The sequence below is a fragment of the Delphinapterus leucas genome, chromosome 20 (assembly GCF_059928025.1).
Source record: "Delphinapterus leucas isolate spDelLeu-1000000601 "Yukka" chromosome 20, BTC_Dleu_Yukka2, whole genome shotgun sequence".
Lineage (NCBI taxonomy): Eukaryota > Metazoa > Chordata > Mammalia > Artiodactyla > Monodontidae > Delphinapterus > Delphinapterus leucas.
In genome coordinates this window covers 20,983,770-21,050,000 of record NC_143148.1, presented here as the reverse complement: position 1 = coordinate 21,050,000, position 66,231 = coordinate 20,983,770, and the positions used below count along the sequence as shown (strand labels likewise).

Here is a 66,231-nt window from a genome sequence, read left to right as displayed (position 1 = left end):
TGAGATTTAAAATTATAAATTACATAATTATGCATTTTACTAATATTTGTTTTTATTTTACAATCAATGTCACTCTTTTAGTGTACAATTCTACATGTTTTGGCAAATGTACATAGTGTATAATCAGAACATAAAAGCGCTTCCCTCATCCCAAAATTTCCCCTCATACTGCTCCTTTGTAGTCACCCCACCCCTAACCAGAAGCAATACTGATCTCTTCTTCATCCTTACAGTTTTACCTTTCCAGAATGTCATATAAATGGAAGCATACAGTATGTAGCCTTTTAGTCTGGGATTTTTTTTTTAGCATGGTGCATTTGAGAGATTTATCCTTGTTGCTGGGTCTACAATAGTTTATTCTCTATTATGACTAAGTTCTTTTTCATTTAATTGTATGGATATACATACTTTGTTCATCCATCCACCACATAAAGGACATTTAGACCATTTCCAGTTTTTGGTTTCTATGAATAAATCTGTTACAAGCTGTTAACATATTTTGTGTGAACAAGTCTTTATTTCTCTTGGGACTTCCCTGGTGGTCCAGTGGTAAAGAATCTGCCTTCCAATGTGGGGGACGCAGGTTTGATCCCTGGTCGGGGAACTAAGATCCCACATGCCGAGGGGCAACTAAGCCCACGTGCCACAAACTACAGAGCCCACACGCTCTGGAGCCCGAGCACCACAACCAGAGAGAAAACCCGCATGCCACAACTAGAGAGAAGCCCGCATGCCACAAAGAAAGATCCCACATGCCACAACGAAGATCCCATGTGCCTCAACTAAGACCCGAAGCAGCCAAGAATAAAATAAATTTAAAAAAAAAAGGGGCATCCCTGGTGGCGCAGTGGTTGGGAGTCCGCCTGCAGATCCGGGGGACACGGGTTCGTGCCCCAGTCTGGGAAGATCCCACATGCCGTGGAGTGGCTGGGCCCATGAGCCATGGCCGCTGAGCCTGTGCGTCTGGAGCCTGTGCTCCACAACGGGAGAGGCCACGACAGTGAGAGGCCCGCGTACTGCAAAAACAAAAAACAAAAAACCTTGAATGCCTTCCATTAAAAAAAAAAGTCTTTATTTCTCTTGAGTAAATATCTATGAATTAAGTTGCTGGGTCACAGGTGAGAGTATGTTCAACTTCTTAAGACACTGTCAAACTATTTCTCAAGTTTTTGTATTATTTTGCATTCCTAGTAGCAGTGTGTGAAAGTTCCAGTTGATCTACATTCTCACTAGCATCCAGAATTATTATGTATTATTATTTTTTTGTTCTGGTTTGGTTTTTAGAGCCATTCAGATAGTTATGTAGTGGTATCCCATTGTGGTTTTAATTTGCATTTCCCTAATGTCTAATGATGTTGAGTATTTTTCATGTGTGTATTTGCAATCAATATATATTCTTTGGTAAAGCACCTACTAGAATATTTTGACCATTTTTTAATTGGTCTATTTATTTCCTTTTTGTTGTTTTGAGAGTTCTTTATATATTTTTGATCTATATCCCTTTGTCAGGTATGTGATTTTGCAAGTATTTACCCCTTGTCAGTGGCTTTTCTTTTTATTTTAAAATTGTCTTTCACAGAGCAAAAGATTAATTTTGATGAAGTCCAATTCATCATTTTTTTCTTTATGGAGCATGATTTTGGTATCTATCTAAGAACTCTTTGCTTAGCCCAAACTCACAAAGATTTTCTCTGTTTTCTCCTAAAAGTTTTATAGTTTGACATTTTACATTTAGGTCAACAATCCATTATGAGTTAATATTTGTATAAAATGTAGGTCAAGGTTCATTTTTTGCATATAGATGTCTAGTTATTCCAGCATCATTTGTTGAAAACATTGTCCTTTCTCCTCCTCCTCTTTCAGGAGTCTAAGCAGGGAGGTTTCATGGGGCATTTATGAAGATGCTGCTGTAGTTTTTCTTAAGAAACAAGAATAGAATGCATCTTAGATGATTTTTCTGTCTAAAGAAAACTTCCTGATAGCCAAAGCAATCTTGAGAAAGAAAAACAAAGCTGAAGGCATCATACTTCCTGATTTCAAACTATATTACAAAGCTATAGTAATCAGAACACTAGGGGAATTCCCTGGCTGACCATTGGTTGGGACTCCAAGTTTTCACTGCCAAGGGCCCAGGTTCAATCCCTGGTCCAGGAACTAAGATCCTGCAAGCAGCGTGACCAAATAATAAACAAACAAAAAAATCCACTATGACATGCATTTGCATAAAAACAGACACATAAATCAATGGATCAGAATTGAGAGTACAGAAATAAACCCATGAATATATAGTCAATTAATTTATGACAAAGGAGTCAAGAATATACAATGGGGAAAGGACAGTCTCTCCAATAAATGATGTTGGGGCTTCCCTGGTGGTGCAGTGGTTGAGAGTCTGCCTGCCGATGCAGGAGACACGGGTTCATGCCCTGGTCCGGGAAGATCCCACATGCTGCGGAGCAGCTGGGCCCCTGAGCCATGGCCGCTGAGCCTGCACGTCTGGAGCCTGTGCTCCACGACAGGAGAGGCCACAACAGTGAGAGGCCTGCGTACCGCAAAATAAATAAATAAAATAAATAAATAAATAAATGATGTTGGGAAAAGTGGACGGCCACATACAAAAGAATCAAACTAGACTACTTTCTCATACCATACACAAAAATTAACTCAAAATGGATTGAATGTAAGACCTGAAACCATAAAACTCCTAGAAGAAAACATAGGTAGTAAGCTCCTTGACATAGATCTTGGTGATGACTTTTTTTATTTGACATCAAAGGCAAAGGCAACAAAAGCAACAATAAACAAGTGGGACTACATCAAACTAAAAAGCTTCTGCACAGCAAAGGAAACCATCAACAAAATGAAAAGGCCGAACAGGAAAAAATATATGCAAATCATATATCTGCCAAGGAGTTAATATCCAAAAATATAAAGGACTCATGAAACTCAATAGCAAACAAACACAATTTGATTAAAAATGGGCAGAGGATCTGAATAGACGTTTTTCCAGAGAACACATACAGATGGCCAATGGATAGAAAAGATGTTCAACACCACTAATCATCAGGGAAATGCAAATCAAAGCCACAAGAATTTATCACCTCACATTCATTAAAATGGCTATTATCAAAAACACAAGAAATAAGAAGTGTTGGTAATGATGTGGAGAAAGGAAATCCTTTTGCACTGTTGGTAAGAATGTAAATCAGAGCAAACAGTATGGAAAACAGTATGGAGGTTCCTCAAATAACTAAAAATAGAATTACCGTGTGGTCAAGCAATTCTACTTCTAGGTATTTATCCAAAGGAAATGGAAACACTAACTCAAAAACATATACGCACCCCATGTTCATTGCAATATTATTTATAATAGACAAGATGTGGAAGCAACCTAAGTGTCTATCAATGGATGAGTGAGTAAAGATGTGGTATGTACATATACAATTGAATATTATTCACCCACAAAAAAAGGAAAAAATCTTGCTATTTGTGATGATATGGATGGACCTAGAGGGCATTAAACTAAGTGAAATAAGTCAGAGAAAGACAAATACTGTTATAATCTCACTTACATGTGGAATCAAAACAAACAAACATATTCATAGATACAGAGTACAGCAAATTGGTGGTTGTCAGAGGCATGAATGAAGGGGGTCAAAAGGTACAAACTCATTTATATGAGTTTGTAATGCACAGCATGGTGACCATAGTTAACAATACTGTATTGTATATTTGAAGGTTGCTAGAGAGTGGATCGTAAAAGTTCTCATCACAAGAAAAACAATTTTGTAATAATGTGTGGTAATGGATGTTAACTAGGCTTATTTTGGTGATCATATCACAATTCGATGCAAGTATTGTATCATTGTGTTGTGCACCCGACACTAATGTTATACATCAATTATATCTCAATTAAAATTAAATTAAATATTTTTTAATTAAAAAAAAGAGGGACTTCCCCGGCGGCCCAGTGGTTAAGACTTCACCTTCCAATGCAGGGGGTGAGGGTTCAATCCCTGGTCGGGAAGCTAGGATCCCACATGCCTCAGGGCCAAAAAACCAAAACATAAAACAGAAGCAATATTGTAACAAATTCAAATAAAGCCTTTAAAAATGGTCCACATCAAAAAAATATATATCTAAAAATAAATTTAAATAAATAAATAGAAAAAGAAAACTTCCCTAAGATGTAAAGAGAGAATGAATTAAAGCTCTACCATCACCTCAGCTGGAGCGGAAGAGAGAGATGAGGGTTTGGGAGACAGGAAATAGAGGGAAGGAAGAGGCAGGATGTCTAGACAGTTTAAAGGTGTCTGGACATTGGGTCTTGAGTAGTGGGAAAAGAGACCACTGGTAATCTGTGTCTTAGTTGGGGTCTTCCAAGAAGAAGATACCAAGACAGGAACAGACATGCAGGAGATGTACTAGAAGGAAGACCTGTGAAGGAAGAAGAAGAGGTAGCCAGAAAAGGTGGGGAGAGCCTGCAGACTACCATGCCAGTCTACCACCTGGTTAGAAGGCAGAATTGCATAGAGTCTCAAACTTCAGTGCAGTTCCAAGGAAACGTACCCCGCCAACAGGGAATCCTTGATCCAGGGCGGCCTGTCATGGACTGAGCATGTGCCCTATAAAATTCATGCATTGAAACCTAATTCTTTATGGGCCCCCTTTAGGAGGCACATAGGTCATGAATGAGATTACACGAAGAGGCAGGAGAGCTAGCTAGCTCTCTCCTTTCTCCATATGAAGATACAAGGAAAAGACAGCATCAGCAACTCAGAAGAGGGTTCTCACCAGAACCCAATCCTGCTGGCACCCTGATCTCAGACTTTCAGCCTCTAGAACTGTCAGGACTAAATTTTTATTGTTTAAGCTCAGTCTATGATAATTGGTTATAGCAGCCCAAACTGACTAAGACATTGCCCAAGATCCCACATCTCACAGGAACGGACCAATATTTCAGCCCTGCATGCTCAGACAGTGGCTGGGAGCAGTCTCTAGAGGAAGTAGGGCCTTGGCGTGAAAGGAGTGAAACCAGAAAAGCAGCTTCTGGGGCTATCAGTTAACCAGGCAGCTGGAGGCTGAGCAGTGCTTTAATACTCTTCATCCAATCCAGACACCGTCTACCTGGAGATAGCCTCAGGCCCCACAGGTTAAAGGCTCAGTCCCACAGGACTGCCAACCACCCACCCGCCCCAGTTCAGACGCCAGTCCAGGTTGTCACCTGTGCTTCCAACTGGCTGGCTGTAGATGAGAGCTTCCCAACACCTCTTCCTTGGGTTCAGTTAATTTACTAGAGCAGCTCACAGAACTCAGAGAAATGTTTTACTTACTAGATTACTGGCTTATTATAAAAGATATATCTCAGGAGCAGACAGATGGAAGAGATGCACAGGGCAAGGTATAGGGAAAGGGCAGGGACCTTCCATGCCCTCTCCAGGGGCACCACTCTCCCCAAATCTCTACGTGTTCAACAACCTGGAAGCGCTCCCATTGCAGTCCTTTTGAGTTTTTATGGAGGCTTCATTACACAGGCATGCTTGATTAAATCATTGGCTGCTGGAGACATTTAATCTCCAGTCCCTCTCCTCTCCTGATATGGGATGGGGCGGGGGCGGGTGGCAGGGCACTGAAAGTTCCAACCCTCTATTCCCAGCGATTGGTTCTCTTGGCAACCTGCCCACACACTTAGGTGCGTCCCAAAGGTCACCTCATTAACATAACAAGAGACACCTTTATAGCTCCCAACACTTAGGAAATGCCAAGTGTTTTAGGAGCCCTGTGCCAGAAACAGGGGACCGACCAAATATATATTTATTATAAATCACAATAGCACGTGCATTTTCTTTTTTTTACATCTTTATTGGAGTATAATTGCTTTACAATGGTGTGTTAGTTTCTGCTTTATAACAAAGTGAATCAGTTATACATATACATATGTTCCCATATCTCTTCCCTCTTGCGTCTCCCTCCCTCCCACCCTCCCTATCCCACCCCTCTAGGTGGTCACGCAGCCTCCACTGTAAGGGGACTGGGCACAGTGTAGGGAAGAAAATCCCAGTAAGATTGCTCTCCTCTGTCCCTAGCTGCCCGCCCCGCCCAGACTCCAGTGCTACTCCGCCGGGAGAGGCACCAGTAGAGGGCACGTCTTGCAGGAACTGCCCTCAGCCTTCAGAGTCCAGACGCTGGGAAGGAGAGAGCCTGTGGGGAACCAGGATGTGCATGCCCTCTAATAGCACTCAGTGCAGATTTCTTTAAAGTTACTTCTATTTTATTTTATTGAGGTATAGCATACATACAATACAGAGCATAAATCTTAAGATTTATGTTCACACTTAAGTGAACTGTTTATATACATATACACATTTGGAATCATCATTAAGATCAAGATAAATAAAATTCTATAAAACAGCCCTACAGGGTTCCTTCCTACCCTTTCCCAATCAATACCAGCCCTTTCCTAGATCGCCACTACCCTGATTTCTACCACTGTAGATTAGTTTTCCTCACTCAATGTTGGGTCTGGAAGATCCATTCCTATGAGATACATCTTCATCTGTGTAGCAGTATTCTTCTTATTGCTGAGGAGTACCCAATTATATGGATACAACATTGTCTATTACCCATTTACTGTTGGTGGACATTTGGGTTGTATTCATTATGGAGCTACTATGAATAACGTTCTTATAACATTCCTGAACATTTATTTTGGTGAACATGTGCCCTCAATCCTCCTGGATATGTACTTAGAGGTAGAATTTCTGGGCTGTAGGATAGCATATGTTGAGCTTTAGTAGACACTATCAAATGGTTTTCCAAAGTAGTACCAATTTATATTCCCCCCAGCAACATGAGAGTACAGTTGCTCTATATCATCACCTATTCATATTGTCAATATTTATAATTTTAGCAATTCTGGTGGGTGTCAAGTTCAGATTTTAAAATCCAAAGTGTTAGCCAAGCAAAAAGGGTCTGTGGGCCTGCAGGCAGCTAGTATGAAACCTCTGCACCTAAGGGCTTTCCACTGCCTGCACAAGTGCCCCCACCCCTTACACACACACCTGGAAGCCAGGTTCTCTGAGCACTCCAGTAGTCCCTTCTTAGTCCAGGGTTCACTGTCCATGCAGTGGTTCCCATCTCTCCACCCCGTATATACCCAATGGTAATATCCCTGAATTATTGCACACAAAGTCCACAGTGTATATTAGGTTATTACTATAATTATGATTATTATCATCATCACCACCAATATTTGGACATGCACAAATGCAAAAGGTACAAAGTTAAAAAGACCCATTAGGTATCTGGTACTACCTAACAAATTATCTCAAAATTCATTGGCTTGAAACAATAAGCATTTATTATACCACATGATTTCTGTGGGTCAGGAATTGGGGCGTGGCTTAGCTGGATGGTCTTGCCTCAAGGTCTCCCAGGAGGTTGCAGTTAAGATGAGGGCCTGGGCTGCGGCCACCTCAGGGCTTCTCTGCGGCTGGACGATCTCCTTCCAGGCTGGCTCCTTCACACACTGGCAAGCTGTCGGCAGGAGGCCTCAGTTTCTCACCACATGAGCCTCTCCACAGGGCTGCTCAACCATCCTCACGACTAAGCAGCTGTCTTCCCCCAGAGCCAGTGATCCAAGAGAGCATGGCAGAAGCCACAGTGTCTTCTATGACATACTTTGGAAAGTCACACACTGTCATTCCCACGATATCCTATTGGTTACACAGGTTCATTCTATCCAGTGTGGGAGGGAACTAGATGAGGGTGTGAATACCACAAGGGTATAAACTGAGTCTCCCTCACATGTGTTCGGGCCACTCATTTTCTCTTCAACAGGCAACCACTGTCACCAGTTTCTTGTGAATTCTGCCAGCAATGTTTTTCATACACTTACACAGGAAATCACACTTACTTTTTTTTTTTTTTTTGGCGCAGGTCTCTCACTGTTGTGGCCTCTCCTGTTGTAGAGCACGGGCTCTGGGCGCGCAGCCTCAGCGGCCATGGCTCACAGGCCCAGCCGCTCCGTGGCATGTGGGATGCTCCCAGACCGGGGCACGAACCCACGTCCCCTGCATCGGCAGGCGGACTCTCAACGACTGTGCCACCAGGGAAGCCCCACACTTACTTTTGCGCCTTACTTTTTTCACTCAATATATCTTGGAAATCCTTCCACATCAGGACATCAAGACCTGCCTTCTTCCCTTTAAGTGTGATAAAACATTTCACTGCATGCATAATTTATTTAACCAGTCCCCTACTGATGGTTGTCTGGGTTGTCCTCACTGTTTCCCTACTGAAAGCAAAGCTGCAATGGATAAATGTGAGCATATACCCTTTTGCACTAGAATAAATGTCTAGAAGTGGACTAGCTGAACAGAGGGTCTGGGCATCTTTCACTGTGCCAGATGTTGCTGCATTGCCCATCATGGAGGTTGGATAGAACAATTGACTTTCCCACCAGCGAGGGTGTGGATTTTATGAAGCATTGAGGGGTAATGGCCAAAAATGTGGGGCATCTTGGGTAGCTCAGCAAGTAATTAAAAATGGAATATCACCCATCTTTGCCTTTTGAAACTTCCCAGTCACAGTCCTCAGCCAGAGAGTTTCCCCTGGCCCTCTCCCACACCATGAGCTAGGCATTTTTCTCTCTCCAGCTTGCTTGCTCCTGGCCCCTAAAATTCTTGTTCTTGACTTACATGCAGCAGGTGAAGAGTTCTTTGCCAGCCAGGCCCCAAACGCTGACATTTTAATGCCAAAATGGTGCTCCAAGATGTGTTATCCAACAAGATGGTTCTCACCAGAGATGACCTCTGCTCTCTGCCCTCTGCCCTCTGCTCTGGGTAAGCAGTTCTCGCTCCTCAGGGGTAAGCCTGTGTTTGCAGGTCTGCCTCCTGCTTGACTGTGAGCTCCTCAAGGGCAGAAACAGTGCCTCATTCATCACGGCATCCGCTGCTCGAGGTGGCACAACGAGCGTCTAGGAACTGTTTGTTGAATGAATGAATGACGCAGATGGAACCTTGTCAAACCAGTGTTGTCAGAGCCCTCTTAGCTTTGCTCTATTTGAGAAGGTAGGTGTGTCTAAATCACTGTGAAGACTATATTGAGATGAAAGCATTTATTTCCTCCACCTGAAGCATTTCTCAAAGGGCAGCGTTTCTTTTCGTCTTTCTTGTTTTCCCCCTTTGGACTATTCAGAGCCTCATGGAGACACCCATGATGAGAAACAGGCACAATAATGTCCACAAACACGAAAAGGATCTGCAGACTTGGAATGATAAACACAGGGCAAACTTAGACAAAGAACAGCATAAATGTTGACACTGCAGAGGGAGCGATGGGAAGCCACTGCAGTTCCAGTTCCATGATTTAGCAGAGGGTAGATGTGGTCGTGGTTTCAAATCCAATACTTCAGCAATCTCAAATCCAAAAATTTTGAGAGATATTCTTTTGAAATCATAGTTTCTGAACATTCCAGGTGTCCTCCTTTAAAACAAATCTTTGTAACCATTTGAACAGAAATCTTTCCCCAATGTCCCACCTTTCCATGGCTTTGAGACCCAGCCTCAGGTGTGTAATTGATAAAGAAGGCAGCATGGAGAATCCTGGAAACTTGACTAGTTCAAAGTCTGCCTGTTATAAGCAGGATGGCCTCTGTTTCCTTTTTTTCTTTATTTGTTTTCCCTACTTTCTGTTTTGAATATCTTCAAACAGACAGAAGAGTTGCAGGAAAAGTATGATGAACAGCTGTAAGTCAGGGCTCAGCAAACTCCAGCCTGCAGCTTGTTTTGGTACAACCTGTGAACTAAGAAGGGATTTTATATTTTTAAGTGGTTGAAAAAAAATCAAAAGAAGCTGTCACAACACATGAAAATGACAGGACAGTCAGACGCGTGTCCCTCAGTGAGGTTTGCCTAGTGCTTGCGCACTATCTATGCCCTGTTCGCTCAACAGTGGCTGAGTTGAGTAGTTGCCACAGGGATCCTGGCTCCCAAAGCCCAGAATATGTACCATGTGACCCTTCTCTGACCCCTGACCTAAGGTCATCAATTGATACTATTTTGCCCACTCTGTTTTCTCTCACTCTTGCTGAGACAAGAGTGAGAGAAAGTATTGCATTAGTCTCAATACTTCACCCTTAGATGCTTTGGCATCTGTCTCACTTTCTCTAGCCCAAAGCTGGGAATCACAGGTCTAGCCTGGGGAAAGATAAGATGATGTGAAGTGTGTAGCACACACTGCTTGGCATTTAGACAGAACTTAAGAACTGATCCAGGACTTCCCTGGTGGCACGGTGGTTAAGAATTCACCTGCCAATGCAGGTGACATGGTTCAAACCCTGGTCCGGGAAGATCCCACATGGTGCAGAGCAACTAAGCCTGTGCGCCACAACTACTGAGCCTGTGCTCTAGAGCCCACGTGCCACAGCTACTGAGCCCACGTGCCACAACTACTGAAGTCCACACGCCTAGAGCCCGTGCTCCACAACAAAAGAAGCCACCGCAGTGAGAAGCCTGCGCACTGCAACAGAGTAGCCCCCGCTCGCAGCAACTAGAGAAAGCATGTGCACAGCAACGAAGACCCAATGCAGACAAAAATAAATTAAAAAAAAAAAAAAAGAACTGATCCAATAAAAATTCCTAGCATTTTCCACAGAGGTGATTGCCGGGACCCCTAACCTGAAAACCCTGAGACTGGCGCTTTCCTGAAAGCCTGGTTCCCAAAGTCTAGAAGCCAGCTTTCCCTCAGAAAGGGCTCCTTACCCGAGGAGCTGAAAAAGCCTCAGGGAGACTTCATTTTTTCCACAGCTTGTGGCTTGGCTGACTCAACCTCTGCCTTTCCCTGAGTCACGAGTTTTTCCTCTTATTTGGAGGAGCTCAGCCCTCCACCCACGGCTGGTCTCTGGTGGGAAGGGGTGGACAGCTAGAGAATCAGAGCTTGTGCTGCCTCCAGGGGGTTTCCTGGAGCTCCACCCACTTCCATAGAATATCAGCACTGGAAGGAAGGACAGATGAGGAGACTGAGGCCCCAGTGGGCCCTGGACCAGCAGTGAGAAAAGGCTAGTTGGGGGTCTCCTGACTCCAGGACCAACAGCTGTGTATCTTCTCTCTGGTTTTCCAGAATCATGAAAAGGCCTCCTTTTCCTGGACACCTGCTCTGTGCCAAGCACAGAGTCAGATGCCAGAGAGCTGTTTACAGGGCTTTACAGCTCCCTTCCTACAGCCACCTCACCTCAGGCAGGGCCTGCCTTCCTGGAGAAGGCCCCTCTTGCTAGGGAGGTAGGGGATCTGGCACTGAGGCAGTCACAAAACATGGCCTACAAGGCTAAGCTCAAAGTCCCTCTTCATCTCCCCCACCCTGGGCAACAAGCATGTGTACACTTGGGATGGCATTTCCCAGTGTCTCAGTGTCCCAACTGACCTCCTTGGTTATAACTCAGCCTCTGGGATCTTGGGGTCTTGTCTCCCCCACCCTCTGTCTGGTGTATACCATCAGAACTCATAAGCTCAAATGCTTATTCAACTGCAGGTACATAAATGCGTAAACGGGGGGTAAGAAGGAAACCACGGAGAATGGTGGGGACGGTGGTGAGTGGGAGAACACGTGCCCCATCTAAAGGGGACAGCTGTGTGTGGAGATGGGGGACCAGCTCTTTCAAATCCTCTGATTTAAGAGAAGCTGAAAATCCTGAATTTTTTTGGTAATCTCTCAAGATGAAATGTTGGCAATGCATTTTATAAACGTTTAAATACATTTGTGAGGCTGTGGCTTATGTTGGGTGAGGGTAATAACCATGAAGGTGGTGGAGGTGAGGATGCCATGGTGGGGGGATGTGGACTCTCCAAGGTCACAGCTGGTGGCCCTCTCACTTGCCTATCCACCCCTCCTCTTTCTCTTAGCCTCTCCCTGCTCTCTCCTCCCTTGCCCCAGCCACTTGCCCTGTGGCAATGCGCCCATGTCCCAGCCCCACTCCACTCGGGCTGAGATAGGCAGGTCCCCACTACCGGGCCCCACCTCACAACTTCTGCCCACACCACCCAGGAAAGCGGGTCACCCCTGTTCAGCTCATGCCTCCCAGCACCAGCCCTTCAGGCCCCAGCCCTGGGCAGAGTCAGAGGTCTGGACTCAGGCACCTGGAGCTGGGTCAGCTCTTTCTCCCGCTGTTGTCTCTTGCCTTGGTCCTGGCCCAGCAGGCACTGCCCTGGACTGAGCCAGCCCCTCTTCACAGTGCCCAGGTCTCCCCTATTTGGCAAGACAAACTCATCCCTGTGACAGACATTTACTAAACGCTGAACTCAGTTCTCAGCACTGGAGAGAGAGAGGAATGAACAAGCTGCATACTGTCCAGCCCACGGGGCTCACAGCCTACCTAGGTGGGGAAGATAATCCATGAACATGTAAACAAGCGACCTAATCAGATGACTTCAGGTTGAGAGAAGTGCTTTGCAAAATAATAAAACGGAGTGAGGTAGATGAGGGTGATGGGGTGGGTCAGGAAGCCTCTGAGGAGGGGACAGTTTGAGTTGGATCTAAATGCCAAAAATGCAGCCATGGGAAGATCTGGAGGCAAAAAGGAAGTGCAAAGGCCCAGAGGTGAGAACAACCTTGGGGTTTTGAGGAACAGGAAGAAGCTAGTATGAAATGAAGTGTTGAGAGGAGGCCAGAGGGAGGTTGAGACAGCCCTCGAGGAGTGGTGATGGTGAGGCTTGGACTTTCATTTCATTTCAGTGTTGCTGGCCGGGGAGCGGCGGCGGGGGGTGGTATGTTGGGCGCGGGGAGAAGGGGGACAAAACCTGCTGGTAATGTTGGAGCTGGGTAATGGGTACATGGAGTCCATTAAATTAGTCTCTTTCTTTCAATGTATGTTTGAAAGTTTTCACTAAAAAAAGTTTAAAACATAAAAGATAAAACAGTGATTTTTCATATTATGATTATCAACCTCTCTATTTCTGAGAGAGGACTATGCCAGCCAGCAGCAGGGAATCCCGCCAGAGGCAGCAGAAGGCACAATAACGCCAAGGCCTCCCTCCCCCTTTCCTGGCTCACAGGCCCCAGTCCGGCGAGTTCAAAGTCGGCTGCCTGGCGAGAACAGCCAGCGGGCAGAGCGCGGCGTCGGAAAGGGAAACCGGGGGGCTTGAGACGGGGTACCCAACCCAGGGAGAGAGCTACAAACGAGCCCCGCCCAGCCCTGGCTCGCAGCAGGGGCGCACCACAACGCACTCAAACTCTGGCCGCTCCGCCTGCGCACTTTTCCCGGGAACTTGTGGTTCTGGAGTTGGAGTCCAGGCTCCGCCCCCGCCGCGCGCCAGGGCTCCAATTGGCGGAGCTGCCGCGAGGGGCGTGTCGGGGAGAGTTGGAACGCGTAGGCTTGGGCGGTTGGGGTTATCCCCAGATGGCGAGAGGAGCGGCGCGGCCGAGTGCGGTCTGACACGCAGGCTGCAGGGCGGGGCGCGCGGGGCCCAGGCCGAGGAGGTAAGGATCCCCCGCCGGGCTGCGACGAGCAGAGCAGGCGGGCTTCCGGCCGGCCGGCCGCCTCCAAGCTCCCCGGGCCGCCTCGACTATGGCCCCGGGGCTGGGGCGGGGCGGGCGCACAGCCAGGACCGTCTCGGACTCTGGCCCCGAGCAGAGGCGCGGAGCAGGGCGCTTATTACTGGCTGGTCGGGCTGGAGGCGGGGCGGGGTCTGCAGGGGCTCCAGGGATAGCGGGGTGACAACAGGTAAGGGGTCTCCGGGGTGAAAACAGGTTAGGGGTCTCCGGGGTCGAGGCAGGGCCCCCGGGGTATGCGCGACGTGAGAGCGGAAAAGGTCAGGAGGCGCCCGTGGGCGTTGAGCCCTGGGGCAGAGGGATCTCAGCGCTCCCGCTGTTCGGAGATGGTTCAGGGTTTCCTGACTCACGCCGTCGTCGGTCCCAGTCTGCGGGGTGTGGAGAAGTGGGCTGAGATAGTTGCCCCAGCGAAGGGGGGAAGAGAGGGAGGGTGGAAGCGCCTTCCCCGTGACCTAGGTGCTCGCTGGCCTCTTTCATTTAGGAACCGCCTGGCCCCTGAAGCGTGTGAGTTTGTGACTTTTGGTGGGAGCTGTCAAAGGAAACAGGGCCGGGCTTAATATCCCATTTCACAGAGGAAGTAACTGAGGCAGGCCCAGAGAGAGGTGGCAGTTCCTTCCCAGCCTGCAGTCACCTGGAATCTCCTTCCCTTTCTCTCGCCTGAACACCTGAAGAGCTGTGCAGGGGGAGAGTTGTCATCAGCCCCTTTTGCAGGTGGGAAAAAGGACGCTTTGAGTCACACTGAAACTGTTTTGTTTGTTTTTTATAAATTTTATTTATTTTTGTCTGCATTGGGTCTTCATTGCTGCACGCGGGCTTTCTGTAGTTGTGGCAAGCTGGCTTCTCATTGTGGTGGCTTCTGTTGTTGCAGAGCGCGGGCTCTAGGCGCGCAGGCTTCAGTAGTTGTGGCTCACTGGCTCTAGAGTGCAGGCTTCAGTAGTTGTGGCGCATGGGCTTAGTTGCTCCGCGGCATGTGGACTCTTCCCAGACCAGAGCTCGAACCCGTATCCCTTGCATCGGCAGGCGGACTCTCCCGTTGCGGAGCACAGGCTCCGGACGCGCAGGCTCAGCGGCCATGGCTCACGGGCCCAGCCGCTCCGTGGCATGTGGGATCTTCCCGGATCGGGGCACGAACCCGTGTCCCCTGCATCGGCAGGCAGACTCTCAACCACTGCACCACCAGGGAAGCCAGCAGGCGGATTCTTAAGCATTGTGCCACCAGGGAAGTCCCTGAATTATGCATTTGACAGCATGTGGTGGTATAGATCAGGGGTCTGCAAACTTTTTTTGTGAAGCGCCAAATAGTAAATATTTTAGGCTTTGCAAGCCAGTCCCCATCGCATGCGGCTGTTTTCCAATAAATTGTATTTAGAAAAACTGGCAGTTGTTCAGACTTGATATAGATTTGCCACTCCTGGTGTAGATCATGTGTGACACCTCGACTGTCAAGCACAGAACCCTGGCCACCCAGTGACACTTAGGGCATGGCTCACTCACTGAGAGCACCTTTGGCCCGGCTCAGGTGGTGGGATCACTTGTGTGCAGGAAGGCCAGCCCAGGAGCCTGCCCTCCTTCCAAAACCTGCAAGAAAGAGCAGGTCTGTTTACTTCCCTGTTCCCAGACACTGGCCCTTCGAGAGTGTCCACCTTCTGTCAGCATCTGGGGTACCACGTGGGGGTCAGCACAGGCTGTCCTGGGGCAGGCGGCCCCAAAAGGAGTGGGCACAGGCTCAGCTCTCTCCTCCCCTGTTCTAAGGGAGGATGGTTCACTTCCCTAGTGAGAACAATAAGAACAGGATTCCCCATCTGCTGGGAGGGGTGGGGGATGGGGAGGTGGGGATGCTGCCTCATCTACCAAGAAGATCTCCAGGGGACTTCCCTGGCGGTCCAGTGGTTAAAACTGCGCGCTTCCACTGCACGGGGTGCGGGTTCGATCCCTGGTGAGGGAAAGAAGTGAGGGGCGCGGTCAAAAAAAAAGAAAAAGAAAATCTCCAGGCCATGTTATAGCAGGTGTGAAGTTCTGGTCGTGGCAGACCTGGTAGGCAGATGTGGGGGAGCCCCTCAGGAGGATGCTGTCTGCCCGGCCCCTCACCCCAGCTGGTACTCGCTGCAGGCCCACAGAGGAGGGGGCACAAGAGCCTTCCCACTACCCCAGTCAGTGTGTGGAGTCAGCTCGGAGCCCAGACCCCTTTCATTGTCACCAGGTACTCCCCACCCTTCCTGCGCCATGTTTTGCCGCCAACAGGGCCTGGAGGGGGTCTGTAAACCACTGACTAGGGACAGAGCAGTGTGGGGCATCCTGGGGCCTCCTACAAGGGACGGGGAGACAGCGTTGTAGGCCCTCCCCTGCCCAAAGCTCTCCCCTCCCTGGGCGCTGTTCCTCACTTCCTCCATGGTGCCCACCTGGGTAGCATCTAGTCAGAGGTGGACCTGGGCAAGTCTGCCTCCAGAGCTCACCCACTGTGGGGGGCATCTGCTCTTCTCTCCACATAAAGTCTGTCTGCTCAGTGCTGAATGTGTTAGGCCTCGGCGTGTGGCTGCAAGATTGGGTTTTCACCCAGTTCTGCCAGGTGGCTGCCAGGTGTATTGGAGGGAGCAAGTGGCATTCCGTCCTCAGATGTTCATCCTGGCATGTCCTGCAGCCTGGGCCCTGCTGCTGTGAGGTCAGGGGAGGCCCAGCCTGGTGACCCGCTGTGAGGCCAGTAGAGCCCAGAGCTCTGACCCAGACATTGTACTGTAATTCTTTTCTTTTTGAGGACCTTAAATGTAGAAAGAGAAAGAAAAAGCTCATGTTCCAACTTCGCAGAACTGACTGGTATTGGGATTTTATCACATTTGCTGCTGCCTTCTTTTAAATGAAAGAAATAAAATTTTCTTCTGCTTTTGGTTTGTATCTATCTTTTTTTTTTGAAAACCGTCTTAACTGTTTTTAAGCTTACAGTTCAGTAGTGTTAAGTATATTCCTATTGTTTTGAAATATCTCCAGAATTCTCTTCATCTTACAAAACCAAAACTCTGTACCCATTAAATAACAACTCTCCTCCACCACCACAGCCTCCGCCTGGACCCCGTTCTTCCTCCTCCTCCACCCCCAGCCCTGGTAACCACCTTGCTACTTTCTGTTTCTATGAATTTGACTACTATAGATACATCATATTAGTGGAATCATGCAGTATTTGTGTTTCTGGGACTTGCTTATTTCAGTTGGCATAATGTCTTCAGTGTCCATCCGTGTTGTAGCAAGTGACAGGATTTCTTTTTAAGGCTGAATAATATTCCATTGTATGTCTATACCACCTTTTGTTTATCCACTCATCCATCAATGGACGCTTGGGATGCTTCCATCTTTTGGCTGTTGTGAATAATGCTGCTATGAACATGGGTGTGCAAATACCACTTGGAGATCCTGCTTTCAATTCTCCTGGGTAAATAAGCAGAAGTGGATTGCTGAATCATATGGCAGTTCTATTTTTAATGTTTAGAGGGACCTCCATACTGTTTTCCATAGTGGCTGCACCAGTTTACATTCCCACTAACAGTGCAGGAGGGTTCCAACTTTTCCATGTCCCTACCAACACTTATTTCCTGTTTTTTTGATAGCAGCTATCCTCATGGGTGCGAGGCTCCATCCTATCCATTTTTATTCGCAGATATAGTTCTTGAACACTTTTTAAATGTTGCGTAATTTCTGCATACATGGTGTCATACAGACCATTCTGCAGGTTGCTTTTTCCACTCAGCATTTGGTGTCTGTTGTCGCTCCATGTTGACCCACGTGAATCGGGTGGAGTCACTGTAAACGCCAACAGTAGCCCATTGTGTGAGTGCACCCAGCTCACCCTTTGTTCTGCCCTTTCCCCTCTGCCAGGCATCTCCATTGTCGCTGCTGTAGGTCCCAAAGTCACTGCTCTTGGTGCCTCTCCCTCCTTTGCTACACTCTGAGCTCCTCCAGTGGAGCCCTCATTCAGCCCATCCCGGGGCCCAGCACCCAGCCCAGGGGTCCTGGGGGTGGCCTCTGGAATGTTACCAGACTGTCCACAGCAGGGATGCAGTGACTGGTCCTAGCAGGATAGCCCAGGGCTGTCACCCATAATCAGCTAGGTTTGCAACATGCAGCCGAGATCAGCAGCCTAAAAATAGTGGTTCTTACATAAGGTGGTGTGGACAGCACTTCTCAGGATGGCTTGTGGTCTGAAAGGGGCAAGGGGTGTGTGAGTCGGGGCTGAGCACCCCTGTTGTGTAACGCATCCAGCCCCTGCGCTGGCCACACTTCAGCTCCCCACAGGTAGCCTGACTTACGGAACTGCAGTGTGGTGACCCAGAAACTCTGCGTGTGTGATCAGTTTGGCCAGGGGTGTGCTGTGTGTGCCTGTACACTTGTGCACACATGGTGGTGGCGGCAGCAGCGGCTGCGGGGTCAGCTCTCATCTGCTTCCTCTTCAGAGATAGGAGGTGCTGGCTCCTTCCTCCTGTGGGGGCCCCAGGGAGCTTTGGTTCATGCACTGGCCACTCACGAAGCGCCTACTATGTGCTTGGAACTGTTCCAGACATTGGGGATACAGCAGTGAACAAGGAAAGGCTCCTGCTGTGATGGAGCTTAGAAGTGGGTGAGGGAAATAGAAAACACGCAAGCAAATGATGGATAGACAAGAAAATATCAGGTCCTGGTAAGTCCTGTGAAGAAAAAGCAAAATAGGGTAACATCCTACAGAAAAGGTTAGCAAACTTTTTCTGTAAAGAGTAAATTTTAGGTTCTGTAACCATGTGGTCTCTGTCACAGCTCTCAGCTCTGTTATTGCAGCAGGAGAGCAGCACAGACAATTGTAAATGAATGATGTGGCTGTGTTCCAATAAAACCTTATACATGAAACCAGATTTGACCCTCAGGCCATGGTTTGCTGACCCTGTCCTGGGTAGGAGGAGAAGCTGCCTGAGCTGGGGTTGTCAGAGAGATGCTTTCTGAAAGGGAGGTAGCCTTGCTGTCAATTCACTGGTGGAGTTGTGTGGTGAGAAGTGAGCAGACTGGGGCCAAGTGTGAGACAGAAAAATGATGGAGCTTGCTCATGGGTTGAATGGGGGTACAGGAAAGAGGAGATTCAAGGCGGAGTCCTAGATTTGAGGCTTCAACAACTAGGTGAATGGTGGTTTGTTTCTGGAAAAGAAGAGGAGCTGGTGGGAGGTCACGGGGGCAGCTCAGGGGAGAGCTGGGACTGCAGGCTTGCCCTGGGGTCAGCGGTGTTTGGGTGTCCTCAAAGCTGTGAGTCTGGTGGGTTAAAGGGAATGGGTATGGACAGGGCAGAGGGGGCCCAGGTGAGATCTGGGGCTACCACATGGAGCGCTTGGCAGAGGAGGATAGAGGCCTCCTGCCCCATGGGGGAAGGCTCTGAGCAGCACCGTCTCCAGGGCTGCAAGCTCCAGGCTGCCTAGTTACTAACAGAGCCTCAGTTTCCTCCTGTCAAGGGGGGACCTACCTGCTACGGTTGGTGTGAGGACTAAATGAGGTAGTCATGCTTGACATGGAAGAAGCACTCAGCAGTGGTACCTGTGATGATGATGGTGGTGACCACTGGGCTCATGGGCTGAGTGAGTGGGTTGCAGGGTCTACGATGCTTTGTCTTGGTAGATGGGGGGTGGGGGGGGGTGGGGGGGGTCACTGACAGGTTGGGGTTGCAAACACCCCATTGCCTGGCATTCCCCATCCTCGTGCATGCACCTGCACCCTTCCGCCTGGGGCAGGCCCAAAGTGCCGGGTAGTCAGTGCTCCTGGAAGCCTCTGAAGGGAGTTGGGGCTCAGTATCCTTGCCCCTTGGGTGGATGGTGTTGAGGCCTGTTCTACCCTGTTTTCCAAGGCTCCCCAGGGGCTCGAGCCCCCACTTCTCAGTCACACATCTTTACTGCTGCCTTCCTATCCCGGGCTGGCTTCCACACGCCCCTCACTGGGGTGGGGGGTTCCCCCTTCACCTCCCAGTAACTCCTTGTCTAAGGGTCGTTTTCTGGGGCAGCGAGTTTCCTTGGTTGAGTGGCCATCTGGGCCTGCAGTGGGCTAATTAGTGGGTTGTCTGACGGATGGGTTGGTGAGCTGGGGGTTAGGGGGTGGTCTTGACCACCCCCGCCCCCCCCCCATGTCTGAGCAAGCTGACGCCTCCTCTGCTGCTCCTCCCACAGCCGAGTGGCCGAAGATGGTGGACTACCTGGCGAACACGGAGATCAACAGCCAGCGCATCGCGGCTGTTGAGAGCTGCTTCGGGGCATCGGGGCAGCCACTGGCCCTGCCGGGCCGAGTGCTGCTGGGCGAGGGCGTCCTGACCAAGGAGTGCCGCAAGAAGGCCAAACCGCGCATCTTCTTCCTCTTCAACGACATTCTGGTGTACGGCAGCATCGTGCTCAACAAGCGCAAGTACCGCAGCCAGCATATCATTCCGCTGGAGGAGGTGACGCTGGAGCTCCTGCCCGAGACCCTGCAGGCCAAGAACCGCTGGATGATCAAGACGGCCAAGAAGTCCTTCGTGGTGTCAGCCGCCTCCGCCACCGAGCGCCAGGAGTGGATCAGCCATATCGAGGAGTGCGTGCGGCGGCAGCTGCTGGCCACGGGTCTCCAGCCCAGCACGGAGCACGCGGCGCCCTGGATCCCCGACAAAGCCACGGACATCTGCATGCGCTGCACGCAGACGCGCTTCTCGGCGCTCACCCGACGCCACCACTGCCGCAAATGCGGCTTTGTGGTCTGTGCCGAGTGCTCCCGCGAGCGCTTCCTCCTGCCGCGCCTCTCGCCCAAGCCCCTGCGCGTCTGCAGCCTCTGCTTCCGTGAGCTGGCCGCCCAGAAGCAGCAGGAGGAGGTGGAGGAGCTGGGCACCGGGGCCGCCGGGCAGCCGGCCTACCTGGCCGGGGCTGTCTGCGGAGCGTCCAGTGGAGACGACGATGACTCAGATGAGGACAGGGAAGGCAGTGGGGATGGTGACTGGCCCAGCCGCGTGGAGTTCTACGCCTCGGGAGTCACCTGGTCGTCCTTCCACAGCTGACCCCAGGTCTGCAGACATGCGGGAGGGCTTCCCTAGTCACTTCGGCATCCAAGCAGATGCCATTGACTGGGCCCCTGAGAGGGCAGAGTTCCCCAAGCTGCCCGGCACCCTGAAGGGCCCTTCCCCATGGGACCCTACCCCACGGGGTGGTGGGCACAGTGGAAGTGGCTCTTTTTCTCTGAACCCCCAGTGCCTCTTTTTGGATACTGGCATCCTTCTAGTTCCACTTCAGGTAATTACCTTTTCATTTAGCAAACCCAAAATACTTAGGCCTCTTGGGAACAAATGTCGTTTCTCGGCCCTTTGAGCTGTTGATCCAGATGATCCCTTGAATTAGACAAACTCAGGAAGCTTTAGGGGCCAGAGAGAAGGTTGCACTGGAGTGAGGTCCCCTCCTCTCTGAGGCCTTGAATCCTCAGACCTGGCCCCGCCCCCCTGCAGGAAAGACTGTGGGTCCTGAGAGGCCTCCAGGAAACCAGTGCCTGCCCACCTGCCTTGCTGATGCCCACCTGCCTGGCTGGCTGGGCCTTGTCAAGGCAGGCATGTGGGCTCACCCAGAGCCAGGCAAGAGACTGCCATGCTGTGGGTGCCCGCCAGGCCCAGGAACTGCAGCCTGAGCTCCCCGTGGTCCAGAGTGGCCTGCCAAGCCCTTTGGCCCAGTCTCACCTCCCTCCAGGTGTCTGATGCCTCGCAGTCCTGTCCTCATCCCTCCCTGTGCTGGAGAAAGCAGTGTTTTGTGTTAGGACTCGTAACTGCAAGTGACAGAAACCCTACCCAGACTGACTTAATAATAAAAAGAAAGTTTATTGACTCATGTGTTTGCAAAGTCCAGGAGTGTTCTTGCTTCAGACACACCTCTGTGATTGAGGACTGAAACCATGCTAGGTGGCAAATGTCAACAACTGTCCGCCACTCTGGGCATTCCTGAGAACGCTGGCAGTTCCAGTGGGGTCAGATGTTTGCGCCACACCGTGGTTGATTCCCAGGGACAGAGCCCCGTCCATCCAGGCGCTGTGACTGTAGCCCAGCACCTGCAGCCCTGTTCACTTGGTGTGAGTTATCTAAACAGCCAGACAGCAAGTAAAGGAAACAAGGAGCCGCTTGGCCAGCTCTCCATGAGCCTTCCAGGTTTAAAGCTCTCCCATGTGGCCTCCTGCTCTGCCCCCCCCGCCCCACCCCCCCCGAGGATGGTGCCATTGAGTGGGGAGGTCCCAAGTGCAGCAACCTGCCATGCTCAGCTAGTGTGCGTTGGGGCTGGAGCTTGAATGGCAGCCACCTGATGCCTGGCCCACACCTGGCCACGGAGTTGTGGTCCTTCAGGACAGTCTCCTGTACCAGTCTTCCCCCCCGTCGCCTGGCTGGCCTTGGCCAGAGCCCACTGGGCAGAGAGGGGATCACCGTCAGAAGTGGTGACTTTGGGGCCAGGAAAGCTGCCCCCAGCCCACACTGTGCAGTGCCTGAAAGCCCACCATCAGCTCCAGTCCCTGGGTGAACAGTTGTCCTCCCGGCCCAGTTCTCAAACGTTCACTTGCAGACAGAACCCTGAGAATCTCCTTTGAATGCTAACTCTGATTCAGCAGGCCAGGTGGGCTCCAAGGGATGGCAACACTCCAGCCTACTCTTGACAGGAGCCACCCATATGAGGTAGGGTGGGGGGGCAAAGTGTGAGGCACCCAGGGCCTGCCTGTGGCCTAACCCTCAGGGCAGAGGGACTGGGTGGGGAGGGTCAGAGGTGCTTCCAAGAACTGACGAGTCCTTGGCCTCCCTGAACCACACAAACTGGTTCAGGCAGTTCTGCCTGGGCAGAGGGTTCAGGGCAGGCAGGTTACAGGGTGCAGGGCAACTTACCGAGGCCAGATCGGTGTGAAAGCCCGGGCCAGCCAGTCCTATCCCTTCACCCAGGGTTGGTGCCCAGGCAGGGAGTGCCCAGCTCCAGCCACTGGCCTCTTGGTCACTGCCCCACTCCCCTAGAACCTCCCTTGCCTGGTAAACGGGGAGTAGAAGCACCAGGACAGTGTTCCTTTGGACAGAACACAGCATTTCCATACCTGATTCCAGGCACCGGCAGCCTCCATAGCTACCTGCCAAAGGGGCACACGGCACAGAACCCCAGGCAGGTGAGGCCATGCCCTCCACACTCGGGCTGGACAGGTGCCGGCTCGGCCCTCAGCCTTCGACCTTCAGGCCTGCTTCCTTCACAACCCTAGCCACCAGGGCTGGGACAGGGCGGCAGCTTCCCTGAGCCCTGAGGCGTTAGGGCCTGTAAGGACCCAAGGGCTCAAGTGGCCAACAACCTTTGGAGGGCTTTCATTCACGCAGACTCACTCATGGCTGTATGCTGCATCATGGACTGGGGACACAGCCTGAGTGAGATGCCCAAGTTCTCGGCTCTCAACGAATGAATATACAGCCTAGCACAAGAGGCACAGAAGTGGGTGGCATCGGGCCTGGCGTGGGCTGTGATGGGGGCGTGGACTCGGGCATGGCGGGGTGCGGGAGGAGGGCAGCATTCCTTGAATAGTGAGAATGAGTGAGTGAGGCCAGTTGGGGAGATGGCATTCCAGACTCCAGATGGGGGAACAGCAAGTGCAAAGGCCCCAAGGAGGGGAGGATCCCATGTGTTCTGGAGCAGCTTGGCTGGACTGAGGCCAGAGAGGTGGTGGGGGCAGGTGGGATGCACCGGGAGCCACTGGAGCCTTTAGCAGGGCGGCAGGTCTGCTGTTGGCTTTCAGGAGCTTGCCCCGGCGGCTGTGTGCAGCTGGCTGAGGCGGGAGGATGGCCGTGAAGCCTCCTGCTCCCCCTGGGATCCCCAAGGGGTGGCCTAGGCTTTACTAAGGCCACATCTGCCTGCCACGGTAGATGGCAGAAGGCAAGCCTTGGCTGCCCTCAGCTTATCCCAAAGGGCTGGCCCCTACCCTGTTCTGCAAGACGCTCTGATGACAGCAGATGGTGCCCTCAGAAGCGCCCTGGGTGGAATGTTGCCCTGGGCCAGCGTGTGAGGTGGAGCAGTGATCAGGCCCCTGACCGCTGAAGCACAGAGGGGAATGTGTTGGAGGAGTCAGGACCTCCTGAAAGGGAAGATATGGGCCCAGGAAGGGAAGGCGCTGCCTCGGGAGACCCCATCTCTGACTCCTTACGGGTCTGTTTCCCTTCAGAGACAACCTAGTCAGCCTGGCTTGGGTCGAGAGTCAGGCCAGGTCCTGACTCCACCCACCTCACGCACAACCCCCCACCCTACTTGCCCATTCCCCCCACCGGCTGTTCTTAGCAGTAGCCTGCTGCCCAGCCAGGCCACACGGGTCTGCGCTTTCCTCCCCCACCTACCCAGTGGCACATGTTGTCCAAGACTCTGGAGTTGCCCTCAGGGCCACGTGGCTGGCCCTTGCCCTTGGCCACCATGCTGTCCCCACACGTGGAGGAGGTCAGGAGTTCTCAGGCTGAATCAATGCCTGGCTGTTTATGGATGTTCCCTTTCCCCCAGGACGATGCTTAAGGTCTGGCAGAAGGGCTGAGTCTGCTGGACCTGCGTCTACGTCCTCTCAATCCCTCCTGGGGCTTCACTTGCAAGGCCTGGTAAGGGCACGAGAATCAACTGTCCTGCCAGCCAAGTACTCCTGTTCATCACCCAGGAATCTTTCCCCTCAACTGGGCATGGGCTCCGCGTCCCTGCCAGAGGCTAAGCCTGCTAACAGGCTTTGGACGCTGGGAGGGGCCTGCCTTGCCCCTCCTTCTCAGAGCGGCAGATGGACGAGGGTCTGAGGATCAGGCCCGGGTGTTTGAGGGGCACTGTGGAGCCCCTACCACCTTAGCACTGCCTGAGGCACCCTTGCTGGAATCAGCCCAGACGGAAGTCTGAAGTTGCTCCAGGTGGAAAGCCAACTCACAACGGCGACCTCAGGGCATTTGGGGACTGACTGACAGGCAGGCCTCCCTTTAGAGTTTAGCCAACTCCTAGGCAGGGGTGCTATGTTCCTACAGGACTCAGCTATTAGGGAAGGGATTTTTAGATGCTGAGTTTTCTTAAATAGGGCCCACTGCATGTGTGCTGATAACATTTGGGTGCTTTCTACCACAGGCAGGCAAAGGATTCACAGAACCCAAGGAATCTTATCCCTCCTGGATGATGATGATGGCGGGTAGTGGTGCTGATAGGGTCTGTGGCTGCCACTTACTGAGACCCATCTGTGCACTGGTCCCAGAGAGGCAGACACAGGTCACACAGGCCATACTAAGGCCCTCAGGACAGCTGTTTGATCAGGGAGGGCTTCCTGGAGGAGGTGGTGTTTGGTTGAGCCTCAGAGGAGGGCAGGACTTTATCATAGAGGGTGGTAGTCTCCATGAGGCCTGGGAGTCTGGGTCTTTTTGTTAACCATCCCCTCCTGTCCCTGGCATTAATTTGTTGACTGAATAAATGAATCAAGTAAGAAATAGGCTGGGGGCACTGGGGCAGAGGGGATGACAAGGAAACGGGAATTGGGCCTCATTCCTGGAGCCCCCAGTCAAGGCACTGGATGAGAACCCTGGCCTCTTTCTGGAGGGTTGGAGACCAGCCCCTCCCCCAAGACACTGATTGTTGCCTTCTCAGGCAGGGCAGGAAGTGCCCATCCACCCCCACCCACCCAGGCAGAGCTTTCTGGAAAGGTGTCATCACACCTGTTTGCAGGGATACAGTGGCTCCCTCGGGGATGGCATCCAGGTTGGCATCAGAGGATTTCTGGTGGCCTGGCCTCTCTCCTGCCCCAGCCTGTTCTCTGGGACACGGCCACAAAGAGGCTGCAGGGCGGGTCAGGGCCACTCTCGGGCTCAGCCACTGGGCAGGGTGGGAGTGGGTGCAAGGCTGACCCAGTTCTCAGCCAGGACCCAGGGTACCTCAGGCCACGCTTGCAAAGCAAAGCAGCCGCTTCCTCTGCCCTGGGCCTGCAGGAAGTGGCCTTCCTGAGGGCTGTGGGCAGGGGAGGGGCCGCCTCTGTGTCTGGGGCTTTTCGCACCTGGCTGGCAGGCTCTGGGCTGCCTGAAGCCTCCCTCCTCAGTGCTCACCGCCTGGCCTTTGCCTCTTTCTGTGCCCAGGCCCGCAACTGTGACAGGGCCGCTGCCCTCCACCTAGGCGCCCTGCTTCAGCCCTGAGCAGACTCAGTGGGACCTGTGCTCAGAGGGCAGAATGTGGGGTGGGGGTCAGAGGTGGGGGAGAGGGGTCTGCCTCACTAAGACCAACTGACCCAGGCTCTGGGCTTCTCTGGGCTACTTGCTATCTCTGTGCCATGAACTTCCACCTCTGCCCATGAACTTAGCCCTCCTGTGAACCCCAGTGCAGCTGCCACCTCCACTCTGCTGCCTTCCTAGGATGCCCCAGGTCAGCATGGCTGTCCCATTTATGCTCCCAGAGCACCTGCAGCCCTGTTCCAGCTTCCCCACCCTCTGTCCTCCCGGAGGTGCCTGAGTGGGCCTCTGCCCATCAAAGCTGGCCCTCAAGTCTGAGCCGCTCGAGGGCAGGGGGCAGCTGAGTCATCATTCATCTGCGGCCCCCACAGCTCCCAGCACAGGCCCAGTGCCCCTGGCCATTCCACAGATGCTTCTCTTCTGGGGGAGGTAGCCTTGTGACTTGCCCTAGCTCCCGGGGGCCATTGGCAAGATGCTGGGTTCACAAGGACAACCCCTGCGGCCACAACTGCCCCCATCGGCTTGGCCTAACCTGCTTGTCTGGCCTGCATCGGCGCCTGCACTCAGGCCTTCTAGCCAGACACTGGGGTGTCTTCTGGCCCTTCCCTTGCCTGTCCCCCACCCTTTTGCCCTTCCAGGCCACCCAGGTCCGAACTGAGGGAGTCTGTGGTGCACTGAAGCACCGAAGGAGCTTCCTTAGGGCCTTGGAGGGAGCAGTTCACACAAGTCCATGGAGCTGGACGTGGACCAGGCAGGGCGCCCCCGTCCCCAACACAGACACCTCCAGCCCCTCTCGGCCTGCCTCCTCCTTTTCCCCTCCTGGACTCCCCATCTCAAAGCCTCAGACTGGCTTTGGGTGAGTCTAGAAGGGTGGAACAGACAGTGAGGACGCAGGAAGGAGAGGAGAGTGAGGCCCACGGGAGGCTCTTGGGGCTCTTCCCCGCCCCCTTCACAGGCCCCCAGGGCAGGCGTGTCCCCGACACGCGAGTCAGGGTCAGTGCCGCACGAGAAGCAGTGGCCAGATCCCATCTCCTGCTGGCTGCTCTCCACACCACAGAGCCCAGCTCTGACCGGAATGTTCCAACACTAAAGACAGAAAGGCAGGCGCGCAGGCGGGGGTGGGGGGGACAGAGGGAGGGCAGGCTGAGCCAGACGTTTCTGGGCAAAAACAAGAGGAAATTTCAGTCCTTGGAACGTCAGCTTAGGGATCCTGCCAGAAATTCTGACCCCAAAGAACAGGCTTTCCAGAGACCGGTTCCTGCCCACCGTGGCTCCCAAGCAGGGAGGGGTGGGAGTGGGGGCCTGGGGCCAGCCATCCTTGCCACCCATTCTTTCTCAGTACAGAGGGTCCTCTGGCTGCCCACAGCAATGCCCAGGGCTGAGGAAATCAGGGTCCCAGGGTTCTGGCTCACACACACACACACACACACACACACACACACACAAACTTTAAGTAGTTTGTAAATTACCAACATTCTAAAATGCCAAAATGCCTTCCTTTGTATCTCAACCAAGGCTCCTGGGGTCCCCACCCCCCCCTCAGGAAGTGGAAGAACCCATCAGGCTTGGTCTAAGACCAGCCACTAGCTGACAATTTCTTTCCCCAACACCTGAGCTGGAGTAGAAGTCAGAGTTGAAGCAAAGGCACTCAGTGAGAGGGAGGGGGCCTGGGGGGCCACAGCGGAGGCAGGGCTCACGGGCGCCCAGCACTGAGTGGGGCTGGTGTGCAGATCGTCACCCCAGGACAGGGCCAGGATCCCCGTGCTCTTTCTGTTCTGCACTCATGCTGTGTCCTCACCTGGAAACACCAGTTTGCTTACTGCTCCCTACCCCCTGCTGCTGGAGCGAGTTCACGGGGTGGTGGGCACCCGTGGCTCACCTGAGTGCATGTTCCTCCCTCGGGCGGTCACACTCTGGTATTCCCTGGTGTGAAATAATACAAAAAATATATATTCGTCTCTGCCCCCAGTTCCTGGCACAGAGCTCCTAAAACCTTTGTAATTTCCCAAGTGATAAGAGCACAGGAGCATTTCTGACACAGAGCTCCTAAATCCCCTGGAACTTCCTGGGTGACAGCAGTGTCTCTTTTTCTAATGAAGCAACACTTAGTGGGCAGTAGAAAGACTGAGCCACGATTAGAAGCTTGGAACTTGTAGTCCCCCCGACCTCCACCATCCACGCAGACGGGGAGAGATTGAGTTAATGATCAATCATGATGAAAGCTCCATAAAAATCCCACAAGCGTAGCGTTGGGAGAGCTTCTAGGCTGCTCAACACGTGGAGGTGCTGGGAGGGTGGTGCACCCGGAGTGGGCACCCAAGCTCCACATCCCTTCCCACTCATCTCTTCATCTGGCTGTTCATCTGTATTCCTTATTATATCCTTTATAACAAACAAGTAAACAAGTATTTCCCTGAGTTCTGTGAGCTGTTCTAGCAAATTATCAAACCCAAGGAGGGGGGTCACAGGAACCCTGATTTAGAGCCAGTTTGTCAGAAGTACAGGTGACAACCTTGGACTTGGGATTGGCATTTGAACTGGGGGCAGTCTTATGGGACTAAGCCCTCAACACCAGTTAGTGCCAGAATGGAATTGAATTATAGGACATCCAGTCGGCGTCACAGAGAATTGCTTGGTGCAGGGAGGGGCGGGTTGGGTGAACCCCCGCACATCTGGTGTCAGAAGTGCTGCGAGTATGGTACTAACATGAGAGAAAATGAGATCACGGAGTGTTTTTCCCACGCCCCTGGGGAAGCCCTCTTCCTTACCTTTAGCCACATGTTTTGCTGCAGCTGACTCACCTACACCCTGGCTCTAGAAATGGGCACAGGACATGAGTCTGGACAACCAGTGCAACCATGGGACTAAGTGAGGAGACCTACTGAGAGCTGCGAGGGTCCTCCACCTGCGCAGGGAGAGGAGTGGTCCTGAGTCACGTGACAGGGGTCTCAGACCAGCTCTCAGGGAAAAGGACCAAGGAGTCTAGGGAAAGGGACCAGGTGAGGGTCTTGGGGCCCAGACTCACACCCAGAAAGAGGCTGTTGCCAAGACACTGTGCAGATTTCAATTCAGTTAGGGAGAAATCCACCCAATGATGAACAGCTCCAAGATATGTAAACAGAACATTCACAGTGATTGTTTCCTTTATTCAAGTCAAAAACAATGCGACGTCTCACTCAGGCAGTCTGTCTCACAAGCTGATTATCACATGAGTGGAGGAACAAACATAATTCAGATGAAAATCTGATTGGGGGAAACGAAGCCTGCCCAGCCCTCCTCAAGTTAGGAGAGCAATGATGCGGAGAGACCAAGTTCTTCAAGGATATACTTTGTGAAAGCACCCGTGTCCTCCAGGATTAGGTCCTAGGTAATTCGGCACATCGACCTCCTCTCCAAAGGTCAAGTAGTAAGCAGGTAGGAAAATCAACAGGTCTTCAGAGCATTACAAGGATGAAATTAGCACAGGGTCGGATATAAGACAGAGCAGTCATCTGTCTGGGTTACCACTCTGGGACTTTTGTTTTCTTTCTTCCTTCCTTCCTTTCTTTCTCTTCCTTCCTTCCTTCCTTCCTTTCTCTTCCTTCCTTCCTTCCTTTTTCTTTCTCTTTCTTTCCTTCTTTCTCTCTTTCTTCCTTCCTTCCTCCCTTCCTCGTTCCCTTCCTTCCTCCCTTCCTTCCTCTCTTTCTTTCTTTCTTTCCTTCCTTCTTTTTCTTCCTTCCTTCCTTCCTTCCTTCCTTCCTTTCTTTCTTCCTTCCTTTCTTTCTTTTCCTTTCCTTTCCTTCTCTCCTTCTCTCTTTCTCTATTTCTTTCTTTCTTTTTTTTCCTTCCTTCCTTTCCTTCCTTCTTTCTTCCTTCCTTCCTTCCTTCCCTCCTTCCTTCCTTCCTTTCTTTCTTTCTTACTATCAAGGTCTAACCTTCATTCAGAAAAGTGCACAAACTTCAAGCGTGCAGCTCAGTGAGACTTTGCACACTCTCACACACACCTATAAGCACCACCCAGATCAAGATATAGAGAGCATCTCCAGCACCCAGAAGGCTCCCTCAGTCCCTCCCAAGCAGTACCTGCCTCCAAAGGTAACTGATGTTCTGCTTTCTGTCACCACAGATTTTTTCCTATTTTTTTAAACTTCATATTGATGAAATAAAATTCATACTTTATGGCAAGACAAGAAAAATTTTAACGTAAAATTTTTCTCTGCCCATTTGGGCCTCCTCCCCTTAGTGTGTGCTGTGCATCTGCATTAACCAGACCTCCTTAGGAGATAACATTCCTCCTTAATCTCATCAAGGGTCACAACTCTTTAGGCGATAACCTTCTTTCTTAATCTTGCAAGGGGCCATGATGACCCATGACCCACTACTCGCTTTGTACTCAGAGATCTGGATTGTGTAAACTGTCAACAATATGTCATTTAATACACAGCCCTTTGTCTCAAAAACTTATGTAACTGTGCTTTGATCTCTAACAAGTGGAACAGTTCTTGGAGCTTTCTGAGAGGCTGTTCCTGGGTTATAATCCTCAGTCTGGTTCGAATGAAATTTTCTATTTCTTTCTTAGATCGACTGATCAACTTTTCTTCGACAACATGAATAGAATCACACTGTATGTATCTTTTTGTTCGGGTTTCTTTGCTCAACATTGTGTCTGTGAGATTCCTCTCGTCATTGTGGGTGATGTGGTTGTTGTTTTTCATCATAGTAGAGTATTCTACTCTGAGAACCCTCCACAATTGTTTATTCATTCTGTTGCCAGGCATTTGGGTTGTTTGCAGTTGGGGTTATCAATGAATGAGGGTTCACGACCAATCTTATAGATGTCTGTTGGTGGATGTAAGCCCTCATTTCTCTTAGGCACATAACTAGGAGTGAAGTTGCTGGGCCATAGGCGAGATGTATACATGGCTTTAGCAGATGCTACCCAACAGTTCTCGGCAGGAGGCAAACCAATTGGCACCCCACCGGCAGTAGATGAGGGTTCCAGTCGTTCCACGTTCTCACCAGCAGTTGGTGTTGTCTGTCTTTCCACTGCTGTCATTCTGGAAGGTTACTTGGCATGTAGGCCTCAGACACTGCGCTGACGTTGGAGCCAGCCTCACCAGGCACACGGGAGGCTGCCTTTTCTCTCGCACTTGGGTGGAGTGGATGTGTGAGATGGAGATGGTGTGGGAATTAGGCCTGGCCTGCGAGAAGCAGTCAGCCTGCATATGGGATGCAAAATGAGATGGGAGAAAACCTGCCTGCTAGCTTTTAAGTTTTTGTTTATTCATTCAACAAGTATTGATTGAGTACCTACAAGCACTGGGAATATAGCTGTGACCAAATCAGACAAAAATCCCTCCCCTCCTGGAGATCACACTATAGTGAAGAGAGGCAGGCAAATACAGTTTTTTAAGGTATGTTATACTGTATCTCTGGTGTCTTCTCCAGCACTAGGGTGATTTCCAACCAAGAGGGACCACACTATTTGGAAATGCTCACGCCTGTCCCTTGTCAGTTCAGCTCTGCTGATGTGCTTTTTCTTTTGTTTTCTGAAAAGATTATCTCAACACTCTTCTTGATATAGATGGTCTCTATATCATCTGGGAAAAGACGTCTGTAATGGAGTAAATGTGTAGGCATTGAGTGCTGTAGATGATAGCAACGCAGGGTAGGGGACAGTGAGGGCTGGGCAGCCACAGTTTCAGATCCAGTGGCCAGGCAGGGCTTCATTGAAAAGGTGGATTTAAGTTAAGACCTGAAGGAAATGAGGCAGATATTCGGGAGAGGGAAGAAACAAGTGCAAGTGCCTTGGGGTGGGAAGGTCGCTGCCCTGGTCCTGGAGCATGGAGGAGGATAGTATGGCTGGGGCAGAGCCAGTGGCCGGAGATAAAGAGATGAAGGAGATGAGGGGTAAGGGGGAGGGAGGTGAAGTAGGGGCCTGGAGGCACTGTAAGGGCTCTGGTTTTTCTCTGGAGTCAGACAATGGGAGTCATGGGAAGGCTTTCAGCTGAGAGGTGGCACAAGCTGACTCATCTTTTAGCAGGATCACGGGCTGCCATGAGCTTGACTAAGAGGGCCAGGAGGGTAGCTGGGAGATCACCGAGGAGGGAGAGATGATGGTGGCATGGACCAGGGCCCAAGTGGATGTGCTGAGAAGAGATTAAATTACGGATATACTTGAAGGAAGAACCAACAGAATTTGCAAATGGGATGGATATAGAATGTGAGAGAAAGAAAGACGTCAAAGCAACTGGAGGCATAAAGCCCCTTGTTTCTGAGATCCAGAAATCTGAAGGAGGAGCTGCTTTGTTGTTGTTGCTTGTTTGTTGTGGGTTTTTTGAGGACTGGGGAGTATGGTTTCAGGAGCTCAGTTTTGGAATGTAAAGTTGGGAAGATTAAGCGAGCAGTTGTATTTGAGGGACTGGAGTTCAGGAAGAAAGTCTGAGCTGACAAACACACTTGGGAATCTTCAGTGAGTGAGCAGGCTGTGCACAGGATGAGAGCCCCAGGGGGTGCTGCAGATAGAAGAGAGAAGGGGGGCTTCCCTGGTGGCGCAGTGGTTGAGAGTCCGCCTGCCGACGCAGGGGACACAGGTTCGTGCCCCGGTCCGGGAAGATCCCACATGCCGCGGAGCGGCTGGGCCCGTGAGCCATGGCCGCTGAGCCTGCGCGTCCGGAGCCTGTGCTCCACAACGGGAAAGGCCATGACAGTGAGAGGCTCGCGTACCGCAAAAAAAAAAAAAAAAAAAAAAAAAAAAAAAGAGAAGGGGTGAGCCCAGACGTGGCAGCAATGTAAGTGTCCATCAATGGATGAATGGATAAAGCTGTGGTGTACATATACAGTGAAATACTACTCAGCCACGAGAAACAGTGAAATCTTGCCATTTGCAACAACATAGATGGACCATGAGGATAATATAAGTGAAAAAAGTTGGAAGGTGAAAGAAAAAAAATCATATGGTATGATCTCACTCGTATATGGAATCTAAAAACTAAAACCAAAAAACCCCACAAGACCCCCAAAACAAATGAACAAACAAAAAAAACAAAACAAACTCATAGACACAGAGAACAGACTGGTGATTACCAGAGGGGAAGGGAGTTGGGAGGATGGGCAAAATGGGTGAAGGGGGTCAAATGTAAGGTGATGGATGGTAACTAGACTTTGTAATGAACACAGATGTTGAATTATAATGTTGTATACCCGAAACTTATATAATGTTATGTACCAATTTTACCTCAATAAAAAGAGAGAGGGAGGGAGAGAGAGAGGAGGGGTCAAGCAACGAACCTTGGACATTTCAGTGTTTACAAGTCAGGACTGGAGGTGGAAGCAGCAAAGATCAAGAAAGAGCAGCCGGGGAGGCTGGAGGAAACCAGGAGAGCACAGGGTCGGGGAGGCCAAGTGGAGAGGCGTGGTCAACTGGGCCAAATGCTGCCCACGGGTCGGGTAACATGAGGACTGAGAATGACCACTGGGTTTAGTAACGTGGAGGACAGTGACCTTGACAGGAGATCATTTAGTGGGGTAGTAGGAGCAGATGCCTGCCAGAAGGGGAAGAGACAAACTGGTGACAGTGAGTGTGGAAAACTCCTGTGAGGAATTCCACTGCAAAGAGAAAGAGAGGAATGGGTGGTGGCTAGAGGGGGCAGCAGTGCCAAAGAGAGTTTTTTTAAACAGCTTCATTGAGATATAATTCACATTGCATAAAATCCACCCTCCCTCTTTAAAGTATACAGTGCAGTAGTTCTTAGTATATTCACCAGCTTGTGCAACCGTCTCCATTATCTAGTGTCAGAACATTTTTGTCACCCCGAAGAGAAACCCCATGTCCATGAGCAGCCATTCCTCCTCTCCCCAAGCCCCTGGCACTCACTGATCTACTTTCTGTCTCTATGGATTTGCCTATTCTGGACATTTCATATAAATGGAATCATAGAATATGTGGTATTTTGTGACTGGCTCTTTCACTTAGCATATTTTCAAAGTTCATCCATGTTGTAGCATATATCAGTATACACATAATATAATTCTTCTTTATTCCCAAATAATATTCCATTGTATGTTATATACAATGTATATGCCACGTTTTGTTCATCCATTCACCAAGTGATGAACATTTGGGTTGTTAACACTTTATGGCTATTGTAAAAAATGCTGCTAATAAACATTCGTATACAAGTTTTTGTGTGGCCATATGTTTTCAATTCTCTTGGGTATATACATAGGAGTGGAATTGCTGGATCATATGATAATTCTGTTTAATATTTTGAGGAACTGTCGAACTGTTTTCCAAAGTGACTGCACCATTTCACATTCCCAACAGCAACATATAAATGTTCCAATTTCTTCCCATTCTCATCAACATTTGTTACTGTCTTTTTTATTTTTGCCATCTGAATAGGGGAGAAGTGGTATCTCATTGGGGTTTTGATGACCAATGATGTTGAGCATCTTCTCACGTGCTTATTGGCCATGAATATATTCTTCGGAGAAATATCTGTTCAAATCCTTTACCATTTTTAAATTGGGTTATTTGTCTTTTTATTGTTGAGTTGTGAGAGTTCTTTATATATTCTAGATAGTAGTCCCTTATCAGATACATGATTTGCAATTATTTTCTCCCATTCTGTGGCTTGTTTTTTCACTTTCTTGATGGTGTCCTTTGAAGCACGAAAGTTTTTAATCTTAATGAAGTCCTATTTATCTATTTTTTCTTTTGTCACTTATGATTTTGTGTCTTATCTAAGAACCCATTGCCTAATCCAGGGTCATAAAGAGTTATTCCTATGTTTTCATCTTAGAGTTTCATAGTTTTAGCTCCTACATTTAGGTGTATGATCCATTTTGAGTTAAAACGTTTTATATGTTATAAGGTAGGGGGTCATCCAACTTCATTTTTTTACGTGTTGTTCCAGAACCATTTGTTGAAAGGACAATTCTTCCCCACTGAATTTTCCTGGTACCCTTGCTGAAATTTTTGTTTTTTTAATATGGGAGAAATGCACATGTGCATGCTGATGGGACAGGTCTGTGCAGCGGGGGACGTGGCAATGAGGGGGAAGGAGGAAAATGACTGGAGCAGTGTCCTCAGGAGGGAGGGGGTGGGATCTGGTGTCCAGTGGAGGGGCTGGCCTGAGTCAAGAGCAAGGGCGGTTCAGAATACCAGGAGGAAAGATGGGCACAGATATAGGGAGTGAACATTCTCTTCCGGTTAATTCCTGTTCTCAGGGAACGAAGGTCATGACCTGAGGGAAGACAGAGGAGGAAGGGTTGGGAGCTGAGGAGAGGAGAGGCAGTGGGAGAGGCAGTGAACTAGGAAAACACAGCGGTGCTGAGTGAGACCAGTCATCGTGGGTAGGTGTCTTCTTTAGCCACATTCAGCTTGGCAGGTGCAGGCAGAAAGGGGGTAGAGATTAAGGGGTGCCATCCTCCAAGGCCTCTGAGGGCCACCTGTGCCTGGGACAGAAGGACAAGGCTGGTTCTTAGTGGCTGAGGATGTTCATCCAGGAGGGTCTTCACCCACGCACCAGGTCCACTTGTCATCTTAAGGCAGGGAGAAAATGCTGTTGCCCCTAAATCAGGTTAGAGAACAGGGATCTGGGAGGTCCCCAGTAAGCCTCCCCCTCCCAGCTTCCCACCTGCCGCAGTCTGCTCAGGCTGCCATAACAAAGCGCTGCAGACTGGCAGCCTAACCATGGACATGTATCGCTCGCAGTTGTGGAGGCTGGAAGTCCAAGAACAGGGTGCTGGCATGGCTGGGTTCTGGTGAGGGCTCTTGGCTTGCAAACGGCCCTCTCCTCCCTGTCTTCACATGGCAGAGAAAGAGACAGAGAGAGAGAGAGAGAGAGAGAGGGAGCTCTCTGGTGTTTCTTCTCGCAAGGGCACTAATCCCATTGTGGGGATGGGGGTCCCCACACCATGGCCTCACCTAACTCTAATTACCTTCCAAAGGCTCCATCTCCAAATGCTGTCACATTGGGGGTTAGGGCTTCTGCATATGAATTTGGGGGAGAAACAATTCAGTCCATAGCACCATCCAACCTGATCTTGACCTCTAACAAGGACCACAAACAAGCCCAGATGCTGAACTTCAGAACAGAGAAGTGACAGAAAGAGGTTCCTGGTCCTTAGAGGGATATGTCTATATCACTGGCAACCTAAGGGGAAAAGAAAAATCTTTCATCTTTATGTTTTCTGTTATGTATCTTACAGAGTGGTGATGCCTGACGTGGTAGCCACTGGCCACACGTGGCTTAGCACGTGGCTAGTCAGATTTGAGATGTGCTGTAATTGTGACATATACACTGAGTTTCGAAGAGATAATATAAAAATTTGGAAAATATCTCAATACTCTTTTCTATTGATTACGTGTTGAAATGATAATATATGTTGGCTATATTGGGTTAAAGTATGCTATTAAATTTATTTTTTACTTTTAAAAAGTGAGGTTACTAGAAAATCTAAAATTGTGTTTGTGGCTTGTATTATATTTCTATTGGACAGACCTTAGAGAGAAGACCCTGTATCCAAACAGCTCCCAGCATGGCTGGCCCTCCTGCCTTGGTCAGGCGACACACGTAACACCCCTAAGAGTTGTGCTCTGGAACCCCGCGCTGCAGTGGGACCTCGCCTCTGTAGGGGCAGGCTTGTGAGGACGCTGCTCGTGACGTGGCCTTGAACAGTTCCTGGGAGGAGCAGCCCCAGGGAGCTGGGGACCAGGCTGGTTCTTGCCTGGTTTGCGGATAGGTAAGTAACTCACATTTAAAAACACTAGAATCCCCTCAGGCACAAGATGCCCACACTCTGAGATTCTCATCCACCTGTGCCGCTTCCCCTGAGCCACACCCTTGGGGCACTGGAAGCCCTTGGGGTCACCAGCACTAGTTACAGCTTGTCTTTTTCTTTATTCCCCCCAAGCACATAAGTATGAAGTTGCTGTAAGGCAAATCATGCGCATGGAGCAATTCCACTGACTTTCATACACCCACCCCCATTTACTACTTATTAAAATTGGCTGTTAGTATTCCATTACATTGCCCACATACACAGTTTAACTATTTCCCTGTTGTTCAACATCAGAATTGTTTCCCTTTTTTACCTGCCATCATAAACAGCAGTGCTATGAATATCTTTATCTTTTTTCTGTTTGAATTATTTTATTGTAATATTTTCCCTGAAGTGAAATTGGTTGGCTGGAAAGTATATACAGTTTTATGGTTCCTGTGTCTTTTTTCCTTTAAATCACTCTCCCAAAAGACTGTATCACTATGTATTTTCTCCAGTGGAGTGTCTGTATGTGTATACATTGGTTTCCCACAGCCCTGCCAGCTTTGCGTTTGACCATGTGTACTCATTAATGCTAATTAATTGGTGTATAACAGATAACTCCTAGATATTATCCTTTCATTTGTTCAACTGCAAATGAGAACGAGTAAAGTCCTCCCCTTAAAACCCACAAAAATTAAATAGCCTCCAGCTCAATAATTTAGAAAAACATTTTTTAACTTCCTCCATTTGCCAGCATTTGGGGTACCTTAGCAGCCCCGAGGCTGCGATGCAGCCGGCCAGGCCCAAACTTTGCCTCCTGACCCGCTGTCATCATAATGGTCCAAGATGCCACCTCCAGCGAATAAAGCCATTTATCTCCTCCCAACAAACTGAAAATATATCAGACAGTCCTTCTTCCCTGTGTGGTTTAGATGAATCCTGGCATTGCTTAACTGCCATATGTTGATTGTTCAGGACTGAGAGACATTCTGGTTTATATACAAAAAGGTTGCAGCAGACATGGCTGATGTTCTGTTCATAGCTTATTAAAACCTCAGGAAAGGGCTTCCCTGGTGGCGCAGTGGTTGGGAGTCCGCCTGCCAATGCAGGGGACATGGGTTCATGCCCCGGTCCGGGAAGATCCCACGTGCCGCAGAGCGGCTGGGCCCGTGAGCCATGGCCGCTGAGCCTGTGCGTCCAGAGCCTGTGCTCCGCGACAGGAGAGGCCACAACAGTGAGAGGCCCGCGTACTGCAAAAAAAAAAAAAAAAAAAAAAAAAAAAAATCTCAGGAAGGCCCCAGCCCCCTCCCAAGGGGAACTCATAAAACATCATCCTTGTGGAGCCACATCCTGGCCTGGCTGGAGACTCGACAGGCCCGGCTCAGAGGGAAGAAGAGAAAGGATGCACCCGCTTCCCCACTAGATGGCACCTCTCAATAAGTAACGGGGAGAGGACCCTTCCTCCACACCCTAAGCCCCAGTCCTCCCGCATTGCAACACACCCCGGTGTCTGCTTCCAAAAACCAGAAAAATAGAAAAGTTCATTCTAGCTAAAAATACACCATCTGCCTGGAAAAATCTCACTCGGCACTGTCGCGTCAACACCGAAGCAGGTTAATAACCGGCCCAGAGCAGAAGGTTTCTTTGTATAATTACTGGGTCCCCCACCAAGGCTTCCTCCTCAGCTGCCTCCTTAGGCTCCCGCTGCTGGCACTCTCCTGCTGCTTCCTGGCCACAAGCCGCCACCGCCCCGCCAGCCCTCTGCTCAGGCCAGGGCCCCCTCACTCTCTGCCAAGCCTGGGCCATGGGGCCCAGGGGCTCTCAGCACCGCCTGGGTAGGTGGCCGCCAGGTGGTCACCCTGGCCTTGTCAACCCCACTCATAATCCAAAGATAAATGACTCGAACCAAGATGTCAGTAATCACCCATTAAATTAATAGAGCTTTAAGACACTCTCATTCTACTTCTTGGTGAGGATGTGATGAGATGTGCACCCCCAAAACCTGTTGCTGGGAGAGCAAATGATTGATACTGCCCCTCTGGAAAGAATTTTGACCGAATAGAACGACAGCCTTAAAAAATATTACATACTTTTTAATCCAGCAATTGAGGAATCTATCTTACAGACTATCTATGATAATCGAAAATATGAACATATTCTGTGTGCATAACATATGCACACAAAAATGTTCACAAAAATGCAGCACTATTAATAGTGAAAACCTAGAAAGGACACTACAGCAGGTATGTATATGTGGTTTAGTGCAGTGGAATATTATAAAGCCATTACACATGTTTACAAGAGATTTCAAAATACATCACAAATGTTATTTAATGTTAATTGGTAAGAGTGTTCAAAAAGGTCTAAACAGTAAAGATGCAAATATGTTAGAAATACACATACATAGCATTAAAAGGTTTGCACAAAATATGCCAAATTTGTGAACAGTGGCTTTCTAGGTGGTGACACTTTTTTTTTTTTTTTTGGCTGTGCTGGGTCTTAGTTGTGCCACACGGGATCTTTCGTTGCAGTGCGTGGGCTCTTCGTTGTGGCAGGCGGGCTTCTCTCTAGTTGTGGCGTGTGGGTTTTCTCTCTTTCCAGTTGTGGCGTGCAGACTCCAGGGCGCGTGGGCTCTCTAGTTGAGATGCGCGGGCTCAGTAGTTGTGGCACACGGGTTCAGTTGCCTGGAGGCATGTGGGATCTTAGTTCCCCGACCAGGGATCAAACCCTCATCTCCTGCATTGGAAGGCGGATTCTTTACCACTGGACCACCAGGGAAGTCCCATGGGTGGTGATACTTTTAATGGTTCTTATTTCATTATACTTTTCTGGATTTTTCTGTTTTCAGCAATGAACACTGACAAATAAAAGAAAAGAATACTATTCATTCAATGACTATCTAAAAACAGAGTTAAAGGAATGTACAAGAAATTGGTATAGTGGCTGTATCTAGAAAGGGGGCTGGAGCAGGGGTCAGTATAGGAGGACGCCTTCCTTTTCCATTTGTATCTTCTGATGTCTTCTAAGTTTTGTACCAGGCTTGTATTACCTATTCAAAAATAAATAAATGAAAAAATTTCAAAGAAGATGCAGAAATACTAAAGCCACAGTTGCTGGGAGTAGAGTGTGAGGGGAAAGCAAGGAAAGTGCTTTCAGCTCCTGAGGGAGATGAGACTCAAGGCCTGGACTCCTCTTGGGCCCAAAGTCTACCGCAAGTCACCCAGGACCTGGCTAGGCCAGTGACTTTATTCTGTAAGGCCTGCTTCATCTGACCCCAAATTGGTCAGGAGTCAGGCCATCTCCTCCCGAGAGTGGTTTTCCCAAGGGTAAAGGTAGGCAGGCCAGGGAAGGGAATCCAGGGGACACTGGTGCAGGACCTCCGAGCTGGGACCACCTGTGTCCCCTGGGCCTGGCAGAGTAGGACCCAACACACGAGTTGAATTGGTGGGGCCCCCCATAACTACCCAGTCACCTTCTATGAGTCAGGATAATCATCTAAAAGGACCCCACCCTGCCCCCCATCAACCCAAACAGTGCAAATGTCCAAAGTGGCTTCATCAACCCCAGGAGTGTGGCCTGTAAAGGGCACCTGATGTGTGCTAGATAAGGCCGGATAAAGAGCAGCTTTTCTGGGCTTCCCTGGTGGCCCAGTGGTTAAGAAGCCACCTGCCAGTGAAGAGGACATGGGTTTGATCCCTGGTCCGGGAAGATCCCACATGCCGTGCAGCAGCTAAGCCCGTGCACCACAGCTACCGAGCCTGCGCTCTAGAGCCCGCGAGCCACAACTACTGAAGCCAGCGAGCCACAACTACTGAAGCCCGCGTGCTTAGAGCCTGTGCTCCGCAATAAGAGAAGCCACCACAGTGAGAAGCCCGCGCGCAGCAACGAAGACCCAACACAGCCAAAAATAAATAAATAAATTTATTTTAAAAAAAAAGAGGAACTTTTCTGAGATAAAAGCTTGATCCTTCCTTAATCACCCTGGGTTCTAATTTGCCCTGAAGTTTTCTTTACACACACAGAGGTGCGGGATACTGACTCTGCTCAGCAGGGAGGACAGTGCAGCTTCCTGCCAGGCCCCTGGGACCCAAGGGACATCCTGTGGCTGCCAGGGAGGCTCGGGGCAGTGTGTGCTCACAGGCAGCACAGGGCACCACAGCAGCCTGGAAAGTCAGGTCGCAGGCCCTGGAATCCGGAGCTTTCATTCCTTCTTTAAAGTCACAAATCTGACACCTTCCCTTCCCTTGTGCTCCATGTGTACAACTTCAAATGTCAGAGACACTTTACACAAATAGGTGGAGAAAAGGACTGTTCAGAAAACATTTATTGTAGTTTGATGACACTTGTCAAACTGTGGTTCTGAAAGCAAAGCAAAAATAATATTAGGGGAAACTTAGGGTGGACTCATTTCTTAGAGAAAGTTTATGATTCTACCACTTCAGAAAGAGCAATAATTTACTGAAAATATTTAATTTAAAAAACAGAACTCAGGAACTACTATGACTTTTCAGATGGGGAAAGCAAGCCCCTGGGAGGGTGAGAGCCCAGTCGGGCAGCTACTGGGGGAGGGGCTGGGTGCCACTGACGTTTGTGGCTTCACTCAGCAGGCCGACTGCCCCCTCCCTGAGACCACTCACAAGTCACTGGGTGGGGAAGGGGCATTCAAGAGGTAAACATGATTCCAGCAGGGGACAGCTCCAAGGTCCCAAGGGAGGGCTGGTCCTGCAACGGCTGCCTGGACAGGCGTCATCTTCACACGATGAGATGAGAAGGCTGAACGTGAAGACCTTCTTCCAGCTCCTGTGTGAGAGTAGATTCAGAAAACTGCCGCTACGCGGCAGCAGTCACGGCTTTACTGTTCACCAGCTTCCCAGCTGAAGGGTTGTCAGGGCACACAGGTGCACACAGCCACAAAACACGGCATCTTCTCAAATAATTCCAGAACATGATATGGCACAGCCCCAGCCTCTCCAGCAGGAGATTTCGCTACAGTTTAGGGTAATATTCTGATGATGTGGGGCTTCCTGCAGCTCCCCAGTCACCTTCCATGAGTCGGGGGGAATCATCTAAATGGACCCCGCGTCCCGGAGCAGAGGCCTAGTCGTCGTACTGCACTTCCGCCCGGAGCTCCTTGGTGACGTAGTTGGCCAGCATCGCCAGCAGCTTCTGCTGCAGGGCCTCACTGCCCATGACCAGCATGGTCAGCTGCACGGCGTCCGTCCACTGCAGGTGCCTGACGATGGCAGTGGCTTCGTTAAAGAGCTTCTGCTGCTCGGCAGGTGGCAGCTCCATTATGATCTGAGGAACTGGCTTAAACTGTCCACTTGTCATCCATGCGCCTAACAAACCCCCGACGGCCCCCCCTAGAAAACAGGAAGGACTCAATTAGTCGGTCATTTATATTCATAAACGATAGTCACAGGTTCTCGCTGAGTTCACATCTACCGTTGTGACGAGTGGGCACATTCATGAGCGGGTCAGAATGGGCTTGGCTTCATGCCTGCTCCGCCAGGAGGGCAGAGGGCAAAGGTTGACGTGGCCTTTGGTCGATTTGGCTCAGATAATTGACACCCAAACATGCCCTCCCCTAAGCTCTGCGCTCACAGTGCAACACAAAGCATCTCCCCTCCTGAGAGCTGTGCTAACTAAAATCCTCTTCGTGGGCGGAAGGTTTCCATGCTTCTCATAAAAATCTCTCTCATCTCAAAGAACAGGGCTGAGAAGCAAATGCATTTTCAGGGAGAACCATCTCAGTGGTGAGGCTGAGTTTCCTCCACTGGATGGCTAATATGAGTCTCAGCCCTGAACTTTGAAATTTCCAGTGGAACCACGTGGTTATAAAGGACCCTGCAGACAGATGAGGAGGTATTTTCTCTTGAAACAATGTTTTTCATACAACCCCTCCAAAGTTGTATGATGATAAATAACAAATTTAATGTATTCAACTACTTCTCTTTCTGCTACCCCAAAAGGGCACAAACATTATTTTTAAATGTCAATTTCTTATTATCAAAGTTAAAGCACACTATTTTGGAATTTGAAGACCTTGTATCAATGGAAAGTTCTATTTAACCAGGTCAGGTGCAGTCTGCTACAGGAAGATGTCCTAGAGCAGGGGTCTCAAACTCAAGTGCTTACAGGGGTCAGGCAGGTAGCTGAAAGGACTGAAGCAAGCTGAGTGGGACTATGGTGACCTGGAGAGACAGGTCGCTGTCTAAAGGAGACATGGCTACCCTACGCCAGCCACTTGCTGCCACATGGAATACCAAGTATGTATCTTTTAAAAGTCTTATGAGTTTTATTTATTTATTTATTTTTGTGGTACGTGGGCCTCTCACTGCTGTGGCCTCTCCCGTTGCAGAGCACAGGCTCCAGATGCACAGGCTCAGCGGCCATGGCTCACGGGCCCAGCCGCTCCGCGGCATGTGGGGTCTTCCTGGACCGGGGCACGAACCCGTGTCCCCTGCATCGGCAGGCGGACTCCCAACCACTGCGCCACCAGGGAAGCCCTGATTTTTAAATATCGGCAATCAGATATTGAAAAGACGCAGCCCAGCTGGACTTGGTGACTTTCTTTAAAAGAGTAGAGTATGGAAAAGGGAAACAGTAACTTTGCAGTGGAGAAACCTGGCGGACATGACCTTAGCCAGGTGATCAAGGTGAGCATCACAAGGGAGGTCCTGTGGGTGTCATATGTCCCTGAAATGTGTGACAAGAAGGGCACTGCACCTCCACGGTATTCTTTCCAAAGATCCATAACCACAGTCTACTCGTGAGAAAGACATCAGGCAAACCCAAATTGAGAGGAGCTCTCCAAAATACCTGACCAGTACTCCTCAAAAGTATCAAAGCGGTAAAAAACAAGACCAGAGAAACCCTCAGAATGGGAGAAAATATTTGCAAATGAAGCAACCGACATGGGATTAATCTCCAAAATATACAAACCGCTCATGCAGCTGAACATCAAAAAAAGAAACAACCCAATTCAAAAATGGGTGGAAGATCTAAATAGACATTTCTCCAAAGAAGATATACAGATGGCTAAAAAGCACATTAAAAGATGCTCAACATCACTAATCATTAGAGAAATGCAAATCAAAACTACAGTGAGGTACCACCTCACACCAGTCAGAATGGCCATCATCAAGAAATCTACAAACAATAATAGCTGGACAGGGTGTAGAGAAAAGGGAACCCTCATGCACTGTCGGCGGGAACGTAAACTGGTACAGCCACTATGGAGAAGAGTATGAAGGTTCCTTAAAAAACTAAAAACAGAGCTACCATATGATCCAGCAATCCCACTCCTGGGCATATATCCGGAGAAAGCCATAATTCAAAAAGATACATGCACCCCAATGTTCACTGCAGTACTATTTACAATAGCCAGGACATGGAAGCAACCTAAATGTCCATCGACGGAGGAATGGATACAGAAGATGTGGTACATATATACAATGGAATATTACTCAGCCATAAAAAAGAATGAAATAATGCCATTTGCAGCAACATGGATGGACCTAGAGATTGTCATACTGAGTAAAGTAAGTCAAACAAAGACAAATATCATATGATATCACTTATATGTGGAATCTAAAAAAAGGTACAAATGAACTTATCTATGAAACAGAAAGAGTTACAGATGTAGAAAACAAACTTATGGTTACCAGGGGGTAAGGGGGAGGGATAAACTGGAAGACTTGGATTGACATATACACACTACTATATATAAAACAGAAAACTAATAAGGACCTACTGTACAGCACAGGGAACTCTACTCAATACTCTGTAATGGACTATATGGGAAAAGAATCAAAAAAAGTGGGGTAAAAAAAACAAGACTGGGGAGACTGAAGAGACATGACAATTAAGTGCAATGTGCTGTCTTGTGCTGGGTCTGGGACAGAAAAAGATCATGGATGCAGAAACTGATAAAATCCAAATATAGTCTGAAGAATAGTTAATAGTAATGTTAGTGTTGGTTTCTTAGTTTTGACAAGTGTGCCTTGGTAATATAGGAACTGAAACTGGGTGAGAGATATATGGGAATTCTCGGCATTATCTTTGCAACTTCTCTGTAAATCTAATATTATTCCAAAATAAAAAGTTTATCTAAAAGAATGCAGCCCAGGCCACAGAGAACCCATCTGCAAGCTGGACTCAGCCAACAGTAAGTAAATCTTGCACCATCTCAGGAAACCAAGTATGGAGGCACCTGGTAGCACACACCTTCTCTGGGGACCAGCCAGCCTCATGTCCTAGAGGCTGAACACTGCCCTTAGACAGCTTCCCCCCAGTCTGAAAATAGGGAGCATTCTAGGGAGGGAGGGCCAGTCATTTACAAGTTTTACTGAACTTTTCCCCATGACACCAGTGAAACACTTAAGAGCTGATAAGAGTTGCACTCATGTGCACTAAACCTTGGTGAGAACATCAATATTTGATTTAGAGCAGCACTTAATGCAAAAAGTCGCCAGGAAATATCGACCAGAAAATTACCAAGTCTTTGGAGAAGAGAAAATTCCTTTGTTTTCTGGGTAAAATGATGCTCCTGCCCATGACCAGGGGCTGCAAGTAGGGAATCCCTGGGGTTCTCTTTGCAGACATCCTGTTCTCTACCAGCTTTTACTCAATCTGAATAAAATATGTCCTCCCAAAATGGCATTTGGGCACAGCTATGTGATAAATGATCCCAGCTAGCCTTCCCTGAGCCCATTAGATGGGGTGGGACAAAGATACAGGATGTCACTGAGGAAGAAGGCAATGGCCTTGTCTCCTCCCTCACGGGCTACTTCCTGGATGGCAAGAAGCTGAAGTCAAGACTCACTAATTCACAGAGTCTGGAAATGGAAATGCATAGATGGAAGGTCTGGGGCCACCCACAGCCTGATTTTTCTCCCCGGTGTGGGCTCAGCTTAATACAGTGTCCTTGAATGTCAATCCTGCTACCAGAGGGAAGAACAGAGCAGGAAGCCTTACTGGTGAGCTGGGACACAGAAACCAACCTCAGCAGAAAAGTGGTCACCTCTCCAGCCTGTATTCATGTGAAGACTGCAAGCCATACAGAAAGGACTTCCACCAGACTGTGAGCTTTCCCAGGCCCTGTATCCCACCACAGGCTGCCTGGCACAGAGGAGGCATTCAGTAAATATTTACTGAGCCCAATGCAGCAGACCATGCCTTGAGCCGATGCCCCTGTGTTGCAGAGTCCATCTGAGGCACCTCGAGGGAGGCCTTATCTGGCCCCTCCTCAAGTCAGACCTGGACAGCAGCCAGCTCTCTGACACCACCCCTAGCCCATGGTTTGGGCCACAGAGGAATTCTTCCGGTTCCTAATCCAAAGGAAGCAACTTCATTCTAGCAACAATGAATGATGGGAAAATCAGCCAAAGTTTCATTTATTGCCAGAAACGGGTTCCCAAACAGAAGCAGGTGGTAAAAGAAGGGGACAGGGGTGATCACTCCACGAGTTAGCTTATTGCTTTTCCTGCGTTGGACTGCTTGCTTTCAGAATGGGGAAGCGCTCTGGGAACGAGCTTATGTAAAGTGGCTCTACAGCATCAGCCCCCAGTAGGTGCCTGGCAAATCTCAGCTTCCTCTCTGGATGTGTAATGGTGATGGGGGGAGGGAGACTGTCCAAGGGACCCAGGATACCCTGAAATCTTCAGACTCTAGGACACATCCCTGGGGGGAAAGGTGTCCTCCAGGGCTGCATGACAGATGCCATTTGGGAGAGCCCTGCACTTCTGAGACATTCACACAGAAGCTTGTGTTTTTAACAGGATGACTTATGTACCCAAAGATCATTTCACAGAAGCAACCTCAACTCAACAAACTTCTCACACAGGGCAGAGGCTTTTATGAGGTCTCTGAGGTTTCAAAGGTCTTTTTTTCCCCAACAACTGCACTGTCCCTGTGAGGCACTTGCACTTACCAACGGCTAGTCCTGGTGGGCCGCCCACCAAACCACCAACGAAGGCCACGGCCCCTGTGACCAGGGCGCCCCTCCCGGAGTGCCTGACGGCCGCCCTCATTTTCCTCTCCTCAGAGACAGAGCACAGCAGCCTCATGATGTCCTCCACCGCGACGGGCATCGCAGCAGACCTTGAAGGAAGCATTCCAAAGGAGAGTTTTAATGAGTGAAGCATATTTCTACCCAAATGTTACTCTTCCTAAAGTTTTAAGGAAGGTTCCCCATTTTTGGTACAGAACAGTACCTCTGCTGTATGCACGATGACAGCACTCCCCGGTCATGTGCCAAGTCCTTTGCCAAAGAGAAAGCAGGGCAGCTTTCAGTTAATAAGCAGACTGAATCAGCAGGGTGGATGAAAGGTCTTCTCTGCCCTCTGATTAACTTCTGATTTACAACAGGTTAAGGAGCAACACTGGCCACATGTTCCACCAGTTCATCACGAGTGAGGCAAGTCTGAGCTCTCTTGCATCAGGGCCTTTCAGCTGGCTCAGGCAATCCCCGAGCGCAAACCTTGGCCGACTGCACAAAGTCCCAGCCCCTGGTCGTCTCCTGTGTGACAGGGCATCTCTGCCCACGCCAAGCCAGAGAAGGGGAAAGCACAGGACTCTGCAACCACACAGCCTTCACCCACTGGATGACCCTGAGCAGAATGGCAGATTCTTCACCTGTAAGATGGAGATAAACCACCTATAGGCTGGATTCTTGCAAAGTGTAAGTAGAATGGAAGCAAAGTGCCTGGAGCGAGTCTGGAACACTGCAGACTCTCAGACATGATGGCTCTAAATGAACGTTTGGTTCCTAACATACACCACTGGCTTCTATAAGCAACCACTCATAGAGTCAATCCAGTTCTACTCATGAGACATCAAAGGCAAGGACAGGATGATGTAGTAAGGTGAAACAACCAGAGAATAAAAGAAATCAAAGAATTCCAGGGGTTTGCATATGGATGGACAGATGACAGATGGATGGGTGTACTTTGGAACAATGACCTTTAGAAAAATTCTCTGGGGTCAGGAAACTGTCTGCCACACTAGCAGGAAAACGACAGGCAGGGGCAAGGGTGAGGGCAGGGCAGGCTCCGCCCCAAGGTTGGTGGGAATGGAGAGCTTTGGCACTGATGGGCCACCTGGCAGGATAGGAAGTAAAATCAAAGCAGCAATGAGCAGGTGATTCTCCTTCCAGCTTCGGCTAGACCCAAGGCTTGATGGGCACTTTCCTTTCTCACCAACACTCCCCTTTTCATTTAAGGCTGAGACATGCAAACATTCACTAAAGGAACTCGACTGTGGAAGTTTGGAGCAGACTCTATTACTCAATATCTTTTGGATATATGAGGTTTTTTTTTTAAACCCAAGAATAATCCAGAATTAGTCTCTAATGTAAAATTATCCTCCCAATCCCAAGAGAGAATTCTCAGCCCTTAGAACAAATCTGTGGATCTCCTGTATCACCAGTCAGAACGTCTTTGTAGTCCCAGGAGAGGTAAGAGGGATCCTGTGCTCCAGCCCCTGTAAATTTCCCCTCTTTTCCTTTTATATTCTTGACATCAGTGATTCTCCACCAGTGCACAGGAGTCACTGAAGATCTTGTTAAACACGGCCCCTATGGGCAGGGTGAGATTCTGTATTTACAAGCACCCTCAGGTGATCTTCTGCCCTCACTTTGGACAGCAAGAGTCTATGAGAGCATGACTCAAGATGTCTGACGTCTGTTACTCAGTCCTTGAGTTCAGAAATGCAAAGAGGCATCCCCCAGATGTGTCTGTTCACCAGGGGTGTGAGAGGCAGTGGAGGGGCAGTCCTGCAGGGTTGCCCAATGGACTAGAGGAGAATTCAAGTGTGTTTGTCCTTGCTCTGTCTCCCAAGTGTCCTGGGTCTGCTAAAATGCCTGCTAGCTTCCAGGCCCCTCTGCTCACCAGCAGTGACCACGTGTAGACAGAGCACATGCCCCCTCCTCCTCCCTGCAAGAGAGCCCCCTTCCACCCTTCCAGAGGTCAAGAATTTTCCAGGCACAACTGTCAAGATAACATTATAGCATTAATAACAGCGAAGGAACTGCACTCAGAAGTGGGGGGAGAGAGAGTAACCTGATTTACCCAAAAGCCATGGTCCTGTAAAGCTATGCAAACAAAATGTTTAATTTCAAGTACATATTAAGATAACCAAAGGAATTAATTTCATGGTAAAACCTTTCAAAAAGCTAAAAATCCTCCTGTAAAATATCTAGTCACCTTCTAGCTTAGCTCTGGTTTATATCCAGCTTTTTATCTGTCACTTATGCTGAAAAAAGGGAGATGAAGCACAGGTCCCTCGAAGGCCCCTCTGGAGGCTGCAATGAGCCTCCCATTCCCAGAGGCATGAAGACCTTGAGCCTTGCCATGCTTGATCTGCAAGTCTGGCTTCTAGGCCAGTGTACTCTGCCCAGATGCCACTCCTAAAACAGGTTTTCTGCAGAATTATGGATCTGTACTCTTGAAAGAGTTTCTGCACAGCAAGAAAAGGTATGTAAAAGAGGAAGGAAATAGATATATACCCGTTTCACCCTCTACTGTCTATTAAAAAAAACCCACAAAACAAAAACCAAAAAAACAGTTTCCAACCTGCTCTGAATGACTTTAGGTCGAAACCCACAGGGGCTAATGAGACATCACTGTGCAAACGCCACTTCCAACCTCCACTTAGCCCAGTTGGGCCAGCACAAGGCACAAGCCCAGAGCTCTGTAGGACTGGAGAGCTAGCAGGTGTCATGGTGTGTGGGAGGGGAGGCAAGGAAGTGGCCTGATTCCAGCTGGGTTCAATGGTTCCACACCATGGGTAGAGAGGTGGCATTGTGGCTGCCTCCATCCAAGGGAATGCTGGTTTAATTTCCTTGTAAGAATCATTTAGAAGTTAGAGCATCAATAGACTCTTGCTGGGGAAGAAAGGTTTGCAGCCCTATCTCCTGAGCCCTTGCTAAAAAGCTCAGCCTCCCAACTTCTCCAGGGCTGCCAGATTGAGAAAGGAAGCCGGTCCTGCTTCTCCTTCTCCCACTCCAGCTGCCTTTGTCTGTAAGCAGTAGAGAAGCGGGTGAGGAGGGAGGAGACAGGAGCACTCTGATGGGGACAGACCTCAATGGGGCGGGAGTGTGCCTCCCCCCATATCACACCTATTTCAGAATCAGATTTGTCCACGAAACAGGCTCCGGTCACAGGAAGCCCATCTGCCAGCCACAGGGAAGGCAAATGCCAACGTGAAGCCCTGGTTTCGTGTAAGCACCCAGGCTGGTCTGCCGATTACAGCAGGGATCTGGGGGAGAGGGAGATGAGCCCACCCCTGAGACTATAGCCTGGCTTTCTGAGGTGGACCAGATTGTGAGAGATGAGGAGAGGAAGGCTGCAGAGCTAACACAGACCTCCATGCACACAGCTCTTTTTAAAAATTAGAAAAGCAGGGCCACTTAAGAATCAGAGTGATGTTGCCCACCTGCAATCCTCAGTACTTTCTACTTTGCTGGTGAAATTTACAAAGCTCCAGTGTGCCCACTGGCTCCTATAAACCGTGTCTTTCCACCTCTCTATGCCCCAGGGCAAAGATTGGATCCCATCAGTAAACATTGTCAGATTAGCCCACAGACTTTTTAAAAACGAATTAGTTGCCAGAATTTTAAAATCAAGAGATTTCACATACACCTCAGACTTGTGATTTCTCCTGAAAAATCAAAAGCACAAGCCACATTGGGGCCGCCATCTGCAGCAACGCAGGCCAGAGCCGAGCAGGACCCTAGCAGAGCACACGTTACCTACCTACCTGGCCCATGAGCAGGTCGCTTCACACCCTCTCAAAATATTCCTATTTCTTTTGTTTGTTTGTTTTAAAGGCTAAAGAAGCTACCAGTCCCCACAAAGTTAATCTCCCCCAGCCCCTAAATCAGTAACATCCCTTCCTGATCACCTCTAAACTAGCGTCCAGATTCTCTTCCCAGAGGGCAAGGCCAAGGGTGCTCCGCCCTGCGGATATAACACCAGCCACACGCACCGCGGTTCCTGCGGGAAGTCACACGCGCGGGCACACGCACACACAGGAGTTCCTGCAGGAGGTGACACGCACACACAGCCCTCCGTGTACCCCGATTCTCCATATGGAAAATGAATGCACGAAGAGCGTGCGCCCGGCACGGGAGAGCCAGGCCCGCGGCCAGCTGGCACGCCAGCCCCTCCGGGCGCCCCTCCCCCTCCCTGCTCCAGCAGCTCGGAGACCTTTACCTGCGGAGGCGGCGCCGCGAGGTCACAGGCCGCCAGGCGCAGGGACACCAGGCCGCCCCTCCCGGCGCGCAGGCCCCACCCTCCCACCTTCCGGCTCTTCAGCGCTGGGCCTTCCGGGGCGCCACCCACCTGGTCGCGCAGCAGCAGCCGCAGCCGCCGCCGCCGCCGCCGCCGCCGCCGCCGCCGCCGCCGCCGCCGCCGCCGCCGCCGCCGCCGCCGCTGCCGCCGCCGCGCTCTCGGCCCAGGCCCGGCTCCGGGAGCGGCCCTCCCGGATGCGGCACCTGGAGTGGGGTCGCTGGGGCCCCGAGGCCGCGCGCACCCCTGCCCTCCACACCGCCCACATCCGTTTTAGGTCCGGGTTCCCTTGGACCTTGCTCAAGCCCGGGGCTTTCCTGGGAGACCCTTTCTCTCTTTGGCCCTTCGCTCAGGACCTAAGGACCCCTCCCTTCCCCCCATTTCCGGCGCGGGAGAGAGCACGGCAGCCTTGACAAGTAAAGGCGCTGAATTAATATTCGGTGAATAGTCGGGGCAGAGTCAAACACCAGCTGGCCGCAGTGCGGGTACCGGCGGCATCTGGGTCTGGGGCTTTGCAAAGGCCTAGCGCCACCTGTGCTTCTGGGGTTCCAAGGGAAGAGGAGGTGCAGCTTCGGGGCAAAGCTGAGGTTGGGGAGGCTCTTGGGAGGGTGCAAAGGCTGAGGGTGGTGGGTAACAGAAGGGCCAGGGACTACTTTAGGGGGCATATGGAGAAGGCTTCCCCCCATCTCCTCCGAGCCCCCCAGACAAGATCTGGCCTGGAACCATCTCAAATCTGAAAAAGACTTCTGGGGGCTTACCCTGCACTGTCTCACTCAATCCTGACAGCAATCCTGCAACATAGGCATGGTTGCCACTGCCATATTACAGACAGGAGAAGGGAGGCAGCAAGGCGCGGAGAGATTGATCTACCCAAGGCCACCAAGATAGTGAGTATCAAGGTCCAGACTCCATATTGGGTCCACCTGCCTCAAAGCCCCTGCTTGTAACCAGCACTCTGCCTTGCTTTCCTGGGTGCTGTGGGCATCCAGAGGGTGAGCCTCTTTCACACTACCAGAACAATTTTGTTACTTTTCTTTTTTTTTTAATGGGTAAGTACTTTGGGTATGTTTGTTTGTGAACTATAGATATATAGATACATATCTCACTTTACTGAGGTATGACTGACATACAAAAAGCTATACGTATTCAATGTATACAAAACCTGATGAATTTAGGGATGAGTTTATACCCATGAAACCATCACCACCATCAAGGCCATAAATACAGACATCGCCTCTGGACGTTTCGTCCAGCCCCCTTTATTATTATGATGATTTGTGTTTGGGGATGTGGTAAGAATACTTAACATAAGATCTACCCTCTTAGCAAACTTTAGTGTACAGTATGGTATTGTTAGCTATAGATACTATTCTGTATAGTAGATCTCTAGAACTTAATTATCTTAGTTAACTGAAACTTTGTATTCTTTATCATCATTTTGTCACTTCTGTTTCCCCTCTGTCCCCATTGTGAGAAAGGGCCTAAAGCATTAACCAGGGTTCCCCTGGCCACAGTGAAATAACCCCATCCTGAATAGGAGCTTTTGTATGAGTTTGGGTAACTTTCAAGAGTGAAAATTAACCAAAGTTAAGAATAGCCCAACTCCCTGGGGTGTCTCCAGGCATGGGCCTGGGTGAGATTCTCCTGTTCCTCTGCAGGCAGCTCGCTCTGGCGGCACATTAAGGAACTGGGCCTGCTCACTTCCCCAGAGATGGGGAGGAGAGGACAGTGGGGAAGGAAAGATGCTGGAAGGGAAAGAAACTTCAAGTTGGGGACCCTCTAGAGAAGGTTAACTATAAGAAGCCATGCAAACGTACAACCCATCAGCAACTTGGGAACTTCATTCTGATATGAATAAAGTCATAAAATGCACACACCAAAGCCCATAAATATAACACATGGTACCACATTCTCATAATGGCAGCTGGACCTCCTGCGAAGTGGAGGAGGTCCCATGAATGAGGTGCACAGTGGGGTCTCCATCCTGGTGTGGTGACTGTGTACTGACCCAGCATCCAGCTAGTGCCTTCATAATGCTTATAGTCTTAAGGTCTGGCTGGATGACCTTGGGAAACTTCTCTGTGCCTCAGTTTCCTCATTTGGGAAATGACAGTAATAATAGTACCTGTCTCATAGGATTGTTCTGAAGATTAAAGGAGGTAATGTGTAGGAATCTAGATCATTCTTGTTTACATCATAGGTTATGAAAATGAACCTCCAAATTCCCAAATGTGAGCCTCATACGCCCAGAGTGGCAGGAAATTCAATTCCACCCCAGCCTTCATAATGCACCCTCTTCCTGGTAGACCCAACAATCTCCCAGGGTGCTAGGTTTTGTTCAGAGAGCCAGATGGAGCCAGAACTCAGGTGGGGTCCCCTGAGGCCAGCGCCCTCATTCTCCCCTTTTCCAGAAGATGAGTGAGGCAGCTCCCAACTTACACAGCTCTTTCAGGATAACCCTGCCCAGACCCAGGGCTGGATGATCCAAGCACAGGACACACACATAAACCCCTGCAATCTCTTAATAAGAGCATACGAGTAAACCAGATGTCATTTTCAAAACTAAAATGTGTTCTTTTTATTTGAAATGACCTCTAAGGAAGCACCATAGTCTGTCTGGTGCTTAAGGATTCCTGGGGATCTTGATCTAGCCTCGCAGACAGTCATTTGTCCCAAGGCACTCACAGAGCCAAGGTTTTGGGTCAGGAGAGGTTTCAGCCCCACATGCTGGGTCCAGGACATGTGGGGCTGAAAGGACTTCTGAGTCCTTAGCCCTGGAGGCAAAGGAGGTCTCCTCACCTCCCAGTCCTTCCCCCAGGATGCATTCCATTCCTTTCATCTGTGAAGTGTTCAACACACTTTTTGGCACATACCAGGTGTATTAGTTTGCTGGGGCCCCATAACAAAGTACCCCAAACTGGGTGGCTCAAAAGGGAAACTTATTGTCTAACAATAATATACATCTTTGTTTACTAAATAATTAGCTCTGTTACTTAAACCATAAAAATCACGATTCTCAGATCATTATATCAGAGGAACAAGAATGTTTCTGAATTCTTATAATCTGAATTTTGATTGAGGATCATTGAAGATCCACAATTAATCCATTGTTAATTAATAAAAGTGAATGGTTTTTAATGTGTTAAAAAAATAAAAAAGAAGTCCAAGGAGTTGGCAGGGCATGCTCCCTCCGAAACATGTAGGGGAGGATCCTTCCTTGACTGTTCTAGCCTCTGGTTGTGGCCACCAATCCTTGGTGTTCCATGGCTTGCAGCTGCATCTCTGCCTTTTCTGTCACATGATGTTCTCCCTGTGTGTCTGTGTGAGTGTCCAAATTTCCCTCTTATTATATGACAGCAGTCATAGTGGAGTAAGGGCCCACCCTACTGACCTCATCTTAACTTGACTACATCTGCAAAGACCCTATTTCCAGATAAGGGCGTACTCATAAGTACCAGGGGTTAGGACTTGAACATATGTTTGGGGGTGACACAATTCAATCCATAACACCAGTTATTCAGCAAATGCCAGCTATGATGATTATTATCCAAGCATGCACAGCATGCACATGGTACCTGCAAGCATGCTAAAAATACCACTCTCAGCCATGCCTTGTGTCGAGCCTGTTGTATACAGGGGACCATCCAGCCACCTGCCTTTAGTCTTGGGAGAGCTTAATTCCGAAAGGGTTGTTGAGGGACAAGGTGGCTTTGGGACTGGTAATGAGCTCCTCCTGGGCTTCATCATTGTTCTTCTAAATAAGTAATTCATCTTCTTCCTTGCTGTTTACACCCTTCACATATTTGTAGATGGTTATCCTGTCCCTTTAGTCATTACTTAGCACCACTCGACATATTTGCCATGGTGTTGAGTGTGTGCTCTCCTCATTGTCATGATTAGTATTATTATTTCCTCCTGGCCCACTCCCTGGGTCCCTCAGCCACCATCATCACTGTGTGAATCTCCTTCAGGTCCCCAGACTTTCAAGTAACAAGTTCCTTGGCATGGAACATTAGAAGTCAGTAGTGGTGACAAGGGATGCTTGCAGGCCCTCTGGCCCCCTACTCCTCTGTCATTTTTGTCAGTTTCCCCAAAGCCATATCAAATAAATAGACAAGCTAAGTAAAAACAATGTGCTTACGGTGCAAATACTGTTTCCAGACAAATCTCCCTGTCCCTGCTTTCATCCGGATAATCTCAATTTCTTCAACTCTAAAATAAGGATAAGAATTCCCGCTCTCAGCAACCTGGGATTACTGTGAGGTCTACATGAGTAAGAGAGTGGAAAAGTGCTTTGTAAACCACAAAGCAGGGGGAGTGGCGGTACCAGCAATGCCTTCAACATACGATTAGATTTCTGCAGAAAGTTCCAGGGGTCAGCTGTTCTAAAAAGCTAGAAATTCTAAGTTAGAATTTACAAAATGAACTTGATAGAACTGAGATTCACCCTAAAATCTGTTTGTTGAAAGAATATAGAGATGCCCTACTTCAAAATCTACTATTAGATTTTAGTATTCCAAAAAAAGTGTGGAACTCAGAGCTGGATGGGCCCTTGGAGACATGTTACAGATGGCCCTGAGGAGGCTTTGGAAGGTTATGCTGCTATAAAAGATTTTTTTTTTTTTAATCCACCTTGTCTTCCATTTCAGATCTCACTGAAGAGTTCTTCTGTACCCAGAAGACTTATTTTCAGTCTGAGAAGAATGATTTTCAATGGTTCTGTTGAACATGCAATTCTCATGCAAGTATTTCTATAATTACCCTGTTTCAGTTATAATACAGTTTCTGGAACAATAGGACTTTTATTGTATTGCCATATCTGTTATAATAGATGTTTTATTACAGAAAATTATGGTAGAGTCACTATTATGATTCTGAAGTTTTTATTTCAAATTGTTCATAGGATGGAAATTCTTTCTCCCAAGTAGTTTTTACTTTAATGGTGCTTTGAGTTTTTTGGGTTTTTTAAACTATTTTTGGGATTTTGTTCAATGGCAGAAAGTGTTCTTTTGCTCCAGTACATACTGTGGATGAAAAGTTACCCCTGGTGTTTGTTTGTTTGTTCTTAGCGTGTGGTGCACAGAAATTTTTTTTTTAAATGCCATCTAGATTGTTCTATATATAACTGCATACATTAGCCTGCTCAGGCTGCCGTAGCAAATACCACAGACTGAGTGGCTCAAACAACAGAAATTTATTTCTCACAGTCTGGAGGCTAGAAGTCCAAGAGCAAGGTTCTGGCAAAGATAGGTTTCATTCTGAGGCCTCTTTTCTTGGCTTGCAGGCGGCTGCCATCTTGCTGTGTGCTCATATGACCTCTTCTATGTACATGCAGGGAGAGAGAACAAGCTCTCTACTATCTCCTCTTATGAGGACACTAATCCTATCAGATCAGGGCCCCACCCTTATGACCTCATTTAACCTTAATTACCTCCTTACGGGCCCCATCTCCAAACACAGTCACATTGGAGGTTAGGACTTCAACACATGAATCTGGGGACACCCAGTTCAGTCCACAGCACTGCATAACTTTTATTATTATTGCAGAAGAAATTCCCAGAGCCCTTGTATTAAATAAAGTTAATAAACTATATTTGAGAATGAATAAATAATATTAGAGTGACAACAGAGAAGTTGAGACTTCAAGCACAAAGTTGGTAATAGCCTATTTCAGGTGATGGCCCCATTGGGGGAGAAGAATGGGGGCTGGAGTTTTTCTTGATAAATTTACTGGCCTCAGACCCCCAGCTGGGGCCTGGAAGCATGTTTGTTGGCTCCAACGTGATGGTTTTGGCCCATAGGAAGATCCCACCTCAGGGGAAAAGGTGATTCTGAAATCTCAGACGTCAGGTCAAGCTCTAGACCCAGTGGACCTGTCCACATTGTAGGATTTAAGAACTATGAAAAGTCCCAAAATATCTGTGCACAGGTCCAGCACCATCAGGACGTGCCTCTGAGTTTAGCCATCATTTCCACGTGCCCCTGGTAGAGCACACTCCCCGGCTTAGAGTCCAGAACTATTGATGGAGGGACAAGTCCTGGGCCCTGGGGAAAACAGAGGATCTCCAGTCATGGCCTTTAACTAGAAAGACCTTAATTCATCCATGCTCCTGGGTTTCTAGATGATTCTTTAGGCTCCCCAAGAAAGAGAGAGGAAGGGATTTCCCATGGTTATGGCATTAGTAACAGAATCATAACAAAGGTCCAAACCTCTTGGTTTCCCAGCCTCTGTTCTTCCCACAGCACACGCTCCAACAGGGAAGGGAGGAGACCCTGGAGGGTACTGGGGGTGGGGGTGCTGAGCATTGGGTGCTGAATGCCTTTGAAGCCTGGGGGGTGGGTAAACACACACACACACACACACACACACACACACAGAGTAAACGCGGAGAAAATCAGAGAGGAGACTTAGGGAATCTTCCAACGTAGAAAACAATCAGGTAGTTTGGAGCTCCCAGAAGAGAGGGACTTTGGAATTCAAAGCATTCTTTTGAGGCTCAGAGGCACTGGGAGATGGGGTCTCTGGGGTCTTACCTCCTCTCCTCCCCCCACTCCCATCCCACAGTGTGGCTGTTCACTGCAAAATGTCAACTGCCTTGTGGGAATAAAACCCTGACTTCAGGATGGAAACCGGTGAGGAAAGGGAACTGCTTTGCACACATTTGGCCCCTTTGCTGGGCCACATTTCTGTTAAGCAAGCAGAGACTTGTCCTGTGTTCCCATCAATGCTTATGCGCTTGTGGACCTCAGGTAAATGATGCTTCATTCACCTCAGTGTTCAGGCCCTGATAAGGCAGACTTTGGGGCGATGGTTTGGGGAGATAAACATATATTATCTCTGGCAGTTTCTGTAAGTTAGGATTTCAAGCATGCGGAGAGGGCACCCAGTAGTCGTTTCTACCAGGGATCCCCTCCCCTGCCCGAGGCTCAGGCAGGTGCCAGGTCCTAGGCCCTCGCCTCTCCTTGGTCGAAATCCCCGCCGTAGGATTGCCTTCCTCAGTTGCCATCACGCTTTGCTGTCACGGCCCAAGGCGGGAGACAGCCACGTTGGCTGGGATCACAGGCCCACGCCTTGGTGAAGGCCCTGCCGGTGCCAGCAGCTAGTGGAGAGTGATCAGAGCGAGACAAGAGATTCCACCCAAGTAAGCTCCTCAAAGTATCTCCTGAACCCTCAGAGATTACACCGCCCACACAATGCGAGCAAAGCGGCTTCCGATAATGCGGCAGACAGCGGGGCGCGGGGCCGCGGCAGGGATGCTCAGCGCGCGGGGATGATCGGCGCCCGCACTCGCGCGGGCCCAGGTCGGCGGCACGCCCGCTCACCCAGTGCCTTGCTCCTCCCCGAAAACAAAGGCCCGGGGCCAGTCTTTGCGGGGCAGCGGGGGAAAGGGCCGTGCTGGCTCCGCTTGAGCGACAAACAGAGCAAGCAGACAAAGGGCATGGCCCGCGGGTGTGCGCGGTGGGGAAGCAGTGCAGCTCGGTTGGAATATCGTGCGTGGATTTGAGACCAATGGGAAGCGCTCCCAACAATGCCCGTTGTTTTCACAGGGCTGATTTTTGCTCAGTTTCATCAAGTAATTTGCATTCCATTTTAAATAAAACAAATGAATTATGGCCGAGTTTTTGTTTTATTTATATTAAATAATGGCTTCCTTTCCTTTATTATTGAGATAGTTCTTCCTGAGCCGGGTGCACAGTGGGCAAAGGGAAGCTCTCCCGCTGGCCAGATCCCAGCTTCCTGTCTGCTGGGCCGGATAGTCAACTCCCAGGACGCCCTTCGTTTGTTCTGGCTGTCTCGCGTAGCAGTGGGAATAAACTAGAACATCAGCCCTCTCCTTTCTTAAGCCTCCCTTTCTTGCGGTGGAAGCTCCAGAATCTCCATGTAGGAGGGGCTCAGAGGCAATGTAGTCAGAAAGAGCTGGATGGTTAAAGGGCTTCTCTTAAAGTGGTATTTGCAAACTAAGCACACTGTTTACTAGGGTTTATGTTGCAACTTTTAAAAAAGAGAATATTTTCTAAAATTCCTTTTCTAAAATTTTCATAAGACTGAGGAAGTGTCAATAGTTGGATTAAGGAACAGCATAACATCACTGTATTTGTTATTATTGCTGCATAACAAATTGCTTCAAAACTTAGTGGCTTAAGGCAACAATAAACATCTAATATCTCTCACAAAATTCTGGAGTGCTTTATCTGGGCAGTTCTAGCTTGCGGTCTCTCATGAGGGTGCAGTCATTTGAAGGCTTGATTGGGACAGGAGGGTCCATTTCCAAGGCCTCAGTTCCTTGACACCTGGGCCTATCCACAGGGCAGCTTGAGCATTCTCATAACTAAGCAGTGGGCTTCCTTCAGAGCCAATGATCCAAGAAACAAAGCAGAAGCCACAATATCTTTAGGATCTAGCTTTGAAAGTTACACACCATCACTTTCTCAACATCCTATTGGTTAAGCAGTCCAGCATTTGTCAGTATGGGAAGGGATTACACAAAGGTACAAATACAAGCACTGGAGGATCATTGAGGGCCATCTTAGAGACTGGTTACCACAAGTGATTATCACTGATATTGTTCGGCAGGGGTTTTTTGAGGGTCTGGAGGAGAACACTATGTGCCTAAAGCCAACATTTCTTATTTGTCTTTCTTGTCAATGCAAACTTAAATGGTCCATCACCATAAACAGCCCAGCCAGTTTATTGTGTTTATTGCACAGCCGGTTTATCTGTGCAATAAACATGGACTCAGGGTCCTCTCAGTGCTGGCCTCACCTCCAGATTGGGGAATAGAGCAGTAGTCAAGGGAGACAAGATCCCCCTCTTGGCTCCCTGACATTCTGGAGAGAGGAGACATAAGGAGACAAACACATGGCAATTAGGGCTATAATGCTATAGGCAGTGCTGTCACCTGGGGGATTCAGGAAAGACACTAAGCCCTGAATGCCATGGTTGGCGGTCTGTATACCTTGGTCCTCCCCAAATTGGAAATCTCCAATGACGCAGGCATTGCATTAAGGTGGCTGCAAGCCAAACCTTTAGTAGAATAACAGCCTAGATAAAATGGACTTTTGATATCATCACAGCCCTCATGGACCACCCCTCATGTATACAACACTCTCCCTTCCAGAATGTGAGATCCACAGGAGAGGAACTATATTTTATTTACTCCTGGGTCTTTAGTGCCTAAAGAATGACTAGTATGTGATTGGTATTCACTAATGACTACTGTTAGTAATAATTATTTAATAGTTATCAGCCTGTTGGTTCCCCAAGTCTTTCAGTCTTAGTGGAAGTCACCCATTAATAAATAAAAGTGACTCAAGCTCTCAATCCACGGACAGTAGAACAGCAGCACTGAATCCTAGAGACTGCTGATAGGTGTGGTGAAAACAAACTCCATTTCTCCTGAGCAGAAGTCCCTGGAGCCTGGCTCTTCCTGGCCCCTCTCCTAGCCTCCCTTCCCAGCTCCTGCATCAGCAGCCCTCTTCCTGCCTAGCTTCCCTGGACTGAATGAACAGGGAATTCCAGAGCTTCCCACCAACCTCCCGAAAGCATCTCTAATGCAAGGCGCCCTGTGCTGCCGACTTTGACTAAGGGCTTGCAGCCTCCAGAGGGAGTTACATGAAACAGCATGGTCCATCAAGTGGCCTGAGAGGGAATACTGAGTCATCCGGATTCTTTAAAGTTACTGGGGCCCAGCCAGGCTCTCCTCAGCTTATTGGGTCTCTTACTACTCTCTTCCCAATGGACCAGCCTCAACGCATTTCCACACTCTTCCTGGACTCCCGTTCCCATAGCCAATGTCAGTAACATGCTCATCCAGGCCTCAGTAGTTAGGGGTCCAAAGCTCTGAACTAAGGCCTTACCTTTAGCATCGTCAAAACTTTAGGCTTCATACCCAGCATTCTTGTAGATGGAGGGAAGCCACGGGTATAAAGGTTTACTCTGTTCCCATAATGAATTACACTCCCCCTTCTCTTTAGAAGGCACAAAATTTCTGTTTTTTTTAATAGCAATTTTTCATTCTGGTTATACTTAGATATACATACGTACCCACAAGACTGCTGATAACATTTTTTCGAGGTCTTCTGGTGTACTGTCACTTTGCAAAACAATTTGTTGTCCATGCAGTGACTTTAGGGGCTTTCTAAGATTGTCTGTTCTCAAAGACTGTTTATCAGAGAGGTGGCACAACTGAGTGAATCCCAGCCATTCTGTAGACAGGAGGACTGAGGAAGAAGTTCAGAGGGCATTCTGGAGTGATTTGCAACTCCTCAAACAGAAATATAACATCTTCTTTCATCCTCTGCAGAGTCTGGAGTGAAATTCACACCTTTTTTTTTTCTTCCCATCACTTAAAATCAAATTCTCGCCCTTAATACTTCCTTTCAGAACTGCACCCAAAATGATGATGTCTTCTCATGCATATGAATTACCCGAAGTGTATGAGAATCAACCCCACTGGAGTGTGCTAAAGCCTTAACTCAACTGCCTTGAAAGCTGCTAAGCCCTGATTAAGGCAAAGGTGTCTTTTTATTTTATAAGACATTTAGGATAGTTCACATCACCGTGTACAGATGCACTGAAATCGATTGTGGGGGGAACTATAAAGAGAGCATATGCTCCCTGTATCTGTTCCTGAGCCAGGTAGGATGCTGAATTCTGATGAGGGATTAAGGCAGACAGCGGCATCTGTCTCCTTGCAAACACCTGTTTGGACACTGGTCTGACGCCCTTCCTCATGTTCATCCTGGGAAGGTGTTGCATTTTCAGTTGAAACCTCATGATCTGGCATGGTGTCTTCTACAGACCACACGGACACTCAACAGTTAATTGCCGGAGAAACAAAGCATAATACATGACTTTTTTTCTTTTTTGGCTGCGTTGGGTCTTCGTTGCGGTGCGGGGGCTTTCTCTAGTTGCGGTGAGCGGGGGCTACTCTTCGTTGCGGTGCGCGGGCTTCTCATTGCGGTGGCTTCTCTTGTTGCAGAGCACAGGCTCTAGGCACACGGGCTTCAGCAGTTGTGGCTCGCGGGCTCTAGAGCGCAGGCTCAGTCGTTTTGGCGCCCGGGCTTAGTTGCTCCGCGGCACGTGGGATCTTCCCGGGCCAGGGATCAAACCCGTGTCTGCTGCATTGGCAGGAGGATTCTTAACCACTGTGCCACCAGGGAAGCCTGAAATTTTATTTTAAACAAAGAGGTGGAACACATTTATCCTCCAAAGATTCAAACACCTGATGATCTCTCCTTAGAGAAAAAGCAATGAAAAGTAGCCGCTCCTATAACAAATTTCCACTAACAGCTTTTGCCGAAGTCAAACTTCGGTGCTGAGCTCAGGACATGAATTGAAGATACCACTAGGGGGTGCTAGAGATCAGGCAATCCAGGAACCATTGGCACTTGGGAGAGCTCAAACACAGCCGCTTTTAATCTAACAAACTAAGCATTTCACTTAGTGAGAACTGTACATTGAAAATGACCTATGTCTTCACTATTTATGCTATGATGACATTTTTCTATATGTTCTCAATTTGATAAATTTGTGTACCCTGTGATCACATGGAATTTCAAGACTGGCTGAAAGTTACAGAACCCTGGTCTCTATGATAAACACCAAGTATTTTAAGTACTTTATGTTTTTATCCTTTTAAGCCTGACACAGACAGAAATCCCACTCATGGACTTCAGTTATTTTCCAGGGGAAGTCAGATTTGGAGACACTGTCTTTACCTGGGTCCTTCCCAAAAGCAGAACCTGAAAAAAAAAAGACTTGGAGGAAGGTAGCTTATTTGAGAGGGGATCCCAGGAACAGGGATGAGGAACCAGAGGAAATGACAGGGAAGGGGGAGATGCATTATTAAGGCTAGTTGGTCACTGCTGTCGGCAACCAGGACTGGATCCTGTGGGGACATATAAAAGACCTCTCAGAAATCTCTGCCTGCCCCACATTGGTTGACAACTCTCAGGGAATGTTAATTTCCTGTACTTCCAGGCTGCACATGTGGGGTGCAGGCTGAATGGGGTCTTTCCGCCATCGCATGCCACAGCATTAAGGAAACCCCGGGGCCAAAAGCAAAAACACAACTGGGGCAAGGTGCAGTCAGGACCAGGTAAGCTGAAGCTTGCCCAAGACCATCCACCACAGCCGTAGCTGGAGCAGAGTGGAAGCCATGAGGATGTGGAGCAGAGCACAAGATATGTCTAATACAGTCCATCCCTTGTACCAGTCAGATCCATTCATGCCCTGCATTAAATCCAATCTGTCACCAAGTCTTCAAGGCGAGGGCCAACCAAAATCTCTACTGTAAATGGATGGCCCCAGAGCTGTTACCGATAGTCATTATCTCCTTTCCACAGCGGACATCCTAGACTTCCCTCCCTCTTGGCCAGCCTTCAGCTTGTCTAAACTGTGTGCCTGGTGAGGTGACCACACCTCCACCGCTGAGAGTTCTAAGTCCTCAGCTGATCTGTCTTGGGGCCCATGGCTGCTGTGATTGCCCATTTACCTTTATTGCAGGACACAGACTCACCGAGACGCCCAGTGGATCCCCTGAGACCAGATGTACCCGGTCTTCGCTCCCTGTAGAGCAACAACTCTATCTCTTTATGATAAGCAGGATCACACTGTAATCACAGCCTTTATTTTTATTGTGGTAAAATATACACCACAAAAAAATTTGCCATATTTAAGTGTACAATTCAGGGGCATTAATTACATTTACAATGTTGTGCAATCATCACTATTTCTAAAAGATTTTAATCACCCCAAACAGAAACTGTGTACCCATTAAGCAACAATTCCCCGTTCCCCCTTCCCCACAATCCCTGGTAACTGCTAACCTACGTTCTGTCTCTATGAATTTGCCTATTCTAGATATTTCATATAAATAGAATCAGACAATATATGTCCTCTTGTGACTGGCTTGTTTTACTCAGCATAATGTTTGCGAGGTTCATCCATATTGCAGTGTGTATTAGAACTTCATTCCTTTTATGGCTGAATATTCCACTGTGTGTCTATACTACATTTTGTTTATCCATTCGTCTGTTGATGAATACTGGGTTTTTCCCACCTTTTGGCTATTGTGAATAATTCTGCAAAGAACATTGGCATACGAGTATCTGTTTGAGTCCCTGCTTTCAATCCTTTGGGGTATATACCTGGAAATGGAACTGCTGGATTGTACAGTAATTCTATTTTTAACTTTCTGAGGAGCCACCGTACTTCGTTTCCAATAGTTCCACAGTTGTGCATCACCACCAACAGTGCACAAGGGTTCCAGTGTCTCCACATCCTTGCCAACACTTGTTCTTTTTTTTTTTTTTTTTAATGGTAGCCATTCTAACAAGTGAGAAGTGGTATCTCATTATGGTTTGATTTGCATTTCCCTCGTGATTAGTGATGTTGAGCATCTTTTCATGTGCTTTGGACATTTGTTTATCTTATTCGAAGACATGTCCGTTCAAGTCCTTTGCCTATTTTTCAGTTGAATTGTTTGTCTTTGTTGTTGATTTGTAAGAGTTCTTATATATTCTGGATATTAAACTCTTATTAACTGTATGATTTGTAAATTTTTTCTCCCTTCCATAGGTTATATTTTTAAGTTCTTGATAATGTCCTTTAATGCTCAAATTTTAAATTTTTGATGAAGTCCAGTTTATCTTTTCCTTTGTTGCTCATGCTTTTGGCATTACATCTAAGAATTCATTGCCAAATCCAAGGTCATAAAGATTTACCCTTATGTTTTCTTCTAAGAGTTTTATGGTTTTAACCCTTATGTTCAAGCCATTGATCCATTTTGAGTCAAATTTTGTATATTGTGCGAGGTACAGGATCTGTCCTCACTCTTTTGCATGTGGAAATCCAGTTGTCTGAATCACTCCTATTTTTCCCCCGCTCTGACTCACTTACATGAGAAACTCAAGGTGACCAGGCAGTAGTTATGTTTGTAAGTTCAGTGGAATTTGCGATGTCCCCTAGTGGAAGAGTCCACCTTCCTTCCACTCCTCCACTCCCATCGCGAACCAAGACTGCTCATTTGCCAGGGCCCAAACCAGGGTGGGGACATGAAGTGCACATTTCTCCAGTGGGTCACTGAGAGCGATGGGGAGGGGAACCAATCTAACTCCCATCCCTTGGTTTCCAGACCCATATGTTTCAGCTGTTGGAAACATAGGACCAATGTGTGGTAGAGCATACATGCTACAGTCTAGAGGATAGCACCCCAACTATACAGGGTACTGTCCTAAGCTTTCACCTTCACACAGCCCTGAAATAGGTCATTCCGATGTTCTATTAGGCCAGCTGCTTCTGGAATGAAACTTGTCATGAACCCACTGTCTACTTCCTTTGCTGTGAAACAAAACAGATCCCTTGGCTTGAGGCAATGTTGCTTGAATCCCATGCCAATAAACTAGGCGTGTGTAAGTCCTTGGGTGGTTATGCTGGTGGATGCACTATGGTAGGGAAGGAAATCCTTATCTAGAGTAGGTGGTGAGAACTAATCACTGTCTCCTCTATGGTAGAGGGATCTGATGTTATTAACTTCTCACCAGTGGCTGCCTGGTCTCCTTAAGAAATGGTGTCATATTGAGGACTCAGTATTGGTCTATGTCGATGGCAGGTAAGGCATTCAGCAGTGGCAGTAGCCAGATCATCCTTAATAAGAGAGAATTCATGACGTTAGGCCCACGCGTAGCCCGATCTTTGCCACCATGGCCACACCATTCATGGAACTATTTATTGCCCGAGCATGAGGTTGCTGATGCCGAATCCATAGGACCAATTGTCTCGTCTACCTAGTTGCTGAATGCCTCCTCTGCAGAAGATACTTTCTAGGGGGCCTTTGCATAAGTCCAAAGACTGGTGCACTCGTGCCCATTTCCACAGATCAGTATCACTGATTTTCCTTCTGCCTCAGGCTCCATTGTGGCTCAGCAGAGCACTGTTAACTGATCCTGTCTTTACTTAAAACTTTGATATTTTGCTCATCATGGATTTTTTTGCATTATTTTTGACTTTTTAAATATTATATTAACATACTATTTATCTTGACTACTGATGAATTTTTCACCCAAGATGAGTGCCACCCTTGTTCCAGCCCTGAGGGCAGAAATTACTCTTAGTTCCGCTGGGCATGGGGACACCTCTCCCCCTCCCCTGTCATATGCCCTTAAGGCCATATTTTAGTCCTTTCAGGCTGCTGAACTGAACTGGGTGGCTTATAAACAACAAGCATTTATTTCTCATGGTTCTGGAGGTTGGGGAGTCCAGGATCATGACACCAGTGGATTCAGTGTCTGGTGACAGCCCTCTTCAGGGTTGCAGACTGCCAACTTCTCCCTGTGTTGTCACACGGTGGAAAGGGCTGGGAGGGGTGTCTCTTTTATAAAAAGAGCACTAATCCCGCGGTAGAGGGCTCCACCCTCATGATTTAATCACCTGCCTAAGGCCCCACCTGCAAATTACCATCACCTTTAGGG

At 48.9% G+C, this 66,231-nt stretch overlaps 3 protein-coding genes across 10 annotated transcripts; 2 read left to right on the top strand and 1 right to left on the bottom strand.

Moving 5' to 3' along the window:
- Window positions 1-13,352: 13,352 nt before the first annotated feature.
- PLEKHF1 (pleckstrin homology and FYVE domain containing 1) lies at window positions 13,353-21,405 on the top strand. Of its 5 annotated transcripts, none has more exons than XM_022585885.2 (3): window positions 13,353-13,473; window positions 14,027-14,256; window positions 19,707-21,405. In XM_022585885.2, exon 3 carries the CDS (start codon window positions 19,721-19,723, stop codon window positions 20,558-20,560), a length of 840 nt encoding a protein of 279 aa, XP_022441593.1. In that variant the 5' UTR covers window positions 13,353-13,473; window positions 14,027-14,256; window positions 19,707-19,720; the 3' UTR covers window positions 20,561-21,405. The 5 variants fall into 5 exon arrangements, 4 of the variants coding, with proteins under 4 accessions (XP_022441593.1, XP_022441594.1, XP_022441592.1 ...); XR_002646314.3 differs by lacking the exons at window positions 13,353-13,473; window positions 19,707-21,405 and adding exons at window positions 13,485-13,717; window positions 14,566-19,696; XM_022585884.3 differs by lacking the exon at window positions 13,353-13,473 and adding an exon at window positions 13,509-13,717.
- Window positions 21,406-26,818: 5,413 nt separating this feature from the next.
- On the top strand, window positions 26,819-56,350 carry LOC149744624 (uncharacterized). 3 transcript variants are annotated; one of them, XM_089902975.1, is made up of 5 exons: window positions 26,836-30,320; window positions 36,203-36,445; window positions 46,838-51,034; window positions 51,544-51,644; window positions 55,407-56,350. In XM_089902975.1, the coding sequence occupies exons 3-5, from the start codon at window positions 50,566-50,568 to the stop codon at window positions 55,512-55,514; spliced, it is 678 nt and encodes a 225-aa protein (XP_089759101.1). In that variant the 5' UTR covers window positions 26,836-30,320; window positions 36,203-36,445; window positions 46,838-50,565; the 3' UTR covers window positions 55,515-56,350. The 3 variants fall into 3 exon arrangements, 2 of the variants coding, with proteins under 2 accessions (XP_089759102.1, XP_089759101.1); XR_016390953.1 differs by having other exon boundaries at window positions 26,819-36,445; XM_089902976.1 differs by lacking the exon at window positions 55,407-56,350 and having other exon boundaries at window positions 26,821-36,445; window positions 51,544-55,400.
- Window positions 40,773-50,777, bottom strand: C20H19orf12 (chromosome 20 C19orf12 homolog). 2 transcript variants are annotated; one of them, XM_022585890.3, is made up of 3 exons: window positions 50,683-50,777; window positions 46,401-46,570; window positions 40,773-41,829 (listed from the first exon to the last, which is right to left on the bottom strand). In XM_022585890.3, the coding sequence occupies exons 2-3, from the start codon at window positions 46,558-46,560 to the stop codon at window positions 41,564-41,566; spliced, it is 426 nt and encodes a 141-aa protein (XP_022441598.1). In that variant the 5' UTR covers window positions 46,561-46,570; window positions 50,683-50,777; the 3' UTR covers window positions 40,773-41,563. The 2 variants fall into 2 exon arrangements, with proteins under 2 accessions (XP_022441598.1, XP_022441596.1); XM_022585888.3 differs by lacking the exon at window positions 50,683-50,777 and adding an exon at window positions 46,684-50,584.
- Window positions 56,351-66,231: the final 9,881 nt, after the last annotated feature.

Coding starts and splice junctions, on each gene's coding strand:
- PLEKHF1 (XM_022585886.2), top strand. CDS start 19,721: ATGGTGGACTACCTGGCGAACACGGAGATCAACAGCCAGCGCATCGCG.
- C20H19orf12 (XM_022585890.3), bottom strand. CDS start 46,560: ATGCCCGTCGCGGTGGAGGACATCATGAGGCTGCTGTGCTCTGTCTCT. Junction 41,830..46,400: donor CCCACCAGGACTAGCCGTTG/GTAAGTGCAAGT, acceptor CCTGTTTTCTAG/GGGGGGCCGTCGGGGGTTTG.
- LOC149744624 (XM_089902975.1), top strand. CDS start 50,566: ATGAATGCACGAAGAGCGTGCGCCCGGCACGGGAGAGCCAGGCCCGCG. Junction 51,035..51,543: donor ACCGCCCACATCCGTTTTAG/GTCCGGGTTCCC, acceptor CAATCCTGACAG/CAATCCTGCAACATAGGCAT. Junction 51,645..55,406: donor TACCCAAGGCCACCAAGATA/GTGAGTATCAAG, acceptor CTTCCATTTCAG/ATCTCACTGAAGAGTTCTTC.